At 42.0% G+C, this 55,586-nt stretch overlaps 2 protein-coding genes across 4 annotated transcripts; both read left to right on the top strand.

Moving 5' to 3' along the window:
• The first annotated feature begins 2,774 nt into the window (after window positions 1–2,774).
• SERPINB10 (serpin family B member 10) lies at window positions 2,775–25,207 on the top strand. Of its 2 annotated transcripts, none has more exons than XM_032872265.1 (8): window positions 2,775–2,876; window positions 6,509–6,685; window positions 9,006–9,071; window positions 9,472–9,609; window positions 11,515–11,632; window positions 19,547–19,689; window positions 22,907–23,062; window positions 24,656–25,207. In XM_032872265.1, exons 1-8 carry the CDS (start codon window positions 2,787–2,789, stop codon window positions 25,058–25,060), a joined length of 1,293 nt encoding a protein of 430 aa, XP_032728156.1. In that variant the 5' UTR covers window positions 2,775–2,786; the 3' UTR covers window positions 25,061–25,207. The 2 variants fall into 2 exon arrangements, with proteins under 2 accessions (XP_032728156.1, XP_032728157.1); XM_032872266.1 differs by lacking the exon at window positions 2,775–2,876 and adding an exon at window positions 4,647–4,733.
• A 4,511-nt stretch (window positions 25,208–29,718) lies between these two features.
• Window positions 29,719–44,996, top strand: LOC116876224 (serpin B8-like). 2 transcript variants are annotated; one of them, XM_032872263.1, is made up of 7 exons: window positions 29,719–29,835; window positions 35,777–35,954; window positions 37,394–37,531; window positions 39,470–39,587; window positions 41,350–41,492; window positions 42,793–42,945; window positions 44,473–44,996. In XM_032872263.1, the coding sequence occupies exons 2-7, from the start codon at window positions 35,787–35,789 to the stop codon at window positions 44,875–44,877; spliced, it is 1,125 nt and encodes a 374-aa protein (XP_032728154.1). In that variant the 5' UTR covers window positions 29,719–29,835; window positions 35,777–35,786; the 3' UTR covers window positions 44,878–44,996. The 2 variants fall into 2 exon arrangements, with proteins under 2 accessions (XP_032728154.1, XP_032728155.1); XM_032872264.1 differs by lacking the exons at window positions 29,719–29,835; window positions 35,777–35,954; window positions 37,394–37,531 and adding an exon at window positions 38,743–38,826.
• The last annotated feature ends 10,590 nt before the right edge of the window (window positions 44,997–55,586 follow it).

Here is a 55,586-nt window from a genome sequence, read left to right as displayed (position 1 = left end):
GAATTGTGGTTTGTTCCCTCGACACCAGACATTTTTGAAAATTAAGAATTCTTGCTTCTCTTATGTTTAGATTCAGTTTTCTATGAACTTCAGTTATTCAGCAATTCGATAAGTAGCAGCATTCGGAATCATTGTGATTCTTTAGATATCCATATTTCTCACTCTCACTTTTGAGTTAGAGGATGGGCATGGAATTCAAGGTTCAAAGCACGCTTCAAAACTTCAGGGGTAAGATTTTATGGTCTTCCAGCACCAAAATTGCTGATGGGAAAGTTGATGTCAAGATAATTCTTTCTCCTTGTAGTTTTCATAATTTTCTTTGTGTTCTTAATGATGTTCTTGATATTTCCTTGCATTGAGACTATTTTTAAAAATTGTTCTTTTTTTAAAAAAGATTTTATTTATTTATTTGACGGACAAAGATCACAAATAGGCAGAGAGGCAGGCAGAGAGAGAGAGAGGAAGGGAAGCAGGCTCCCCACTGTGCAGAGAGCCCAAGGCGGGGCTTGATCCCAGGACCCTGAGATCATAACCTGAGCTGAAGACAGAGGCTTTAACCCACTGAGCCACCCAGGTGCCCCTATTTTTAAAAATTGTTCTTGAATTTTGTCTTGCTCATCAGCAGATGTTTTTCCATCTGGAAACTTGTATCTTTGCTTCAGTTTTGGGAAACTCTCAGCCATTGCTATGGACTGAATGTTTGTGTCTCCTCTCCCCCGTACATATGTGAAAGCCCTAATTTCTAATGGGATGGTATTTGGAAATGGGGCTTTTGGGAAATGGTTAGGGTTGGATTAAGTCATGAGGGTGGAGTCTTCATGATATAATTCGTGCCCTTAGGAGGAGATGAAGGAATCAGAGCTTCCTCTCTCTACCATATGAACACAAGAGAGTAGGCAGCTTACTGTGAACCAAGAACAGAGTGAGTCCTCACCCCAAACCCAACCAGTCTGGCACCCTGATCTCAGATTTCTAGCCTCTAAGACTGTGAAAAAAACAAAAACAAAAACAAAAACAAAACAACAGTTTGTTGTTTAAATCATCCAGTCTTTGGTATTCTCTTACAGCAACCCAAATGGAATAGGGTTACCATTATCTACTCATAGTCTCTGCCCACTCAATTTATGCTCTTCTTCTGGATTCTTATTAGAATAATATTGATGCATCTAGAGTTCTCTCTGTCTTGAAAATTTTGGGATACCTAATGAATTCATAAAAAGGCCAGAGCAAAATCTATCCCTCCCACCCCTCTTCCCCATTCATATAGTTCCTATCCCTATAGCTCTATTAGTAATTTGTACATATTATACATATACATATACATATACATATACATACACATAGGGCAGGCCATAAATGATAGCAACAAACAAAACTGTGTTGATAATATTATGTTGTTAATTTAGGATACTATTACCTCTTTTTCTTTCCCTGTCCACCCCCAAACAGGCATCATAATAATGCACAACGATGATTTCATCAACATGGGTAGTATATCTATAAAAATTTAACCAAGAGATAAGTGGGAAAGGAATCTGGAGAAGGCTCAGAGGAAACCAATGAGTAAAACTTAGTTTGTGACTTTAGAGAAGATGAAACAATTTCTTGGCTGGTTTGGTAGTTTTTGCATTGATGCATTTAATGCGACATAAATAACGAAAGTCTCCGTGCTGTGCATTGATATTGCCCAAGTCACTCTCTGCTGAACTGCTGTCAGTCAGGATGAACAGTCCCTCTATATCCAGCCTCCATGTGAGACTTTCTGCTAATAACAGTCTGGAGGTACCAGTAGGTACTACTACTACTATGTGCTCAGCACATGTCAGGCAGGTGCAATAAACTTCTTACACAAGTCCCATCCCCTAGTGAAGTCCAGAGAAACATTCTGCTCTGGGTTCCCCACTAACCTTCAAATGTTAAACTCTGAGCCAGTTTATCAGGAGACAAGTGTGTCCCATGAAGAGAAAAATGCAAAGTGCATGAAGAACATTCCAAATCTGTTATAAGTAGAGAGGCTCCTTCTCTCCCTCAATCCCTCTGGAAGGTTCTCAATTCCATCCCTCTCCCCCCTCCCCTCAGCACCCCACCAAGCACAGGTATTCAGCAGTAGAAAATAAAACAGTAACTATGGTTTTTCCTATAGAAGATATCTGGAAGAGGGAGGGAATATTCATAGGGAGAAATAAAAGAAAACTAAAAAGTGATGAACCAACATCTAACTCAGCAACTGTGTCTAAAACATTGGTCCAGACCCCTTGTCCCTGGAGGTGGGAAAATGGACATGACATGGGACTGGATAGAGTTGTTCCTTGGGTTCCACATCAACCCATCAAGGGAGAAGAGGACCAACATTTGTTGGATGCCTCTAGTACATGGCACCTTAAAAGCGGCTTTAACAATGTAACAGCAAATATTTCACCCTCAATATTTTCCATTTTACTACCCATTATATTTCTGCTAATTAAGAGCTTTCTTTCTTTCTTTCTTTTTTTTTTTTTTAAGAAAGACTACTGGGAAAACTACTAGAATTGCTGCCAGTTGGCAGACTAGAGAAGAGAGTAAACAAGGAAAGGGTGAGTTACAATTTGTCAGAGCTCAGGTTTCTACCTGCAGACAGACATGGCAAGTGTAGGTAAGTCAGTCATCCAGGCAAAACATTCATTGTGGATCTCTGTCTTTTTATTTGAGCTCTCGGCCAAGATAAACTTGAAAGGAAAAGTGTATGGGCTTGTAAAAGTGAATCAGAGGGTGGGGCCAAGAAAAGGGAGGTGCTAGAATTTTTAAAGATGATTTCTACAGTTAAAAGTTACTTAACTCACCACAATCTCTTATTAAAGGAACCAGTTGCCAATTCTGCTCCAGCAGAAGAAAACAAGGTATTGTAAACATTTCTTTGTTAAAAAATGTTTATGTTTTCTTTCTATATTGAAATGTCTAGCAGAGTAACAAATGGTCAAGAACTCTCAAAAACAGAAATAATAGGTAAAGCTTCATCTCCCCAAGAATTCTGTACAAATCAGACAGATTTAACCCCGAGCTCATTCAAAGCTTGTGTGGGAAAGAGGGCAAAGAGGGAGAGACAGCATTTATTTAAAAGGAGTTAGAGAAATGGTTTTACCAGAAACTCTGAAACCGTGAATGGAATCTCCTCCAGTCACTTCTCTAGATTGACCACCTCTGTATCGGTCAACATAGGCAAAGAGAAATAGAGAATTCTCAGAATAATTGAGGCCAACCCCTTCTAACCCTTTGGAAGAGCAAGCTTGGTGATATGAATTTGATCCACATCATTAATGCATGGAATTAATGGTTTGGCTCTCTTTCCCTATCTCCACCTAACATCCCATCCAGGCCACCACTCCATGGGCTGTTAGCTTTCTTCTCTTCCATGGAATAGCCTAAGCCTCAACCTTCTACTATATGCTCATTGTAAAACATCCCAAATTATTGCTTCCCTCAGAATATGGCTTTGGGTAGAGATAGAAGTGCTAAGGGGAGATGTCATCCTCTGGTAAGCATAGCTCCAAGAAGTAGGCACTATCATTAGTATCATCAAAAGTCAAGGAGCTTTGGGTATCCTTTTGTAGAAAATGAAGTGAGAATCTTTCCCACTTCCTCATCCTCTATACCATCTTCCCTCCTTTCTTCCTCCTCCTGTTCACCTTTCTTCCTCCCCCAATCCCTCCTTTTTTCTATTAAAATCTTGAAGGCAATGAGATACAATGACAAAGGAGATTGTATTCACAGTCCAGAGAATGGGATTACAGTGATAACTTCACTCTTAGCTGTCTGTGCACATTGGACAGCACATTTAAATTTTCTGGACCTTAGTTTCCTAGTAGATAAAACAAGGCAATTGTACTAGAGGGGACTCCAAGTTTCTTTGGGACTATGGGTATCTATGATTCAACATTTTGATGAATGACACTATCCTTTTATTACTTCCATAGTTCTTCAGTTTTTCCCCTAAGCCCTTGAGAGGGCTTTGTACATATTTTACGTGTATATATTTGTATATATTAAACCATGTATATATTTTTATATATATAGATAAAGATCTAAACTGACACATCTAAAACTTCTGAAAACTGCAAAGAATAATTTATTCTGAAAATGGCATAGTAGTCTTCCGATCTAGACATTTTTAATCTTCTCTGAAAAAAATCATTGTCTAACCTTTGTATGGATAAATTATTTCCTGTAAAACATCATCCTAAAATTCTGCATCCTTCAGAGAGCACTTTTCACTCTTGGGTTAAATTTTACCAATGGCTTAACACTTCTATAAATTTTTTGTAAAAAAAAAAAAAAGGCAGGAATTGTTCTTTTATGTTTGGGCAATACCTCATGTATTAATTATGATATTAACAAGAGAATTAATGAAGCTGAAGATAACTGGATATTAACTTCCACTAATAATTAAGTCTTTCATTAAATAAAATTATTGTTTTCAGGAATTTGTTACAAGTAGTTAAACTCTAGAATAACCATAAACTTTAGGTAGAAAGATAAAAATCTCAGGCCCTAAGATATTATTTTCTCCTCCCTTCATGGTTAGTATAGTTTTAAGGAGACAAACGTTTTCCATATGAATGTATTTCATGAATTCTAAAGAGATAAAGCTTAATATATATGTGGTAAACAAAGCATCATTTGAATGAATACAGCTGTAAAGAGATTAAGGAGGTTATTTCCAAGATGGCCCTGGATCTATCAAGAAAAACTACATACTGGTAAGTTTTGAACATTTTGTGAGGTGTAGACTTATTACAAAACTAGAGTTGTTTTTCTTTAGTCAAGTGATATTAGCCTAGAAATTTCATCACCTTCAGCAATAGACATGGGCTAGAACTGAAGCAGGACTTAGAGGGGGAAGTTCTTTGACTAAATGTAAGCTTATGGTTAGGAGGGATTTCAGCAGGATCACTGTTAATCCAGTTTATGATGAAACCAAAACTTGGCCTACCTATGCCTCTCCCTTGATTCAGAGACTCTTGACCCTTCTAAGGTCCTGAGGGCCAGGTGATGCCAGTATAAGTTGAAGTTCTACACAACATTGGCACTAATGGGAAATTCTAGGTCTAGGAAGTTGACTTATTTTTAATCACTTAACCAGTTTGAGAGATTATTTGGCTATAAAATGACATCAGATTGAAGTAGTTGTTTCTTTGATAGAACCCAAGTCTTAAAACACTGGAAATGTTGGGTAATTAGGGGTGAAATTTAGAGGTTGAATATAATTTTTTTTTAATGAGTAAAACTGAGTTATTTTTGTTCAAGATCATTTTCAGAGGGTCCCAAGTGAGGGAGAATAAGGGCAAAGAGCCTTGACTTACCTACTTCTCTATGAGCATTTCCCACTAAATTGTGTATGGTTTCAGGTTTAAGTGAATAGACAATGGTGGCTGGAGCCCAAATAATGAACATTGTAAAGAAGTAATAAATATTTATAAACATCCATTTTGTGTAAAGTCCTGAGCGAGGTGTTGTTGGAGATACAGAAAATTTTACTCTTAAGGAACTTACCCTGGAGTTGGAAAGCTACAAGCGTATGAAGACAGAACTACCAATAAGGGGCAAAAGTGCTGTTGTGGGACTTAACTCCTCTGCACACGAGAGATCAGGAAAAGTTTCTTAAGAAAGAAAGAAACTGGAACAGAACTGGATTTCAATAAAGTAAAGAAGGATCAAAACATTCTAGGAAAAAAAAAATTCTAGGAATGAAGAATATCATAGATAAAGGCAAGAATGAACAGATAAGGGTGCCTGGTGGCTGTCGTTAAGTGGCTGCCTTCGGCTCAGGTCAAGATCCTGGGGTCCTGGGGTGGAGGTCCACATCAGACTCCCTGCTCAGCGGGAAGCCTGCTTCTCCCTCTCCCACTCCCCCTGCTTGTGTACCCTCTCTCTCTCTGTCTCGCTCTCTGTCAAATAAATAAATAAATAAATAAAATCTTAAAAAAAGAATGAACAGATAAGGTTAAAAAGTATAAAAATATTGGCGATAAGTGAGAAAAACCATAAAGTTTCTTGAAAAAAATGACTAGCAATTTCTTATTTACTGTGTAAGGTCAGCAGTCATGTGGTGCATTGAGAAGCAGCACAGGGCTGATGGCACCGTTTTTATTATGGTTTTCTCGACAGGGAGCTGCCAACTGACCAGCACCCAATTGTCCTCTGCTGCGTGCGCCTTTGCACTACAATTTGAGCATTCCCTCAAACTCTCTAGACTTCTGTTTTCTAATATGTAAACTACTAATATTCGTAAGGGATTTTCCACAGTCCTTTCGGCTGTTATGAATAGGTACACATATAAGGATGAATGGAAATAGATGCATATAAAATGGATGGAAATGTATACACTACATATATGATATAAATTTGGATTAGATAATATATATTTTTGTCACTTCAAGAAGGGGTGATTAAAGAAGATAGTTGTGTCAGCCAAAAGTGAAATAAGTAGAAAGGATTATTAACAAGTTTTCCATCTCTGCTTTATTTTTCTTAGGTTTTCCCAATGGACTCTCTAGCCAAATCAATCAACCAATTTGCCCTGGACTTCAGCAAAAAGCTGGCTGAATCGGCTGAGGGCAAAAATATTTTCTTTTCTCCCTGGGGCATCTCGACCTCGTTGGCCATGGTGTATTTGGGCACTGGAGGTACCACGGCAGCGCAGATGGCCCAGGTAAGCAGGAGAGGTCAAGCATCCTCTGCAGCCTTAAAACAGAGCCTTCTTTTTAACTGTTACCATCATTTGCTTCCTAAAGTCCACATAGCTTACATTTTACAGCCATATCCTACAAGACAAAAGATATACTTCAACATTGTTTTAGGCCATAAAAAGAATTCTGGGGAAGAGAACCAACTAGAAAATTGCTGCTTAAGGGGCACCTGGGTGGCTCAGTGGGTTAAGCCTCTGCTTTTGGCTCAGTTCATGATCTTAGCATCCTGGGATGGAGCCCTGCATTGGACTCTCGGCTCAGCAGGGAGCCTGCTTCCCCCTTTCTCTCTCTGCCTGCCTCTCTGCCTGCTTGTGATCTCTGTCTGTCAAATAAATAAATAAAATCTTTAAAAAAAAAAAAGAAAGAAAATTGCTGCTTAAAAAACCATGTAAGAGCCCATGTTCCCTAGCAAGATCAAGCGGAGAGACAATAAAGTTATCAAGTTTGGTTCAGCACCAAAACCAATTTTATTTTGAATATCGGTATATTTCAGGAAGTAATGGCCCATACTTTATTTTATTTTTAAATTTTAATTTCAGTGAAGTTAACATACGATATTATATTAGTTTCAGGTGTACACTATGGTGATTCACCAGTTCTGTACTTTACTCAGTGCTCATCAGGACAAGCGAGCTCTTAATCCCCTTCATCTATTTCCCCCATCCCCCTACCACTTCCCCTCTGGAAACCCTCTCTTTGTTCTCTCTAGTCAAGTCTGGTTTTTCCTTTGTCTCTTTTGTCTTTGTTCACTTGTTTTGCTTCTTAAATTCCACATATGAGTGGTATCATACCATTTTTGAATGGCTCATACTTTAAATAATAGAATTAGTCATCATCTTTCCAATCTCAGAAGGATTTTCTTGAAGACGCAGATAGAAAAATCAAATGAATCCAGTTCTTTGTGCTTTGTTTGGTTGTTTCTATGTCCAATCCCTGGTTGTCTGCATGAATGTAAAGAACCCACTGAGAGCATGAAAATAACAAAGCAATAGTATTGTTTAAGCAATTATTGATTTGCTGTAAATATCTTCAAAGCATTGTGCCTGCATGTATAGACACATGCATGCATTTCACAAGTAGAGCCATAGATAGCAAAATTATAGTTTAAAAAGTCATGTGTATATGTGTGTTTGTGTGCAAATATACAAATATATGTGTGTGTGTTTTAAGATAGAAATAGAAAAGAGGAAATCCAGCCCTAAATCTTGCAATAATCAAAAGGTTAAGTGACAGAATTTCCACTCCAGGTGGTGCCCTTTGAGTCAAATACAGAAAACAGCACAGACAGTAATTCTACATGAAATAGGCAGAATTTATCTTCTGTCAGCTTGGGCCTAGGATATCCCCCTTATTCTTTTAGTTCACAAGATATCATGTATTTCAAAATGAAAACAAAATCCTGGCTTACCCTTGGTTAATAACTGGTTAAATATTAAAAGCCTTAACAGTTAATGTGATCGACAATCTTAGATGGATTCCAACTGGGGTCCATTTCATGTGAATATATTTCTGTGTGTTTCTTGTCCCTGCTTTATTTAAATGCTACTGACATATCAATGGTGATGGTTTGCGACTGAGACTGAGTCGCTCGTGTATCCCTGTTTGTCACTGGGTGTCAATCAGCACAAGCTTTGGTAAACTAGATTTTATTCCTCATTGTGAGCTGGGTCCAGGCTATGGGAGATGGAATTATCACCTTGTTTTCTACTGTTGCGCAGTTCAGGGGAAGCAAGCATGTCCACTTCCTTTTTGTTAACTTCCAAATGAAATGCTGGGCTGAGCACAAAGAATGTGTCTATAACTGTCAAGTGAGGCAGACAATGAGACCGGAAACACTTAACTAGAATAAGCAACTAGAATCCCTGAATTTTCTAGATAATTGAAGCAATAGTGGCTTATGCTTAAATCGTCTAAATGATGCTTTCAAATGAACACCTAGTTTTCAAAACAACCGTATGTAAAAACAAACCAAAACATGGAATACAAGAGATTTTTACCTCTAATGATTTCCCAACATCATCTCAAATGTCCTATAAAGAGTATAAGAATAAAGAGAGTAGCTACTTAACAGCAGCTTAAAAATTTATTTAAAAGCTGCTGTTGACTTCCCCATCCATTTAGTAACACATTATTTAAGTGAAATCAGAGCCCCCCCTCCCCCTGGTAATTAATTATATGTTCTGTGGTGATGGGAATGACTGACTTGTATTTGCTGAGGAGAATTTCAGATGATTACATCTTCGCAAATTGTGTTCACCTATTTCCTTTTTATTGAAATGACAGGTTCTTCAGTTTAGCAGAGATCAGGACATCAAACCTTGTCCTGAAAGTGAGAAGAAAAGAAAAATGGTATGTCTTATTTTTAATATGCATTTGATAATTAAAAGGAACTTCTTTTAGAAAAATATCATCAAACTATAGAAAAATACAGAAACGTGTACACTTTTTGGAAGGGTCGTATTCTTTCCCTCTCTCTCTTTCCATCTTTTCCTTCCACTGCAAAGCTGCCCCGCCTTCAAGCTTGTTCTTGCCTTTATAAACTAAATGTGAAGAAAACAATACCCTAACAACTTGTAAATTCTTGCACTGCTAACATTAAAGAAAATGTTTTTTGTCTACCATGCAACTGATTTGAGTTTTTGTTTACAGGACACCAACTCATTTCATTGAGATAGAGGTTGTTCATATAGACCTAATTCTTGTTCAGTGTTTTTATTTGACCGTTTGACTAATCCCTTTTCTTTTAAAGGAATTCGGTTTGGGCAAGGTTGAAGATATACACTCTCACTTCCAGACCCTTATCTCAGAAATCAGCAATCCCAGCAAGGCTTACATACTTAAAACAGCCAACAGGATATATGGAGAGAAAACCTACCCATTTCACAGTGTAAGTGCAAATGTGTCTTTTAAAGCTGATGGGAAAGAAAGAGGTATGTGAGACCAATCAGGAAACTTTTCGTACATTTCTTTAGAGATCCCAGGGACGATGTTCATGTATGGGGTCAGCACTTCTGTGAAACAATCATTTAGAGCACCAATAAGTGTCTAGGTGTAAAGGAAATCAACAGTGGGTCTTAAGCCAGACTATATGCTCAGAATAAAGGGGTCCACCTCAGCCGGTGAATGGGTAAGAGATGTGGTTTGTGTCATCTCCGGGTTAGCATTTGTTTCATGGAGAATGGGGCAGGAGATGCAGGGTAACCCAGTAGGGCCGATGTGCAGGAGCAGAGGGCAGAGCTGGTCCTGGGAGCATGGCTGGACTAGGAGTTTGTAGTTGAGCAGAGCTGACTCGGGGATCAGATGGGTCATTTCACAGCATGACTTTAGAGACTTTAGGAAAGACTCTCTCGACATGGAATAATATCACCTTCTCCCCTTCTCAGGTGGTTGAGACCCCACAATGCAGACCATGCTTTCGTCCTCAATTCAGATTCAAGGGCTTCCCACAGTGGGCCACCCTGAACCAAGCCAAGCAATGAATTTCCCATTAGAGCATCACATCTCAACACATAAGAGAGTAGGAGGACCTAGGTGCCCAGTGGGCAAAGGGCAAGGAACTTGGGTAGGGTAGAGGGACAGCAATAGAAAACTAAAGCTATCTTGTGATATCAAGCAGGGCTGTCCCTGCGCATAGCCAGTGAATTCAGGGAGGTCAGCACTTGGGCTTGGTTATGACTAAAGGCAGAAAAGCATCCAAACTAGGCCTTAGAGACATTTCTGGTACTGGTAGTCCTGTGCATTCCGCTTTGGTCTGGAAGTAGGAGGTATCTGAATGGGGCGGGCACTTAGAGATGAGAAGGACACAGATATACAAAATGAGACATCTTTTATAATGTCCACAAGCCCTGGATGTGCTCGGAGAGGTTGAGTAGAACCTATGAGTCAACCCAGGGAATGGTGCCTTGTGAAACTTTAAGCCTTCCTTTTTTACTGGATCATAATTTCCACATAGTTTAGATTTCCTAATCTTCAAACCACTGCCTGGAGGCTGAATTACCTCAGCATTTTTTGCTGAACACAATTCCTCTACCAAGTAATACACTGAAGGAGTATGACAGGGCTCCTGAGTATGGCAGGTGCCCTCATAAGCCCACTTCCGAGGACTGCCAGCAGGGGGGACATCAAAGGTCCAGAGGACTAAGCCAGCTTTCTTCCCTCAGACAGCCTGCTGAACCTTTGGCCACACTTTGCAATCCATTTTCAGAGCAGCCTATAGCTCTCCTCGGGGGCCCTCCACAGGTTTTTGGTGCTTAGTGTTCATAGCAGGGGGCTGCCGGACCCACATGCTTCACTTTGGTTCTGGCTCTGCTAGAGAAAGCAAAGTGCAACTGCAACGGGTCTTCATCACTGGAGACAATCCTGGGGTTCCTAGAGCTCTCTTCCTTTTCATACCAGCCTCATTTCACAGGCATGGATAAACACAGGAGAGGGTAGAGGTGCTTGGGTCACTCAGTCCGTTAAGCATCCGAGTCTTGGTCTGAGGGTTGTGAGTTCAAGTCCCATGGTGGGCTCCACGCTGGGTGTAGAGCCTACTTAAAAAAAAAAAAAAAAAATAGGGAGGGTGTGGGAGTCCCAGAACTGGGAGGCAGACCTTCCTCCACACCTGGACTTCTGCATGGCTGGTCTGTGCCCAGCTAACTTTAAAGAGGGGAGTGTTTAGTTTTCGACCAAAATGGAAGTATGGAAAGACAGAGGGGGCAATGGGGTGGGGGTTTGCAATGATCCATTGATAGCCTTGATGTCTCGGTTTTGGACAAACTCTGCAAAAGAAGATTTTACCTCTATCTTCCAGAGATATCTAAAAGACATGAAAACATACTTTGGTGCAGAACCACAGTCTGTTAATTTTGTGGGAGCTTCTGGACAAATTCGAAAGGAGATCAACTCTTGGGTTGAAAGTCAGACTGAAGGTAAGGTTTCACCAAGATGTTTGGCAGAGTATCTTCTCCAAGCATTTTTGTATTTTTTTTGAATTTGCTTTGTAAGTATGTGTATTTCTGGACGAGAACAGTGGATACATTCTAAATATGGAGAACATTTCTTTCTATCCGTGCCCATGATTTTCAGATTCCTAGCTTTCCCAGCAAGTCTTATCTAAAACATCTAAGTCAAGATACCCACTTTACTAAGAGGACAAGAAAATTCTTGTATCCCAATAATTTCAAACAGGAGCCCAGGGGCAAAAAAGCAGAAAAGTACAAAGAGGAAAGTCAAAATACTGCAACATTTGTGATTTCTGAGGAAAAATAGCTAGCAATTAATAATGAAATTGTGGCATTAAATGTGTTATATAATCTTAAGTAATTTTCAAAATAAGGTCATGTATGACAGTAGGGGGCTAAGCTGCTGTAGTGGAGAGACCTGGAATACAGTGGCTTCATGATAAGGCAGACATTTATTTTTCTTTTATATAATAGTCAAAAGGCAGATAAGCATTCTCTTTGCAGAGGCAATGCAGAGACCCAGACTGGTGGGTTAGCTCCACCATCCTCAAAACATGGCTTTCGTATTTAAGTCTAAGATGATTCTTGCATTTGTCATTGTAAAGTCACCAGGAAATGGTGAAAAGAAATCCTCTTTGCTTTTAAGGAGGATTATTTGAATACAAACCCAAAGATTTCACACATCAGTTGCACCAGTATCTTAAACTCAGCTACATGGCTGAGTTTTACATGGTCCCCCGTTTAGGCTCTGGGGACCCACCTGTCCTGATTTTCTTGGGACTTTCCTGGATTTAACACCTGAAGACCTCTCAGTCCCAGGCAAACCAGGATAGTTGGTCACCTAGACTTGCTGTAGTAACCATCTTTAAGATGTAGTTTGTAGCTGGGTAGCTACACATGCACTTAAAAGTTGAGTGTTCTATTTCTTTTTTAATATTTTAATTTTAATTTTCAAATTTTTTATTTAAATTCCAGGTAACATATAATGTATATTAGTTTCCACTGAAAATTTAGTGATTCAACACTAAAATTTAGTGATCATCACAAATGCCCTTTTTAATCCCAGTCCCCATCCACCTCCCCTCTGGTAACCCTGACTTTGTTCTCTGTAGTTAAGAGTCCGTTTCTTGGCTTGCCTCTCTCTTCTCTCTTTTCTCCCTATGATCATTTGTTTTGTTCTTAAATTCCACATGAGTGAAATTATATGCTATTTGTCTTTTTCTGACTGACTTACTTCACTTAGCATTATACTCTCTAGTTCCATCACATCATTGCAAATGGCAAGATTTCATTATTTTTTATGATGGAGTAATAGTCCATTGTGTGTCTATGTGTCTATCCTTTTTATCCCTTTATCAGTCAATGGACACTTAGGCTATTTCCATAGCTTGGCTATTGTTGATTATGCTGCTATAAACATGGGGGTGCATGTCTCCCTTTGAATTTGTATTTTTGTACCTTTGGGTAAATATCTAGTGGCACAAATTGGTGGGTGGTAGGGTAGCTCTATTTTTAAATTTTTGAGGAAACTCCAAACTATTTTCCAGAGTGGCTGCACCAGCTTGCATTCCCACCAACAATACAAGAGGATTCCCCTTTCTCACACATTCCCCTTTCTCCACATTCTCAACAACATCTGTTGTTTCTTGTGTTGTTGATTTTAGCCATTCTGATAGCTGTGAGGTCATACCTCATTGTAGTTTTGATTTCTATTTCCCTGATGATCTGTGATGTGGAGCATCTTCTCATGTGTCTGTTGGCCTTCTGGATGCCTTCTTTGGAAAAATGTCTATTCATGGCTTTTGCCCGTTTCTTAACTGGATTATTCATTTTTTGGATGTTAAGCATCCGACTCATTTTTTTTTTTAAAGATTTTATTTATTTATTTGACAGAGATCACAGGTAGGCAGAGAGGCAGGCAGAGAGAGAGGAGGAAGCAGGCCCCCTGCCAAGCAGAGAGCCCGATGCGGGGCTCGATCCCAGGACCATGGGATCACGTGAGCTGAAGGCAGAGGCTTTAACCCACTGAGCCACCCAGGCGCCCCTCATTTTTGGGATGTTGAGCTTTATAAGCTTTTATTTATTTTGGATACTGACCCTTTATCAGATATGTCACTTTATCAGATATGTTATTTGCAAATATCTTCTCCCATTCCATAGGCTGCCTTTTAGTTGTTGATTGTTTCCTTCGTGGTGCAGAAGCTTCTTATCTTGATGAAGTCCCAATAGTTCGTTTATGTCTCCCTCTTTGCTTACACAGCACTCGGGTGTGAAAGCTCACTTTGACAGGTACCGCACTATTATTGAAGTTAACCACTGAAGCCTCCCCTGCTAGACTCAAGGGCCCAAGTACAATGATGCTGCTTGATGTGAGTTTCAGCTTCGAATCACTAACACACAGCAGGCCTGCTAATTGTCATTGTTCAGAACATTAACATTTACTGAAATGCCCTGAGGAAGTTGGCGGCCCTTAATTCTCAGTTTCTTTTTCATTGAATAGTGACTCAAAAGCCATGGTGAGGCAAGAGTGACCATTGTACTTAACTTATACCTGACTTGGGTTCATTCAAAGGCAAGCCTGTTTTTAGAATGATAGACCAGCTCGCATTTACTGAGCACTTGTATGGATTCAGTCGGCAGGAGGACCAAATGGGACTGCACAGGCAAAAGCCTGTTGTAACATCCAACACAAATTCAACATGGCAGATGTGACTGTAAGAATAATCTGGGGCTGAACTAACCCTGAGGTCTCAGATTCTTAACCCAGTGTCTGTCATGTTTTCTGGAAAGGAAGGGGAGCTCTACAGATAGGAAGGCTAAGAGCAGTTAATCTGCCATCTTTACACAAGAGCAAAGGTTTTCAGAGCCGAGAGGAGAACCATGGTCTCGTGTTGAGGAAGCTGGCTTCTTCCCATCCTTGCCCTGCTTCCCCAGCATAGACTGCCTCCCTTAAGGAACATGACCAGACCCAACTGTCTAGGTCACACAGCCTCCTGGGAGATCGTCCTGTGTTGACAGAAATGTGCCATAAGTCTGCCCTACCCAGTGTGCTAGGGTCACGTGTTCTATCCACATGTAACTATAGATGAGTTCAAATGTGGCTAATGTTCCTGATGAACTGAATTTTTTATTTCAATTCAGTTTAAGTAATTTAAGTTTAAGCAGCCATGGATGCCATATTTGACAGTGCAGAAGTTTTGATTTTGAGGAAGAACTGAATAACTCTTCTTAAATTATGGAAGAACAAGTAGACTTCAGATTATAGTTATTATAGGGTCAAGATATAGGATAGACACGCTTTGAAAAATCCTCTGTTGTCACACGACTTCTAAAATGAGAGACCTCCAAAATAAGCTAACCAAGGGCATGGTCAGCATCTTTTATTGAGCCCCTGTCTCCTGCATCCTATGACCTCATTGTTCCAGCTGGCAAGGCTGGCTCTACTTCTTAGAGTCATATCTTCCAAAGAGACAGAGAGCTGTAATCTTTCTGTATTTTCTCTTTATGTACTGAATACAAATTGGTTATTTGAGGGCTATTCAAACCCAAATAAGGAATTTTGACTTCATCAAGGCAGAATTCTGCACACCCTTTAAGAAAAAGTTGCTAGAAGCTCTTCAGCGTGACTACGTTCCATCAGAAACACTTGAAAGAAGCTTCTTTCCTTAAGCTTTCAAAAAGAGCTTCTTTCAAGTAGCCATATGGACCACTGGGACATACACGGCATTCAGAGTCAAAGTCTCGATAGTGTCAGTTACATGTTGCAATTTTTTCTTCTGGTTTGTCTCCTTTATAGTCTATAAACTACTTGAAAGTGGGTGTTGGAGAAGGTTATTGTCTACATGTTTGTCATCTCAAAATCTCTCATGTGCTTGGCACACTGGGCACTCTAGTGTCACATTAATAACTGTGCTCAGCAGGACTTACCCTGAGTATCTTGGAAGATTGTCCTTCCCATTCATTACCTCGAACTACCAGGGGTGTGTGCAATGAACCAGCCAGTAGGTGGCACTTTAGCTCTAAAGAGTACAGCAAAATCATGGTCAAATTTGGCTCAGTTACTTTTAAGTTGTATTTGACTACACTTTATACATCCTTTATTCAATAATTATATTTTACATACCCTAAAACAGCTGCGGGTTCAAGAGGTTAGTTTCTCTGAAAGCATATGAGTCCATAGAATAATGCGGCATAACTTAAATCATCTCGATCTCAACCAACCTGAGATAAGTCTGTGCAAAACTCAGTCCTCGATATGTTTTCTATTTGCACCTACAACTCTATCGAGTGATAGAATACTTGATTAAAAATAACACAGCTTTTAAAAAATAAAACTTCTGTGCAAAAAATAAAGATTAAAGAAATGATGTACACGGCCTCCCCACGGTGAATCATCAAAGAAATTGTAAATTAAGTTTAATACACTGTCCTTAATAAGGTAGGTGAATACTAAAATGACTTAGAATGTTCTGACATCATTTAATTGTTCATTGTTAAACCAAAATGTCTGTTTCATTGGTGAGGGAGGGCTGTCCTGAATAGACACATCCAAGTCATACCTCAGATCAACTGGAATCTCTAGAAGTGTTACTGACCCCAAAACTTTTTTCAAAAGCTGCACAGGGGCTTCTCATGTGTCGGACGAGGACTTCTGCAGGCGGGGTGTGCACATGCGCAGTCAGGCTTTTGGAGCCCATCTGTTGCGTGTGCACATGTCTTCCCAACCCTGCTTTCCCAGACTTCCATGTTGGTAGCTCAAAATCAATATGGGGAGAATATTTACCCCCCAGAAATGGGCTACAAATCAAGAGTTTCCTTCTCCCCCACCCCTACCTGGAGACAGTTTACCAGCAAACCACTGGAAATGGAAAGACAAGCTCTGGATTTCATTTTATTTTATTTTATTTTATTTTATTTTATTTTATTTTATTTTATTTTATTTTATTTTATTTTATATTTTGTTGTATTTCACTGACCTACTCTTGTTTTCCATACCTACTTTTTTTTTTTTTTTTAAGATTTTATTTGACAGATAGAGATCACGAGTAGGCAGACAGGCAGGCAGAGAGCTGCTGAGCAGAGAGCCCGATTTGGGGCTCAATTCAAAACATATTCAAGACCCTGGGATCATGACCTGAGCTGAAGGCAGAGGCTTTAATCCACTGAGCCACCCAGGCACCCCTTACTTTTTGTTTATAACAATAAAGGGAAATCGAGAAGTTAAATAGACCTAATTTTAGTTGTTCTTAATTATTTTTGAAAGTTTTAGCACATGTGTTATATATAGTCCTTATTTAAAAAAAAAAAAAAAAGGCAAGTCAGCAACCCCACTAGTCCTGACTTCACTGTGGTATGGATGTCCTTGCTCATTGCAATAACCTGCAGGTGGACATATTTGCTACCCATTACTGGCACACAGGGAGGTATTAAAGACCATTAGACCAAATGGCTCCAAACCAGTGGCTCTCAGTTCTCACGACACATGAAACTAAGATTACTAATTCCTAAGTCCAACCCCAGATGAATTAATTGAGATCTCTAGGAGGGAGGCTCAGGCATCAGTATGGTCTAAATCCTCAGGTGATTCTAATTGACAATCAAGGCTAAGAATAATTATTGTGAATAGGATAATGCCCTCAATTCTATTAACACTCCCCCTTTCCCATTGAGCTCCACTGCTCACAGCCTTTGAGGTTCCAGTTTCCTGGATAACATTTGGCCTTGCTCAGCAGTCCTCTGGGGCTGTGTGTGTGTGTGTGTGTGTGTGTGTGTGCGCGCGCGCGCACGCGTGCACTCGCTCTGGTTTCACCTAATCCATCTGTATTTTCTCTTCAAAATGTCTTTCAATAGCATCTTTTTTTAGTTTGCATTCCTGTTTCAGAATTATTCTTTTCAACAAATATTTGTTCTAGAAAAACATAGTTTGACTATGTACTCTAAGGCTTTAAAAAGAGAACTGTACACAGATCTTGTACCTTAGTTATCAAAATTGCTTTTCATAGGAGAATGGGTTAGCCATTCTCAAACTATTTTATGTATATTCTAGGACTGAGCAAATGAATAAATATATTGGAAATAATAAGGCTCAGGTGTTTCACTGACAGGGAAAGGAATTGTAAATAAGGAAAAGCAAAGATGAGCGTGAACTCCATGGTGCTGGGTTGAAATAGGAGATATCAATATGAATTCCTCATCTATAATACATAAGTAGAAAATTAGATATGGAAATATTTATAGATGTGTGTATAATACATGTATTTTCTAGCTTTCTCTGCTGAGCAATGACACCCCAGCAATAATGAACATAGCTAACATCCACATCTTGATTTCTAAAACCCATCCTTCAAATACAAAAACAAAAACAAAAAACAAAAAACAACATAACCAAGGCTCCTAGAAGAAATGCCAATTCTAGGGCTGGGACATGGAAAGCACCAGATGAACTTTAGGACATACTGTGGTACCAGAATATAGGTAAATGCTCAAAATATCTGAGAACATGTCAAATGGACATAGGAGCCAACTTGAGAAGGTTTCTAATAGCCAAATCTGGGACAATTTGGGCAACAAAATAGATAATGATAGTAATAAATTATAACCCATAGGGTAAAACAAACATCTATGAGTCTATACTGATATAAATTATTGAATACCTAAATAAAAGGAGGAGATGGGAGAGTTCTTCCTCATAGTAGAATTCCAGTTGATAAATGTAGAAGGAATAGTGGAAATCGAAAATCACCATTTGGCAAAACACCACAGTCATCATTGTTTCAGGCAAGATCATCAACGAATGCTAAAATTGGTGGGCAAAAGTTTGATGAGAAAGAGGAAATTTACATGGTCATCTAGTAGCTCCCCACATGACACTTATGAATTAGAAAGGGAAAAAGCCGTAATTTTACAGTGAGAAACCTGTGGGAATCAAATCATCAAAGTTAACATCACCCATAGTGGGAAATAAGAACACAATCTGTTTCCTGGTATGATTCATTGAGAAGCACATAATATTGTTTCTGTGGTTGTGTTTGTGACCTAGGGCTGCCATGACCAATTACCACAAACTGGATGGTTTCAAACAATAGAAATGTATTCTCCCACAGTTCTGGAGGCTTCAAATCTGAAATCAAGATGTGAGCAGGGCCACACTTCCTTTAAATGCTCTAGGGAAGGCACTGTTCCATGCCTCCCCTCAACTTCAGGTGGTTGGGGGCAATCCTTGACATTCCTTGGCTTGTGGACTCTTCAATCTCTGCCTCTGTTGGCACATAATCTTCTTTAAGTCTGTCCTGTGTCTGTGTTTTCACATCGTCTTGTCCTCTCTGTGTGTCTATGTCCAAATTTTCCTCCTCTTGTAAGGATATCATTATTAGGTTAAAGCTACTCTAATCCAGGATGACCTCCATCTTAACTTGATTAGGTCTGCAGAGACCCTATTTCCATATAAGAGCACATTCACAGGGACTGGTATTTAGGACCTAACATATCTTTCTGGTGGGATACAATTGAGGAAACATCAGACAAATCTGAACTGAGAATTGAGGGACACACTACCAAACTTATTCAAAAGTGTCAAATTCATGAAAGACAAAGAAGGAATGAGGAACTATTCCAGACTCAAAGGTGCTAAGACAAAATGACATAACTACAACTTGAGATCCTGGATTGATTTCTGATCCAAAAGAAGAGTTTTATTGGAACAGCACATGAAATTTAAATAGGACCTGTGAGTAATATTCTGTTAATGCTAACTTCCTGGTTTGGATCATTGGTGGATATAAGATATCAGTCAGTAGTATTTCATAATTATCATTTTTATAAGTGTGGCATATTGCCAGGATGTAACTATACCATTTGTAATCTATCCTTTTGTTCTTATAGGAAAAATCCAGAATCTCCTACCTGATGATGCAGTGGATTCTGCAACCAGAATGGTTCTGGTGAATGCCCTTTACTTTAAAGGAATCTGGGAACATCAGTTCTTAGTCCAAAACACCACAGAAAAGCCTTTCAGAATAAACAAGGTAGAAAACTTTTAATAATCAGCATGGTTTTTACATGATATTTTAAAGGAGATTCTATTTGAAATTCACTCTTCCTTTTGAATAAATGTTTCTGGAAAGTCTGCCTATTACCAGGGCAGGGATACCTGAGCTAAAAGCCAGGTCCATCCCTCCTGGGGATTCCTCTTTTCATTGTTTCTTCTCTGAAGAGAGACAATTCACATATTTTATCACTTAGTTCTTGCTTTGACTATGGTGGAGTAGGTAAGATAGTTATTATATTTATTTCCCAGATGTCAAAGTGACTGGAGCCATGCCTAAGTTAAAAATCTACCAGAACCGTAACCCCCAACTCTTCACTATTAGTTCTGTTTTTGTTCTATTACACCAATACTCTCTTCTACCAAACTCTTATCTTGCCATAAGTAAAAGAAAGACACATTTAGGGGTGCCTGGGTGGCTCAGTGGGTTAAAGCCTCTGCCTTTGGCTCAGGTCATGATCCCAGGGTCCTGGGATCGAGCCCCGCATCAGGCTCTCTGCTCAGCAGGGAGCCTGCTTCTCCCTCTCTCTCTGCCTGCTTCTCTGCCTAGTTGTGATCTCTGTCTCTCAAATAAATAAATAAAATCTTAAAAAAAAAAAGAAAGACACATCTAAAATCTCATGCTTTCCATTGTTTTCTCTTTGTGTTAGTATACAACACAATAATTTTTGTGATAGATAGGAACTCACTACCTCAAGAAAGGAGACTAATATAAGGCGACAGATAGATCCCCTAGAATCCAAGGGCTAGAATACGTTTGGGCCTTGGAACTTGAGTGGAAACAAGGATTCAAATGTAGTCAAGATTCAGTCTCTATCTTTGCAACTCTGTTTCTCCCATCATTCTTCCCTCAGGCTGAAGTCTAACTTTCTCTTCTTCCCAGTCCATGATGGCAGAACATGGTACTCACAACATTGCCTCCATTTTAGAGACCAGTCTAATCTCATTTTAAATTCCTAGGAAAGGAATTGATTAGCCAACATTTGTTAAAGCTGATTAGTCCTGGGGTGGGTCTTCTCACATAACCAGTGTTCCCAGGGACCTAATACAGTAAGCATGCAGGTATGTGCAGTAGGTGGCTTTCAGACAATCAGTGGGATAAAATGGGGAAGGGACCAAACATGTAATTGAATGGGCTAAGAAGAAATGAGCTGGATAGTTACCTGCCTTAGTATATCCACAAGGAATTTTCAGTTGCAAGTGATAAGATAACATTCCAAAATAGCTTCAGGAAAATGGGAATTGTATTAGCATTATTTACATAACTAAGGGGAACTGAGAGGTCCAGGGAGTCTCAAGACATAATCTCACTTCTCTGTCCCTCTCTTCCCTCACTCCCATCACCTTTACTCCCTCTGGTTATCACCTTCATTCTCTAATACTAAAGATACAATTTCTCTATATGACCAGAGAATTTGGTTGCTCCATCGTCAGACTTTGAGCTTCATAACTCTGGTAAATAGTCCTTCTGCTAGCTCTAACAGAATGCTCCTTCCTTAAGGAGGGCTCTGTTTTATGCCATTCATGTGTTCATCCCTGAAAAATCACTGTGTCATGAAGTATCCTGAATGAACAACCCTAATCATATGACCACTACATTAGCAGACGGGTGGGACTTTGTGATTAACAGCTCCCTATAGAATGGGTAAGTAAAGTGTCTACAACATCTGAATTGCAGGGTTTTGTTTTTATATTACTATTGGCCTTACTATAAATACACTTTTTTAAAGAGCATTTTTAGGTTTGTAGCAAAATTGAGAGGAAGTAGAATTCCCATATATCACCAGCCACATAATTTCCCTTATTATTAACATTTTGCATTAGTGTGGTGCCTTTGTTATAGTTAATGAGCCAATATTCATACATTTCCATTAATTTAAGTCTGTAGTTAACATTAGGGTTCACTTTTGGTCTTGTGTAGTTCTATGGGCTTTGACTAATGCATAATGTCACGTATCTGCCATTCTGTTTTCATATGGAATAGTTTAACTGTCCTAAAAATGCTCTGTACTCCATTCATCCCTCCTCCTAAATACCCGGCAACCACTCATCTTTTTACTGTCTCTATAGTTTTGCTTTTTCTGGAGGGCCATGTAGTTGGAATTTTATAGTATGTAGACTTTTTAGACTGGTCTCTTCCACTAAGCAATAGGCAATAGATTTAAGCTTTCTCCCTGTCTCTCCCTGGCTTGATAGATCATTTCACTTTACTATTGAATAATTTTCCATTATCTGGACATATTGTAGTTTGTTTTGCAATTCACCTATTGAAGGACGTCTGGTTGTTTCCAATTTTGGGCAATTATGAATAAAGCTGCTATAAATAATCTGTGTGCAAGATTTTATGTGGACATAGTTTTTAACTTCTTCTGGTAAATACTCAGGAGCACACTTGTTGGGTCATGTGGTAATACCATGTTTAGCTTTGTAAGAACCTGCCAAACTGACCCTGGAAGTGGCTTCCACTTTGCATTCCCACTGTCAGGGAATCACAGTTCCAGTTGCTCCATATCCTTGTCAGCAGTTGATATCATCAGTGTTTTGGATTTTAAGCCATGCTAAAAGGTCTGTAGTGCTATCTCATTGTTCTAATTTGCAATTTCCTCATGGCGTATGCTTGAGCATCTTTTCATATGCTGTAAATCTTCCTTCAGTGAGGTATCTGTTCATATCTTTTGCCTATTTTAAAAATTGGGTTCTTTTATTACCATTGAGTTTTTAAAGGTTCTTTATATATTTTGATACTGATTCTTTATCAGATATGTGTTTTACAAGTATGTCCTCCTAGCCTATTGTCTTTTTATTCTCCTAGTAAATGTCAGTGTTTATGATACTAAAATACTTTCTCAAATGTTTGCATATGAAATCCACCTTATGCCGTTTCTGAATCATTGACATTGGCATAGTTTGCATGAGATAAGATACTTTTTTAAGTGTTCAGTAGGATCCAGCTTGCTGTGACTTATAGAGGTTGCCACAATAGTGTTATAAAAGGCAACTTCCACATCACTTATCGATAATGTTATCTGGTAGAACACCTATTTCAGAAAACAAGGTCTGTGTAACTTTATTCAGCATTTTGCAGAGAATCACCAGTTTTGCCAGTGTCCCAGACTACTGGGAACCAATTATGATACAACAAAATTAAGAATTTGGTGGAACACCTTCTCAATGACTTTGCTACTTCCTTTCCATAGAGTACAAGCAAACCAGTGCAAATGATGTCCATGAAGGAAAAACTCCAAGTTTTTCACATTGAAAAGCCACAAGCTATGGGCCTACAACTCTACTATGAAAACCGTGACCTCAGCCTGCTCATACTGCTGCCAGAAGATATCGATGGCCTGGATCAGGTACAGTCCGTCCGCTGTGAAGGTGGTTCTGGCATTTACCCCTCTGGGGAGACACAAGACATGGTCTCCCTGTTTGTTTCTTTGATTCCTATAGAGGAAGACAACTAACATACCTTGAGCCTTGACGTCTTTACCTTCACAGTATCGTTTAAGTTTTATGAAATTCTATAAGTTGTCACACTATTCCTCAGAAAGTTTAAGTAATCTGTAGGTGCTAGGACCGGGTAGCTAAAAGAACAGTCACAGGAGCAACAGATACATATATTCTTTGTCAGTCACAGAGCTGACCTCAGTCTAGGTCTTTCTTCTCCCTCTGGTAGGGCCTACTTAATCAAAGGTTAATTTTTTAATCATTTGCATTAATCTAGCTTGAGATATACATTTTTCAACAAGACTCTGACTTCCAAAACTTGAAAAAAAAACTATTTTAATTAAATAAAGTCTTCAGGAGGAAAAGGCTGTATCTGTACTAAGTATCAGTACTACCTGCAAGTATTGTTTATCAGGTAAATTTCTATGAAGCCTGATATAACTTTGGTCAGACCATGTTTCTGAGCAATTTGTATGTTTAAATTGAACATTAGTTTCCCATGCAGTGAGTGGCCTGGCTTTCTTTGCACTGTGCATAACTTTTTGTGTGTTCCAGATTCTGTATACTTGTAAGTTTTCATAGCCCTGCTAGAATTTTGAAGAGATTTCCAAATGGTATCATAAAATTTGTGAAACTGGAAAGAATGGTAAAAGTAAGACCAAGGGTGTACAGTAAACTATTAGCATCACACCTTTATAAGATAACCCTTTCTTCCTAAAAGTTCAGGCTCCTGAGCTGAATATGTTGTCAGATTACTAATGTGTACCATCTACAAGTATGTCACTGACAGCTTGAGTCTAGAAAACTCTCAAAGTAGCAAAAACATGCATCTTGAAACAAACATCTGAAAAAAAAATCAAGCACATTTTTTTCTCCTGTATACATATGGGTGTGTATATCCATATATATTTATTATTTTAAAAATTTAAAATATAAAGAGGAGAAAAACACTCTAAAAAACTATACTAAAAAACAGGCATTATTTTTAAGATTTGGAGATTTTCCTTTCTTTACTCTTCCTTCTCTTTTTTGGGGCATAGCTTATTGTTATTAATTTCATATTGTTGTGTTTATATAGACATTTTATTTTATCTCAGATATTGTTTTCAAAGAACTGCCTCTCATGTTAATATAACAGATATCCTTTTGTACCCCAGCACATAACTTGTTCTAAAATTTATACTTTTGTGTAGACAGCACATAAGGCATATTTATGTTGACCCATTTCTGTGTGTAGTTGATGTCTTGCATGCTGGCATAGAAGTACACCATTTTGAAATAAGGTCTAATTCTCCTGTATCCCGGCAACTAGTCAGTTACAAAACAAAGATTCTGTAGGTCAACAGGGTGAAGAATCTCATTACACAAAGAATTTCCAAACGTGTGTGCTCTGTTATCCTGGTTAATGGGAGGGACGGTAATTCATCTATGTAGTATCCAGGTCTCACTCAACCACTCTTTATGGAATTATTGACTCTCTCCTCCTTGTTCCACACCTGCAGCTGGAAAAGGCCACCACCTATGAGAAGCTGAGTGAATGGACCAGCGCAGACATGATGGAGTTGTACGAGGTTCAGCTGCAGCTCCCCAAGTTCAAGCTGGAAGAGACTTACAATCTCAAGTCAACCCTGAGCAGTATGGGGATGAGTGATGCCTTTAACCAGAACAGAGCTGATTTCTCAGGAATGTCTATGGAGAGAAACTTATTTCTGTCCAATGTTTTCCACAAGTCTTTTGTAGAAATAAATGAACAAGGTACAGAGGCTACAGCTGGCACTGGGAGTGTGGTGAGCGCTCGAATTAGGCTCCCTTCCATTGAATTTAATGCAAACCACCCGTTCCTCTTCTTTATCAGGCACAACAAAACTAGTAACATTCTCTTTTACGGGAGATTCTGCTCCCCCTAGACAATGTATCTCTCTCATTAAACGAGACCAACTTCTGGTGTGAAAAGTGTACGAAAAGATGGAGAAACACAATTATAATAAAAACCAGTTTGCAGCTTGTATCTTCTTCACATTTGAATGTTAGCAAATAAACCTTGAAATAATGCATTCTAGTGGTTTTATCATACTTATAAATCTAGAGAGGATGGAAAATTTTATTTTTACCACTTAACATTTTGTCTTAATGTGACTATTATTTACATTTCAGTACTGTTATTCAACCAAATGCCTTACAATTTTTGAACTACTTGGTCATTGTATTATCATTGTTACTTATATTTCACATGCCTCATTGAGAGAAGAAAAATCTTTATAAAGGTGATATATGGATTTTTAGTTTAAACAAATGTAGAAAGATTATGTTAGATGTTAGCACCAGGGAAAAGGTGTTAGGAGTATACAGAATTCCCTGGATTATCTTTACAACGTTTTTGTGAATCTAAAATAATTCAAAAATAAATATTTTATTAAAAATAATTATTGTGTAAAAGTGTAGTCATATTAACATCCCTGCCTTTAAAAATCTTATGAGGTAGGGGCACCTGGGTGACTCAGTGGGTTAAGCCTTTGCCTTCGGCTTAGGTCATGATCTCAGCATCCTGGGATTGAGGCAGCATCCGGCTCTCTGTTCAACAGGGAGCCTGCTTTACCCTCTCTCTCTGCCTGCCTTTCTGCCTGCTTGTGATCTCTCTCTGCCAAATAAATAAATAAAAATCTTAAAAAAAAATCTTATGAGGTAGAAGAACAAGTTTCTTTTTTAAAAAACGATTTTTTTATTTAAGAGGGTGAGCGTGAGTGTGGGAGGGGGCAAAAGAAGCAGATTCCCCACTGAGTAGGGAGCTCCAAGACTATGGACACTGGGCTCCATCACAAAACCCTGAGATTATGACCTGAGCCAAAGGTAGATGCTTAATTGCCTGAGCCACCCAAGTTCCCCTGTTATTTTGATTTCAGAAACTGATTATATACTCTAGGTTATTTTTTTGATATTCATCTAACAAAAGGAAAGGCTAGATCTGACATGAACAGTGTATAAATTCATATCAGAAAATGTGTATTCTGTATTAAATCTTGGCTCAGTATTGTAGGATAAAACAATGCCTTAGCTGCGAGGATAGGGAATTGTAATATATATGAAATTTTGTCATAGCTATGCTTTAGCTCCAAAGAAAGAAATTATAATATATATAACATTTTATCATATCTCTATGAAACATTTGCCTCCATCCATAATATCTCACACTAAGTAGCAGTGAAACAAATCCTTTTGTGTCTGTGTTCTGGTAAATTATAAGTCCTTAAATATTATAAAGGAAAATCGTTGTGACACTCTCAGAGTCTGACAGCATTAAACACCATATTTTTCAAACAAACAAGAAAGGAAGAAGGATGATACTAGAAACGTCAGATGAGTAGGAATGAGATTAGTAGGGTAAGTCTTGCAATCATTGTGCTATTTTGTGTATTTTTTTTTTTTTACATGCTTGAGTCTTAGGAGAGTCTAGTTCACTAGACTTGTAAGTCTTGATTTATTGGATTTACGGAAGTTCAAATGTTTGCAAAAGTGTTTTATGATCTTTGTAAGTTTGCTGTAAGGTGTTTAAAGCTTTTAAAAAATCTGACATGTTGTGTAATCAATGCCTAAACATTTAAGAAAAAAATAATTTATTTACTATTTAAGCAGTGTGCTTTAATGGTCTAGAAAAGATTATTTTTACTCAACTGACAAGCAATAAATTGCCTGCTAACTAAGGTTTAACAGTAGGGGAAGTCTTACCCTATCTGTGAGATTACCCTGTGGGAGGGAAAATCCCACAACTTTAAAGAACCTTGCCTTTACCAGCAGGGTGGCAGACTAGGAGAAGAAAAACGGGATTGATGAGTTTCTCATATGGAAGAGTGCACGCAGAAGAATATTGACAAGGTTTGCTTGATCTGTACAATATTTGGGGACACATTTCCATCAGTACACAGCAAACTGAAGAAATGGGGAAGAAGGCAGTAGGAACATAAGGAAAAATGGTATTATCAGAAAAGACTAATGCGTTTGTAGTATACGCCTTAACTCAGCAATAAGTACTATTTTGTTGTAATCAAGTTAACACTTAGGGCAAGTGAGATAGTGTGAGTGGTGTAAGAAGACCCAATCCTCAGCCCCTAAGTTAGAAAGGCAATAGATAATGTCTCAAATGGTTAGGTCAAAAATGGCAATATAGCCATATTATTTGCAAATCTGGAGGCAGGTATGAGGAGAAAGAGTGACTGCTTCTGGGGGAGGTGGGAGGAGTGGATAGGAACCTCTTGTCTCTCTCTTTTTTTTTTTTATCTTTTTTTTAATCTTTTTTTTTTTTAAAGACTTTATTTATTTATTTGACAGACAGAGATCTCAAGTAGGCAGAGAGGCAGGCAGAGAGAGAGGAGGAAGCAGGTTCTCTGCTGAGCAGAGAGCCCTATGTGGGGCTCGATCCCAGGACCCTAGGATCGTGACCTGAGCTGAAGGAAGAGGCTTTAACCCACTGAGCCAGCCAGGCGCCCCGGAACCTCTTGTCTTTTCAAATATTTCCTTGAGCATTATTTGATTTTTCAGCTAAATGTATGCACATTAATTTCATGAAAGGAAAAGTTTTCAAAACCTCAGAAAAAACATAAATAACATAAAAATTACCTGTCACTCAAAAACTCGTCACGTATGGAATTTATTTCCTTCTAATCTATCCAGATTATGCTCATATGTAACTTTATTCCTAATTTACACTTAATAACTCATGCTCCCTGTGACAACATTGTTTTGTTCTCCTAATCTTTACATTAATATCCTATCACGGATGTGATAGAATCCGATCTGTTCTGTTGTTGGGCATTTGCTGATTTTCTCTGTGCACACGAAAAAAGGATGAAGGGGTCATCATTCCGCATAATATTTTAATCCATGTTTGTGTGTTTTACTTTCAGTGAAATTCCTTGAAATGCAATTTTGATTCAGAAAGTATAAATATTTTCACAGCAATTTCTTCTTTTTCTTTCTTATTCCACCCATGCTTCTTTTCTTTTTTCTTTTCATTTCATTTCTTCTTCTTCTTCTTTTTTTTTTTTTCTTTAAACACAATTCTGGAAGTAATTGGCACCCAATTTACAGCATTGCTTATGGAGAATAAGAAGTCATGCCTGTCTGACCTTACCAGCATTGGAAACCGATAGTTTTTATACTTGTGAATTTTATGCTTTAAAATGATAACTTTAATGTGCTCTCCACCACTACTATCTTTTTGGGAGGTCATAGTGTAGCATAGTGCTTAAAACAGTGAACTCCAGAGTCACACAGACGGTTTCCAATCTCCTGTCTGTTGCTCATAGCAGAGCAGCCTGGGGTACTAGAACGGGCTCCTGGGTGGTGGTCACAACACAGGGCATTGGTGGGAGGTTAGGTATCAGTTAATTAATATTAGTTAATCAATTAACAGTAGTTAATTATTATTTTCTTTTCAAAAAGTCTAGTGTTCCAAATGTGCTGACCTTTTCTCAGCTGCTAAGTGGTAAGGCTGTTACCAGTAGAACCCCTAGCAAGTATTTAAAAAAAAAAATGCTGTTGACTGATTGCCTTCAGGTAAAGGTGTGTTTTATCTATGAATGTGAAATCAACCGCTTTTGAAGGATTGTAAAGGGATCATTTGAGAACATCCACTGGCATGTTTTTCCGTCCTTGTATGATCTCATTATTAGAAAAAGATGTTAAAACTCTCAAATATGGGCACTTAAAAACTTGCAAATATAATTTTCTAAACTTCACAAAAACCTTCCAAAAAGAAAAGATTTAGTGGGCTTCTAACTGTTCAAATACTGAAAGTACACGCTGAAAAATCTGGGTTTGCAAAAGGCAATGATTTTCAAGAGGATAAATAGATTTTTAATATTTAGATCTCGACCAGATATCTTTGTACAGTTAGTATATGAATGAAAATCAAGTGTCAAGGTTTAGTCAGTAGAACCAATGATGACTTCATTCTACTTTAATCAACCCATTTCCTGGGAAGCATTGTGACAGCTATCAATCCACGTTTAGAAATAAATAGAGTTTAAAAGCAGGTCTTTATTGTATTTCAAAGCGTTAAATTAAGATTAAAATAAACACTTATTCAATCACTGTGACCTCATCAAATATTGAAATAATTTTTGAGTGCAAAAAAATGTATTTCTAATAATTTTTTTTATTCTTTGAAATTTTTATGTTTTTATAGCGTTTGTCATATATTAGTATTAAGCGTATTAGCCCATCTAAACATGAATACTGAAACCGGAGATCGTGCTCAAAACCTGTCTTGATGGGGGTCCTACCAAAACAGTTTGGAAGCCCCTGGATTTAAGAACCTTTACACTCTGCTCCTGCTTTTAGTTAATTTCCAAAGTGAAGTCCCAATGTTGAAACTGCTCTTGCGTACACGCACCAAACACGAACACTGCGCGGACTAACCCGAGAAAACAAACCAGTCCCTTTGGGGAGGGACTCGGCAGACACCCTCGGAGGTCGCGGCCCAGCCTCCCCCACCAGGCCGCGTGCACGCGAGCCGGGCGAGAGCACCGCGGGGGAGGCTCGGGGCCCTCCCGCGGACGCGCTGGGTGCCAGGCAATCCGGTTGGCTCTGAGTCACCCGCCGGAAGCCTCGCCCAGGATCAAAGCCGCCGGGAAGCTCGCAGCGAGCTGGAGGAGCAGCCGCCGCCGCCGCAGCCGGAGTCTCCCAGGTACCGGGCCGCGAAGCGCGCGGGTCCCCAGGTTCCCCGTGCGGAGCCCCCCCCCCCGCCCCCCCCCGCGCCGGGAGCGCGGCGGGACGCGGGGCGGGAGGGAGGCGGGCGGGGGGCGGATGCAGAGCGCGGAGCAGGAGGAGAGGACGAGGCGCTGTGGGCAGGGTGGTGGTGGGAGGGTGATCGGACCGGACCGCGGCGGGGCAGCCGTGCGCGGGGCTCTAAGGTGACTGAGGGCGCGGCCGGCCGAGGCAGCGAGCGCCGGAGCGCAGACACGCCCTGAGCGGGGGGCGGGTGGGGGAGGGGGATGTCCCCCGAGGGGGAGTGACGCCGCGGCCGGCTGACGCCACCGCGCTGCGATCTGCCCGCAGGAGGGAGAGGCGGGTCGCCCAAGCCCGGGGTTCTGGTGCGGGAGACCGCTGGGCGGAAGCTTTTGGGAGGGTGCGTGGGAGCAGCCGCAGGGTGCAGCAGGGAGACCGGGGCGCCGGGTGCTGCCTCGCCTGGAATTTCCAGGGCGCCTTGGGCAAGTTCCGGGGAGGTGCTGGGTCAGCGCCACCTCCCGCGAGGGTAGGCCCCTCCCTCTGCCTCCTCCCTCCCTCCAGGCTTCCCCTTCCTTCCTTTATCCTGTTTTTCTTCCATATTCTTTTTTCTTTTTTCCTTTCTTTCACCTGCTCTTTATTGGCTGCTTTTCCCCAGTTTGAGAATATGCTCCCTTGCTGTTTCCACCTGGCCCGCAGCCACAGTAGGTAATTGAATGGACTCCCCACTTCCCGGATTCTCCCCAGCTCCTGCTCCTGCTGCTTGGCGAGCCTCTTACGGGCCCTGCCATCTGTCTGTCCTCCTCCAGCCCTGGGGCTGCCCTGGGCATCAGGCCTTGTCTCTTCCTCTTCCTATCTGCAAATACCAGAAATTCTTAAAAAACTAGGTGAGTTTCTCCTCTTATGCCTCTCTGTACGTTGTAATTTCATCCCATTTGCCTAGGATCTCCCGCAACCTGGGTGCTCACGACCCCCAGTCTCATGCTCCGGGACTTGTGCCCGACTCAGTAACCTGCCTGGATTTACAAACATCCCTCGGCTGTCTTTGTTGCAGGGATCCAGGGCGGGTACCGAGTCTGCACGTCTCAAATCGAATGTATCACCTTCCTCCTTCCATCTGGCTCCTCATATAAATTTCCAGTGGGTCACGGCCGCCCCAAGCATCCATGACCTAGGAGTTTGTTAGAAGATAAATAGAGGCATGTTTAAAAATTCAGTTCATCCGAGCACAGGGGAATTCGAGTGGGACGGCACCCAGTCTAGCAGGTAGAAAGGAGCTCGGAGGAGCTCTTCAAAAATCCTAGACTTATAAGCAGAAGGGAGTGGGGACAAGGAAGTTATAGCAAAACAGAGGGTTGGGTATTGCAAAGTTATTTTCCTTTAGCGGATAGCAGGGGTCTGGCAGGCGGGGGACCTCACTAGGGCAGGCTAGGCAGTTCCCCATTGACTGGTTTAAGACTCCTTTTCGGGGAGAGCTGAGAACTAATTCAGTTAGGTCTCCGCATCTGGGGCTGAGCATAAGCACCTTCATCTGGGGTCTGGGGTCTTGTTTTAACCGGCTTCAGTGTACTCCCTGACTCCTCCTGCTCCTTGTCCCTCCTGTGATTGGTCACCTGGCCTGACAATGCCACCGGGCACCCTGCGGTGCTCATGCTCCCTCCTGCTCTGTGGTGACACTGCGTTTTCTAAAGCCCAGTGCACTCCTAGAAGGCATTTGGCTAAACACTATACCTATAGCTTTCCGGACTATAGCTCAAATTTAGACTTCTTGCCCAGGTGCGCCCCGTTCACACAACTACAGAGACCCAGTCCCTCTGGTCCCTCCGCGGTACACAGACCTGCAACCATCGCCCCCCCGCTCTCTGCTGCCAATCCCACTCCGCACCCGCAGCACTCACCTCCCCTTTCACCACCGCACAGACACTCCTGTCCAATGTGTGAAAGCCAGCTGCCCCTCATCTTCTCCTGAGCTTCTAAGGAGAATTAATAATGCTTCTCTCTCTGGGGACTTCCGTAGCACTTTGTAAATTTACCAGATGACAGAGTGCAGGCTGGCTTGAAAGCACATGTTTATGTTTGCGTGTCTCCGGAGGTGGGGGAGCGGAGGGAGGGGAGCGCCCCATCAGCAGTTATGGTCTTTATTGTTCATTTTCTTCTCTAAACCATGTAAGCAAAGTTCTATAATAAATGTTCTTTGTATAGATTCACTTTTGGAGGTGTCCGTGGGAAGGCGGAGTGGAGCAGGGAGACCGCAGGAGGTCGGGGCCCCAGGGGGACAGCAGTGTCTCTTCCTTGGAAGCAGAAGGCTTTGCTTTTGCTGCTGACTCTTCTGCTCTTATAGTGAGAGCCTTGGACAGTCTTTAATGATCCGGACTTCACTCACCACTAAAAGAAAAACTAGTTTAATGCCAATTCATTTTATAGGCTGGAAATCAAACCTTTCCACATTGCTGTGTTTTTATGACACAGTGGAATGGTGTACCCAGAGGTATTGTTTCGTATTATATTGAAATTTGTATCATAGTGAAAGTCCTTTTTATTTTTTAAAAGATTTTATTTGAGATTGAGTGAGTGAGAGAGCACATGAGCAGGGGAGAGGCAGAGGGAGAGGGGGAAGCAGACTCTCCACTGAGCAGAGAGCTCAATGCAGGACTCGATCCCAGGACCTTGGGATCATACCTGAGCTGAAGGCAGAGGCTTAACATACTGAGCCATCTAGGTGCCGTGAAATTCATTTCTTTTTAGATTTATTGGGCAAGTTCCACTTTGTTTCAGGTATAACCCCCTTGAAAGTTTAGTGTGCACATGAGACTGGGGGAAAGAGAGTCATTGGGTTATCCTGCTTCGGCTCCTGCCTCTTCATGGGTGTGACTTGGGACACACTCCCGAGGTGCCTGCCTGGTGAGCGTCAGCTAGGGTGTCCTTGCTGTGAGGCAGACGCTGATGGGAAACACCGTGCTACTGGCCAGCACTTGCCCATGTGGAAATGAACTGAAGGAAGAAGAACGGTGGAAGAAACCAGAAGCAGGCATTTGACATTAAGAGCATTAAAATGTTAAGTTGGAATTGATGTGATATTCTAGTACCCTCCTTTGCCTGTGCAGGCAGGACAACAAACACACACACTCCCCACACACACCACTCACACCAGCCTAAATTTAGGCTCAGGTAGGATCAAATCCAGATGTGTTTGTGTCTGTCACCTCCTGTTACCCAATTCTCTCCTCCTCTGGGTCTCTTTGGTGCCACCTTGTGGTGGGCCGAATGCCGTGCAGTTTGCGTCCCCCTGGCTCCTAGCTGTTTTCGGAAAAGTCTTCCAGTGCAAGGCCCGGAAACCCAGAGGTGGCCTGCAGGCAGGCTGCACACTGCTCTCTCTCATGGGACTTGCCCACTGCAGACCCATGGGCTGTTGCACGCCTGCAGCCTGCCGGTTCAGGCCCTGCAGCGGAAAGCTCTGGAGTGAGGACAGTGAGGACAGTGTCCACGAAACCACCTGTCAAGCATAGCCTGCTGCTGGGTAAACTTTGTCACTACTGTACTCTCTTGGTTAATGCTTTATTATTCACTTACTTATTTACTAAAGATTTACCTGTTTATTTGAGAGCGAGAGAGCACAAGCAGGGGAAGGGGCAGAGGGAGAGAGAATCCAGAAGCAGACTCACTCCAGAGCAGAGCCTGATAAAACCACGTGGGGCTCAATCCCAGGACCCGGAGATGGTGATCTGAGCTGAAACCAAGAGTCCGCTGCTTAACCTACTGAGTAACGCCTGCCCCCAAGGCGCCCCTTGGTTGATGTTTTAAATCATTTCTTTTAAACCTGAATTTGCTCTGCTTGGAGCTGTTGTAGAGTCTGTACTTAGAGCAGAGCCTTTATACTGTTTGTTTGTTTAACATCACATTTTTTTTCTTCCTTAAATCAGAGGCATGGTATGTCTTCTCTTGAAAAAAATATTTTAGGAAGAAGCTTTCAAGGAACCAGTCAGCAATTGGAGAGGCTCTGGTTGAAACAGTTGTCTCCCTGTCCTCTTCCCACCCACTGAGTTCCTCTTTCCTCTCCTGCCCCTGAGAAATCCAGGAGCCGTGCCCCCCTCTCCCCACCAAGGAAGGCCTAATGAGATACAGATGCAAGAATGCTCTAGGAGGCACAGCTAATCTTCTGTGAAACTGAAAGAAGAAATACCACATGACCGTCCACTGGTGGATAAAACTGCACAGATGTGTGGTGACTCTAATTGGAGGCAGAGATTCTAGTACTTTTGGTATTCCTTATTTGCCGGTTTTCCAAACTGGAATCTATTTTTCTTGTGTAGCTTTAAAACTTGTGAGTTAAAAACATATACGCAAATAGAGGGGAGAAAAGGATAACATCATAGAAAAAAAGCAGCTTGCAGAGTCATGGGATTATGGGTGACGATTTGTATTTTATTTTCTAGAATGTTTTCACCTGGAACAGCAAAGAGACTCAGGGAAACCAAGATGAGTTGATGAACTTTAAGAATTTACTGAATAGTAGTCCAGGGTTCTAGAAGGCAGAAGAGAAATAAACAATTAATGCAGGACTTATAACAGCTTGCTAAAATTATAATAATTAAGAAGCTGCAATTATATCTCTCATCTTGGAGCAAGGGGGCCGCTGAGGTTCTGCCCCTGCCCTCCCATAGAGACTGGGAGGTAAGGGCGCTGTCTTCCTTGATAATTCCATTTTTATAGGAAAGGGTTCGAGGGATTGAGAAAGACTGTCCTGGGTTGAAAACAGGAGAGAGGCTTTCAAAATATTTCTATCTCAAAAGAGCAGAGAAACAATTACAGGGACAAGTTGTCTAAAGTAAATGCTCTAAGGAAAGGGAGGTCATCGAGAGGCAGGAAGGAGTGTGTCTAAAGTCTCTTCAAGGGGCGCCTGGGTGGCTCAGTGGGTTAAACCTCTGCCTTCGAAGCTCAGGTCATGATCTCAGGGTCCTGGGATGGAGTCCCACATTGGGCTCTCTGCTCAGCAGGGAGCCTGCTTCCCCCCCTCTCTCTGCATGCCTCTCTGCCTACCTGTGATCTCTCTCTCTCTGTCAAATAAATAAATAAAATCTTTAGGGAAAAAAAAAAGTCTCTTCAAGTTGGGGGAAAGTCAAGGCTGGATTGGTCAGGCTGATCTTGGAACTGATGACTCTTGACTCAAAATGCTCACCCAATGACTTGAGATTTGAACCTCATGTTTTATTTCCCTGCTTATGGGCTCCTGTGCCTGCTCACCAGCCCTATTTCAGCCACTCTATGGAAAACTGCATCTTTTTAGAGTCCTCCTGATTCAAAATGAACTTTCTGTTTTCCCAGTAGCCCATATTTTAGGTCAGACCATCCTAAACCCGCCCTTAAAATTTGTTGAAATCCATCCAGCTGATTTCACATGACACGGTGACAGACATGTCGTTTTTATTTATGAAGATTTCTCTTTAGTAGGACGTTGTTTCTGGATTATGCCAGAGACACCAAACTAAGGGAGAACTTGCAGCAAGAGGGCGCTTGTGGAATGAGGAGGAATTCAGGCTCTTGCCTTTTGCAGCTCCCAGAGGCTGCCTGCATTCCTTGGTCCTTGGCCGTGAGCTGTTTTGACCTTTACTTCTGTTGTCGCATCTCCTCCTCTGACTCTGACCCTCCTGCCTTCCTAAGAACCCAGTTATTACACTGAGCCCACCTGTGTTCTTCAGACAGTCTCCCCATTTCAAGATCCTTAATTCAGTCCCTTACATATGCAAGGTGCCAAGATAACAGAGTTTTGGGAGGTTCTATGTGGGCGTCTGCGGGGGAGCAGTTATTCTTCAGAACACACGCTACGTCTACCAACCGGTGCTAATGGCCCGATAATGTAATAGGGGGCGTGACTGATGTGCCTCCGTGTTGTGCTTTCCTTGCAGACCTTCCCTCATGGACGATCTCTATGAAGCAAATGGCAGTTTTGCCATCAACTTACTGAAAGTGTTGGGTGAAGAGGACAGCTCCCGAAATGTGTTCTTCTCCCCTCTGAGCATCTCCTCAGCCCTGGCCATGGTCTTCATGGGGGCCAAAGGAAACACTGCTGCCCAGATGTCCCAGGTAAGCGTGCTAGCATCTGCCCCCCCCCCAAAAAAAAAGTCCCCAAACTTCACCTTTGTTACATTTTAAATTTTGGCTCAAGTTAAATATCAAATTGAAATGTAGCTGTTTGAATGAAGTTGCTGTTAAATGGGTTCTTTGTAGCGTATGATTATACACTAGAAGAAAGCAACACAAATGTGGACTTCCGTCTCCGGAATTATTGAGAGGAACTGTATAATCTGATTGATCTAAAATGGGTTCTGTGGGACTTGAGCTACAAAGGAAGTAGTGGCAAGTACCTTAGGGAAGTAGTCTTTAACCGCTTTGTTATCTTAAGTTTCTCTGACAGTCTTGTGAGTGTCCCAGAACATTGCCAATGCACAGGACTTCCCCATTGATAGCAGGGGTGCGTGGGTGCCCTTTGGAAGTGTCTCTGGGGATGGCAGCTTGGCGGGGGGCAGTGGTTTCTTCCAGGTCTCTGGCAGAGGGAGGCTTTGGACTGGAGCCATTGCGAGACAGAGGAACAACCTTAATTTCCACTCTGACTTGACGTAGAAGTCCCAGTCTGGTCTACAGAACTTCTGTGAAATTACTTCAGTATTTGCTGTTGATTTCTGCTTATTCTTGTGTTCCCCGGGTTGTGGGTTGTGCTAGATTCATTCCAGCTACCTCTTTGTTCTGTTCGGTCTTCCTCCTGAGTTTTCACACCTGCCTTTCTTTTCTTTTCTTTTTTTTTTTGGTGCAGAATGGTGGTTTATTAAAGCACGGGGACAGGACCCATGGGCAGGAAGAGCTGCTGCCCCGGGTTGTGAGGGATGGCAGGTTATGTACCCTGCGGTTGGGGGAAGGTGAGGGAAAGGGAGGTTTCAAAGGAGCTTTCATATGCTAAAGAGGGCCTACAAGATGCCAGGATACCGGAGGTCTCCCGGCTTGATCAATGTTGTCTTTTGGCAAGCCATTCACATCAAGATAGTTGGGAGATTCCTGTCTTGCAGGATTGTGATCTCTGCAAGTTAACTATTTCTCGTTTATGGCGGTCAGGGGTGCCTGAGGAATGCTACACATATTACCGAGGGGAGCGGATGGAGAGGGGGTGCAAGGTGCCAGCTTTTGCTTTGTCCTCAGTCAGCCTGCCTTTCTAAGTGGGTTTACACCCCGGAGAGACATTTGCCACTGTCCAGAGCAGCTTGATTGTCTGAGAGGTGCTACTGACATCTAGTGGCCAGAGGCTAGAAATGCTGCAAAATGTCTTAGGCACAGCCTAGGCCCTGCCACAGAATATCTGGCCCCAAATGTCAACAGTGCCCAGGTGGAAAGGTGCTGTAGGATGGTTAAATGCAATGCCATTGCCTTTCAAGATGGGATCATTTGTGATTTTTAGCGCAGGGCTCATTGGAGATAGCGCTCTGTGGGAGCAAGATGGCAAAGTTACAAGTCGTGTCCTTGTCTGTTACCAGGTGCTTTGTTTGAACAGAGGCGGAGAAGTTCACCAAGGTTTCCGGTCCCTTCTCAAGGAGGTTAACAAGTCTGGCACTCAGTACTTGCTCAGAACTGCCAACAGACTCTTCGGAGAGAAGACGTGTGATTTCCTTCCTGTAAGTTGTCCTCATGCACTCATGTTAAAAAAATGGCAAATAAGGTAGAAACTGCAGAAGAACAGAGATAAAGTATAATTCTGTTGCTTAAAAAGTGTGTTTGAATTGTACTTTTATAATTCTAATTTTGAATTTTATGATTGCCTCTGAAGTATGTCCTTTTTAAAGTTTTTTTTTTTTTTTATTTTTAAGAAGTTTTTATTTATTTGAGACAGAGAGACAGCACACAAGCAGGGAGGAGGGTCAGATGGAGAGGGAGAAGCAGACTCCTTGCCGAGCAGGGAGCCCAGAGCAGGGCTTGATTCTGGGACCCTGAGATCATGACCTGAGCCCAAGACAGACGCTTAACTGATTGAGCTACCCAGTCACCCCTAAAGTTGTTTTTGATAGATCCCTTCCAGATATCAATCTCAGTATGTCTATCTTCCTGCAGGCAGACCTGCTTCTTTGCCTTGATCCCCTAAGCCTCAGTGACCACATAGTCTCGTGTGTTTACCTGGCTGTCCCCAAGCTCACCTCTGGTTATTGGGTGGTTCTGGCAGAGCTAGTCTCTCAAGGCCTCCTAAATTTGTCGCCTCTTCTGAATCACCACTACCACTGCCTGGGTCCAGACTCTCACTGGATCTCCTACATCATTATTTTGAGTCTTTCCTGATGGATCTCTCCAAGTCCAGCCGGGTTCTTCCACACTACTGATGGAGTAGTCTTTTGAAAATTAAAATTGGGTCTTAAAACTGAGGTTTTAAATCTGTGCACTTCCTAAGTACTAAAGCATATAATTCTCAAGTTCCCCGGTCCAGTAAAAGCCTGCCATCATGCAACGAGTGACGGCCAAAAAAATATGTTGCATCCATGCAGAGTGTCACTACCTCAGATTAATGAAGAGATCTGGGCAAACCCAGCTATCTTCCTGGCTGGCAATTCCAAGGATTTTTCTGTGAGATTCAAATACATCCCTGTCCTGGCTCCTGTTGGGTGCGACCCCATGGAGGTCACTTGCTCTGGGCTTGAATATCATTGGAGATAATTCTGGGTCTTCTAGGACAGGCGTTAATGATCCCAGGAATCTTCATTAATTGATGTTCATTTTTGAATGTCAGCCTGATCTTTGGGGACTATCATTGGGGGTACTGGGGACACAAGGAGCCACCTTCCCATTTTCTCAGTTGCTTGGCTCCTCTTTCTCTCTACATTTTCTTTCTTCTGTAGAAGCTAAAATATTTGAGAACAGGAGATGGGCGGAGGATGGGAGCCAATTGCCAGGCACATTATATCTGACACCAAGTTTTTGTGAGGTGAGTTATCTGGGTTTTCATGTATTGGGTACAGGCACTTCCTGACTTGACCCCAAATGACATTCCAAGGCTCACCCCTGGCGACTATTTTCCCTAAACCACCTCCCACCCCAACAGCCTCCCATGTGATCCAGGCCTATCACATTGCACTGCCGGAGAGACCTATAAGATTTCTGGATGATCTGGTTCCACCAGGGAGCCTCTCACTCATTCACAAAGCTCAGACATCGTAGCTGGTGTTGGTGATACCAAAACGGGTCAAAGCGAGAGTCCGGAGCAGACGCAGAAAATCAAACAGGAAGTCAGCGTGGAGCGGAAGTGCTGGGCAGGGAGGGCGGGGGCGGTTCTGCGCACGCGCGCCGCTGGCCGCGTTCTCGAAGCCTGTGCGGCTCTGCACGTCTCTGTGCTGTTGCTCCCCTTGGGCCGTGAGTCCCCGCAGGGCCGGCGTCATGTCTTCAGCCCCTGGTGTCCGGGCCCTGACACGAGGGTCCGGCTCGGTGGCAGCGGTCGCCGCGTTTTTGTCATTCGCTTGAATGAGTCTTCAAGGCAGGACGCCCCGCACTTGAACCCCGCACAGGTTCAGAGAGGAAATGTTTTCGCTCCGGCGCGAACTTGGCTGAAGAGGGCCGGCTTGTGTTCGCAGGCCTTTAGGGAATCCTGTCAGGAGTTCTACCAGGCCGAGCTGGAGGAGCTGTCGTTCGCTGAAGACACAGAGGCGAGCAGGAGACACATCAACGACTGGGTGACCGAGAAGACGGGAGGTGAGGCGCGTGCGCTGCGCCGCACTTGGGGGGTTGGGGGGGCTCCGCCGAGATCGCTGCGGGCGCGACCTCCGCGGCGTTGGCCGGTGGGTGTTGGCCGGATTTCCAGGCCAGCGAGGAGGTTCGCTTATATTTCTCGGGTTCGTGAGGTCACGGAGTGGTGATTTATTTCTAAAAGCCATGTAAACTGACTATGAGGGTTTCAGACCCCGTTCCCTCTGGAATGTGCTGGAAAATCCCCAAAAAGGCTTCCTGTTTGGGACTGGGCAATCTTCTGTCCGAGGGGAGGGGATGAGAGCCCTTGTCCTGCGCTGAGAGCAGCGTGACTTTCAATTTAGGCTGTGGTTGAGATGGGCCGGCCTTGCCCGTTATCTCCCAGTGGTCCCGAGCGCAGCTGGTTTTATCTGCAGGGTTCGCCGCCCTCTGTCACTGGCTGCGGCCGCGTGTGCCTTCAGAGCTCTGTCACTGGCTGCGGCCGCGTGTGCCTTCAGAGCGTGACCTTTGCTCCAGATTCGGGAAATGCAGTTCCCGTGGAGCTGCAGCCTCCCTGGTCCAGACCACACTCTGTCTTACCAGGAATATTTCCGCCAGTGCTTGACTGGAGTATGGAGAAGGGCATAATTTTAAGCACTCAAAGTACCTAATATAATCTAGAGACTTCCAGAAATATGTGTGTGTGGTGGGGGGTGGGGAGCGGGGAGAGTTAAATCACTTACTTCTTCCTGTGCTCACCTAGCATGCTTTAGGACATCCGTTCCGGCTTTAGGGTGCACCCACCGTGTCCCCGTCTCAGCAACGCCCACGATAATACTGAAAGCCAATAAAGTAACGGTCTTAGGAAGGGCAGAGCTTTTCATGTTTTCCTACATTGTATGTGCAGTCATCTCTCGCTCTCCAGTCGATCCAGCAGTACTGGGTGCCCCAGGGAAGCCAGAAGCTTCTCCCTACATCACTTGCTTCCTCTTCATCAGATTGACTGCCAGCATGTTGCCCCAAAATGTCAGGCCACAAGGGACATTGGGGGTCACCTTGTCTCCAGTCTCAATGGAGAACTCAGTTTGGGCCCCTTTATTGTACCTTTGAATTCCTTCCCGTATTCACTGCCTTCAGGAGGACTGCTCTCATCCATTTATAGGCCTGTAGTCCTTCATCCTTCGGAAGCTTCTCCTCACCTAAATGAGATTTGAAGGTTGGCGTGGAGCAATGATCCTCAACCAGAATCAGCCCCTACGTGACATTTGCCAACAGTGAAGACATTGTGGTTGTCCCAGTTGGGGAAATGCTACTGGCGGGACATCCTACAATGCACAGGACGTCCCCCACAACAAAGGATGATCTGGCTTAAAATGCCAGAAGCCACGTGGTTGAAAAATTATGGCACTGAGGTTGGGAAGCTTACAGTTAGAAGAAGTAAGACTCGCAGGCCCTTGTCTCAGCTCAGCCACTTGCCACCTGTGTTACATTGGCAAAATGTCAGCCAAATGCTCTGACTTGAATTTCTACATCTGTAAATTGAGGGTAAAATGAGTTGACCTGCCTGCTTCAGGACTGCTGTTCAGGGACCAGCGGGGGTAATCCACACCGCGTGCATGCACAGCATTATAGCCCACGGCCCTGTTCCTCAGGCCTCCGGGAAAACAGGATTCCAGTCTGGCTGGCAACCAAGTCAAGCTTCAGATGTCAGGAGAATTGTTGGAAACAAACATTTATTCACTTCCCTTCTCCCCCACATGGCAATAAACCTCTCTCATATTCTTTGCAGGTAAGATTTCAGAGATCCTGGGTGCTGGGACCGTGGATCCACTGACTAAGTTGGTTCTCGTGAATGCCATCTATTTCAAAGGAAAGTGGAATGAGCAGTTTGACAGGAAGTACACAAGGGGAATGCCCTTTAAAGTCAACCAGGTAGGGAAATATTTTTTGGGAGTACTGCTAACTTCAAGTAATATGCTGGGAAAGATTATGAATGAATGGAAAAAAAAAATTTGTTTTCATCCTATATTTATGAGTGAATTTCATGCTCCCTATGTATCTTTTATTGGAGAGGGGAAGAGAAAAGACAATTCTGTGTTTGCGTCCTTGCATCTTCGGCCGTATTATTTGGATTGAAAGAAAATTTCTTCCAACCCTTGGAATTATGTTTGTCTTGTACTGTTGCTGTTTGTATTTACACAGACACCTTCTTACAATGTCAGTGACAACTATGTGTATATATTGCCTGATAACTTATAGCCATACAGTTCTGAACACAAGAAAAAAAGTGTTAACAGATGCTCAGGCAAACTTTGTCTTTATTTTTGGATCTTTTTTAAAAATAAAAATTGTATATAATGTGCATGAGATGATGATTTGATATAATTCACATAGAAATAATAACTTTGGTCCAGCCAGTTAGCACACATTTTCCTCACATGGTTATCATGTTATTTTTGTGATGAGAGCACCTGAAACCTGCTCTCTTAGCAAATTTCCAATATTCACTACAGTGTTAGTAACTGTAGTCGCCATGCTGGACATCAGATTTCTAAACTTAGAACCTAACTTTAAAAACACCTTTGTCCCTTCACTTTTGGGTATGATGATGGTTGGCATCAAGAGCACTTAGCTTGAAATCTGACTTCATCAACCTGATGATGGCATGTCGCACAGAGATTTAAAAGTCTACATTTGGCACAAGCTCTAGAATCAGTGGACACTACGAATCTTGTCAAGGTCTTCTCTCCAAGAAACCAAAGCCATATAGTCAGTTATATAACTGAGCAACTTTTCACAATAAAAATATAAGTCTCTGTGGCCTGCCCATCTCTTCTTACTGTATCCTTCAGCCCCCAAACCCGAATATTAGTTAGTTCTCCATTTAACTTGGATAAATAATCTTTAATTATAAGGTCCCTGGGAGTGCTTCCCTACTACATCTTCTCAGAAGAGAAAACCATAGCTTCTTCCAAAAATAATGTGGGGTTTTATGTCTGTGTCTGTCAGTTTTATTCTCGCTCACCGTGTCATGGTCGATCTGCTGGGACAAGAGCACGTGGGATTCCATGCTAATATGTCACAGTGAGCATTTCGCCTCTGTCAGCCGAGTACGCAGAAATAACAATTCTCTCACGTGGACCGAGGGCTTGTGCAGATGAGATTTAGCTCATTTTCTGTAAGCCGTGCTCATTTTTCAGCCATCTGATTTTAATTCCGTGTTTTTCATTAGGAGAAAAAGACGGTGCAGATGATGTTCAAGCAAGCTAAATTTAAAACGGGGTACGTGGCTGAGGCGCACACGCAGGTGCTGGAGCTGCCCTACGCGGGGCAGGAGCTCAGCTTGCTGGTTCTTCTGCCGGATGACGACACTGAGCTCGCCGTGGTAAGCCCTGGCCGGGTGTCTGAGCATCTGTGGACACGGGCTCAGCTCGTGTCTTCCTGTCCGTCTGTCCGCTAGCGCGTGAGGAATGTCCCCTTGAGGGTTATTAGGAGTCCTTGGTGAGCAGGATGTCATATCTGGGGTGACCATGGGCTTGCGTTTCCGGTGAGTGGGCATCCGGGAGTGGAACTGGTGGTGAGCTCCCATCCTGATGACGCTAGGAGGACAGACTTCCGAACTTATAAGAACACTGTGCCTTATTCTGACGGGAGGGGCTGGTCGAGTCCCAGTAATTGTGAAACAAAAGTGCTAGACAAGGAGAGGGATGGATCTGGGCAGTGCTTCTCAAACAGTAATGTGTGTAGGACTCCGCCGGGTGGCTTGTTAAAAGGCAGTTTCTGATTCAGGCCTCGAGGGCCTGGCATTTTGCATTTCTGCCCACAGTCCAGCTGGTACAGATGCTGTTGGTCAGGGACACACTTTGGGTGGCAAGAGTGTCAAGGACAGGTGAGGAATATTCCTTAGGAGGAGAGCCATCTCTTCCCACAACAGAAAAGCAACAAAGTTCAGGGTGTGAGGAAGTCAATTCGTAAGGAGGTCAAGGCCAGTAGCGGGCTTGTTAGTAGCTCTCTGGGGCTGGAGAGCGGCCTCAGTCATGGTGTCTGGCTGAGTGAGGTGACTGACGGTTTAATAACCGGCTCTCGCCGGAGGTACGGCCAGTTCCAGCACACTGATGCACAGGGTGTCGAGGGCAGGACTTGGCCAGTTTCCCTGGTTTTCTATGGAATCAGAAAGCTATTGGCATAAGTCAAGGGTGAGATCTGTCATGGCTACTCAAAATTAGAAGAGTCTGGGAATTCGAGCTAATGTCCAAATAGCCATCCGTGGAGAAGAACTTTCACCTGGGCTGCAGGTGGTGACGAGAAGAGGGACAGGCGGTGGAGGTTCCTTCTTCCTTTCTTTCTTCACCGTGTACAGAGTGGTGGGTCTTGGAGGTTTTGAAGTGAATGCCAGGGAAGGCGGAAGATGAACAAGAATGTCAGGAGCCACAGTGTTGTCGAATTCTCCATCTCTGCTCTCCCCTCCCCAGAAGCCACATCTTCCTTCCTGTTTGGATAATCCCTGATTTTCCCGCTCTCGCCTGTCAGAGTTCTGAGCCGTGCTCTGTCTTTTTTTTGTCAAACAATTTCTAATTCACACTAATGTGCATCACATGAATATAATCGCTTGGTTATGAGAACTTTCCAAACTCTAAACATTTGAAGTGAGTTTGGTACAGGTAAGTAAAAAATCTCTTCTCTCTCCGTGTTTTTCCTTTTTTTAAGCTATTTTCCTTTTATATCCATAAAACAGCGAAAAAGATGAGAATTTGAGGGAAAATTTTTGGTGTGTGTGCAAAGGGAAAATCTGTAGATTGTCTTGGACCAGAACTCCTGTCATTGTATGTCATGGTGGGGTGGGGAGCTGAGTGGAGAGAAGGGCACCAGGTTTGTCGTTTATATTTTAAGATTCAGTGACTCCTTTTTTCAGGTGGAAAAAGCACTTACGTATGAGAAGTTCAGAGACTGGACAAATCCAGAGAAGATGACTAAGGATAAAGTTCAAGTTTTCCTTCCCCGATTGAAGCTGGAGGAGAGTTATGACTTGGAATCTTTTCTTCGAAGTTTAGGTATGACTGATGCCTTTGAGGAAGCCAAGGCAGACTTTTCTGGAATGTCAGCTAAGAAGAATGTGCCCGTGTCCAAGGTGGCGCACAAGTGCTTCATAGAGGTGAACGAGGAGGGCACGGAGGCGGCCGGGGCCACAGCCGTGGTCAGGAACGCTCGGTGCCTCAGACCCGAACCAAGATTTTGTGCAGACCACCCTTTCCTTTTCTTCATCATACACCGCAGCACCAGCAGCATTTTGTTCTGTGGCAGGCTCTGCTCTCCATAGGGAGGTGCAGTCCCTATAAACACCCTCCTTTCGCTTCTGCCAACCTTGTCTTAATACAGATTCCTGGGACTGAATGGTGTGGTGGTTTGGATGCCCAAACGAGGAGTGTGCATCTGGGAAGTCTATGTGAATGTCCTCACCGAGGATTCCACAGCTGCTGAGAAAACGGAGGCATCCCATGTGTGGAATTTGGGGTGGAGAAAGCTGTGTGTGTTCTGGAGGGTTCAGGCAGCTCCTCTTTCTCATTGTGGGCATCTTGAGGAGCACGTCAAGGATCCACATACCCGCCCTTTCTACGCATTCCCATCCTGCAGTGACCTCTGTCCCCCTCCGCTGCCAGGCTCCCATGGAGATGCCAGAGCCCAGCGCCACTGCACACACGGCCAGAGGTGAATGCCCTGATGGAAAGCCTGCAGCCACCCTGTCTCTGCCCTGTCAGGATCCCACAGACCGTCCTACATGTCCCAAATCTCACACAGTTCCTCATGGAGACAACTCCTTCAGATCTTCTTGCTATAAACCTTCAGGCCTGCGCTAGGAGGCAGAGCTCCGAACAAGCCATGCCCTGTAGTCTCCTCCATGCCCTCCTCGTCTGAAGCACCACCCGCTCCCTGCCCCAGGACCTTCGTGGGAAGCACCTGTCAGGACAGCTGACCCTCTAGGTAAGCCACATACAGTCACCTGTGGCTCCAGCATGGTCCTCCCTATAGTACTTTTTTTTTCCCTACGGTATTTTTTTTTTTGGCTTAAAAAAGGATTTGTATTGTGGTAGCAATTTGGAAACTATTGTACCAGAGAACACTGAAGTCACCCACAATTCTATCACTGTGAAATCAGTATTAATTATAGTTATTCCTGTTATAGTTCCTATAGTTATATCCTATTCTGTGTATGCAAATACAAGCATTATAAACATTTTAGCATGTTAATCATAGACTTCTGTAGCTATTTCTAACCTTACTTGACATAAACTCTCCTCAAGATAATTATCTATGTCATAATTTGATATGTCAAATTGTATCTCTGTATATTTTCTATTATTGGATCTACTTTTAGACAATTTAGGTAATTAAAATTATATACTCTTATGAATATATTAAATATTTGCTCACATTTTTAATACTTTAAAATAAATATTCCGAATGGTACTGTCAAGATAAAAGTTGGGGACATTTTGAGACTGCTTCCAAATTGGTCTCCAGAAAGTTGTCCTGGTTTACAACCTCCCCGCCACTCTCACCCTGCCTAAACATGATAATTTACACTATTGCTAACTGCTGCTGGCTATTTTTTTTTTTTTTTTAAATGAGTGGTTATTCCTGATTCTGTTTTGGATTCATAGTTCACAGTTACATGAACCATTCATATTCTAGTTCTTTTTGTTATTTTTTTAAAGATTTTATTTATTAGAGACAGTGAGAGAGGGAACACAAGTAGGGGGTGTGGGAGAAAGAGAAGCAGGCTTCCTGCTGAGCAGGGAGCCCTATGTGGGACTCAGTCCCGGGACTGGGATCATGACCTGAGCCAAAAGGCAGATGCTTAACAACTGAGCCACCCGGATACCCCTATATTATCATTTTTACTTAAAATTCATCAAGTTAAAATATGTTCTCTGTTAGGCCACATTCATTTCAGGGATCCTACTTTGCAAAGAAGACTTGGCCAAAAGTGAATCCACAGGACTAGAAAGTCTGCATCTTTTACTTTTAATCTCATATCCACCTCATACTTTAAAAAAAAAACAAAAAAAAACCCACCTTTGTTGCAATATAATTCATACAGAATAAACTACATACTTAACATGTTCAGTTTGATAAATTTTGACACAGGTAGCACCCATGAAACCAAGGAACCAGTGGGCAGGTACCAGGCTATGGGAGACCCATCAGAATCAGCCCTCTGAAGTCTGAAAAATGACCACGAGCTAAGAAGACCTGTCAACCTTTACTCAGACCTCTTGGCTTTCCAAGTAAAGGACACTAGGGGTTAGGGGGAGATCCCTCTGTGTCAAGGTCAGAGTTCAGTGGTCTCAAAATCTCTGGGCCGGTGGTAGATCAGGAGTTCTCTAGTGAAGTAGAAATGTTCTGTACAGCTGAAACCTGGCCCAGATGGGGGTCAGAACTGCAAAAGTCCTAGGAGGGACTCTGCATTCCAGGCATAACACCAAAGGAACTAATATGAAAAGTGATTATGATAACAGGACCCATTTCCTAGAGTTGTCGAGAGGACTTAATGGTTACGTAAAGAGGCTGGAACAATGCCTAGTGTAGCAGTACCCAGCATGTAATTGGTAACTATAATTATTAGACAAGACTCAATTGCATTTTCCTGCATTTAAAAGCAATAGTTAGAAAGTGTAGTTAATCTTACATTAAAAATATAATGTGCTCAGTTATGATAACTTGAGATGAGCAAGACTGTTGTACTGAAAATTAAAAAATGCTATTGAAAGTCATTAAAGATGGCCAAAGGAAAGTGAGATATTTCATAACATGAATAGAGACCTTGAGCTGAAAAGTCATCAGTTTTCCCTCAGCTGTCCTAGAGATGTAATTTTAATCCAAATTCTAGTAATGTTTTCTCTGAAATTTAACAATTATATTCATTTAAAAAATTTTTATGAATAAGCAAAAGGCCAGAAATACCTAGCATACTTATAAGGAAAAAGAAGGGAGTTGTGGAATTCTGCTCTACTTGATACGGAAGCTTATTATTAAGGTTTAATAATATAATGTGGTGTTTACAGAGGGACAGACCAGCAGATTAATAGTACCAAGGAGAGCCCAGAAGCATACTTATTCATATGTGAAAATGGGAAACGGGACAGAATTGGGCTTGGAGTCATTAGGGAAATGACAACTCCATATAGTATGCTGGGACAACTTCCTTATATAAAAGGAAACAAAGTTAATTAGGAGAGGTTACATATGAAAATATGAAAACCAAACTTTATAAGTTTTACAACAAAATATAGCAGAGTATTTTATGACTTTAGGGAAGGGAAAGATATCTTCAACAATATATAAAAAGCAAAACAAGGCAAACAATTGACAAAATCAACTACACTAAAATACATTTAAAATACACAATAACAATTAGAAAAATAAAGGTTCAAACCAGGAGATGATAGCTTAACATGTTTAGCCATTAAAAGACAAATATCCAAAAAATAAAATGTTTTCATGAAAGAATTCAGTAAGAAAATGGCAAGCCAACGGAAAAAAGTGTGAAGGCTTGAGCTACTTCACGAAGAAGAGAATAAAGGAAGGCAAGAAACCTATGAAAAGATGCTCAATATCATTAATGAAAGAAAGCAAATTCAAGTAGACATTAGAGATCAGAGGGAGGTGTGACCATGGAGGAAGGGCAGAGCAATGTTGTTGTTTTTGGAAGATGGAGGAAAGGGGCCTGAGCCAAGGAATGTGGATGGAGAAGCTGAAGAAGGCAAGGAAATGGATTCTGCCCTAGAGCCTCCAGAGAGGAGCATAGCCCCGCAGGCTCCCGGATTCTAGCGTGATGACTGACCGACAGAGCTCTCACATCATGAATTCATGTTTTATATCCCTCAGTTTGCAATAACTTGTCACAGCACCACGAAGAAACTAATATTCGGCATGATGCTTTTCTTTTGCAAATGGTAGAAACACATTTCTGTAGAACTTACGAAAATAGTTTATCATCTCATCTCAAGCTTAAAAATGTACCTGATGAATAACTAGGAATGTAGACTCAAGTGTCTTTAGGCTCACTCTCCATTTCTGGCTTTGCTATTTCTTGGAGTGTTCGCTTCCTTCTCTTTCCCCACAGAACTTGAGGTGAATCCCCACCCCTCCACCCAGCAACTGTTGTCTTGGATTGACCCTTTTATCACTTAGTTATCCTAGAATGAACAACAAGGACAAAGGAACTAGGATGGACTGACATCCTAGATCTTTGTGAAACCCTACGGATAAACCAGAGGAAGTAATAATATGAAGCTTAGAAGAGCATCAAGTGTCTGTTTTCTATCAACCTGTTTTGGCATTAATCAAGCAGTGACAGGTCTTACTTCACGGCTTCCTTCCATTAGTCAAAGATAAACACAACTAGAAAAAAATCAACAGAAAATAACATCAATCCAGTTATTTAAAAGGATCTGGACCAATAAAATTATCACAAGCAAAACTCACCTACTCTCTTGGTTTCCTCTTGCTGTCTTGTTGGGTTACCAGTGACTCAGAGGCTTAAGCGATGTGGATTTGTTGTCTCGTGGTTCATGGTTCAGTAGGTCAGTAGACTTGGCTCTGACCAGTCTTACAAGGTCAAAGTCAGAGCACCAGCAGGGCTGCCTGTCACCTTTGAGGGGCTCTGAGGGAGAATACATTTCGGGGACATTCAGGTTACCGGCAGCACTGAGCTCCGTGTGGTTGCAAATACCAAATTACTATTTCCTTGTTAGCAGTCACTGGGTTCTTTCTCCTTCTTCCATTTTGCAAGCCAGCAATGGAAGTCCAGTCCATCTTATGCTTTCGGAGGGCAAGAAAACTTGACTTCTACCCATCTTAGGTTTTCACTGAGACTCTTTAACAAAAAGGCAGGTTAGGAGGAGAAGCACAATTCACTATTGCAAGCATTTTTATATGCTACAACCAGATACCCTACTCTCAGCTTGCTGCTAGAGAAATGAAACTCAAGAAACATAAAATAATGCTCATAGCAATATTGTAGCTCAGAGCAAGAAAAAAATGTTGAAAAACCCCCTAGGAAAAATGCTGAATTATTTAAATGAGTAAGTCATGTTGTATTCATACAGTGGAATCAGGGTCATCACCTTGCTTAACTCTGGGGCACTATTCACCTTGTTAGCACCTTTCTTATAGATAGTAATGTACCGATGTCTTCTGGAGGTTGTACAAATTTGTATGGAATACCATATATTGGGGAAAATGAGTTAATCACAGCTGTCAGCATAAAACAGAATGCAGAGCAAAAATAACAAGTGTCAATTGCATTTGCACAAAGTTAAACAGTAGGCAAACTGATCATTTTGCTGTTAAGAGATATATACATGTAGTAAAGCTATAAAAAATTGAGGAATTTTCGATGCAAAATACAGGATACTATGAAATTCAGGGCAGGAATAGAATGTGATCAGTTAGGTCAATAGAAAGCTTCAAAGTTTTTCATGATACTCTGTTTCTTAAGCCAGGTGATGGATATTAGATGTTTATTAAGTTTACTATTAATTGTTAAATATATCCATTGGTATATCCATGGTGTGTAAGATAACGTTTCACAGTGAAAAGAAATTTAACAAAAGAATAGAGAAATCATGGTATAATATAGTGTGATAAAAATGTTGTCAGCTAAGAAAGCAGGTCTGTTAAGTTTAATAATCAAACTAAATGTAACTTCCCTATTAAAAGACAAAAATCTCTCAGATTGAAAATGAAGAGCAATATTTTGCCAAATGTGGTTTTCAATGATCATATCTCAAAGTGACATAAAGTGAGCAGAAATGTATCAGGCAAATTTAAATAAAAGGACAGTAGAAGTCAAGCTATTAATATCAGAAAAACTAGACTCTAAGGCAATGAAAGGAAGAAATGCTGTCATTTGATACAGAAAAGGGTACAGTTCACAGTGAAGATAAATTTAAACTTCAATGTGGCTCTTTCAATACCGGACAAATGGACACAGATAAAAACAAATAATAAAAACTAGATGAATAAGTTCAATACTACACCGTACTTCACAGACAGAGCCATTTTTGTACATCTTTACATTTCTGAAAGTAAGATGTGTCTCGACGTCATTGCCATTCTGAGAACATTGTGTTCTCATGTTAAGTCACAGTTTTTTATTTTTTCATTTCAAGTTATTGGTGCTATATGTGTTGTGTATAGTGGCCATTAGTTTTTGAAGATTATATTACTACTTGGCACGAAAAAATTACTGTGAATGCCAAAAATTATTATAGTGGAACAGTGATGTGAAATCTGATCTCAGAGAAGCAAACCCTTGTGTTTGGTGGAATGAGTAAAAATCTCCCATTCTGTTGCAAAGCAGTGACCACGATTTATAGAACCTAAGGAAGGGCAAGAAGAAGAAGGTGTGCTATAGGATTACCCATCAGCTGTCAGCATTGAAGCTTGCAGAAAGGGGGTCAGCAGCCTGGAAGAGAATCCTACAGAGGCTAGCTAGCTAATGCTCTGTCTGCTCACGTTTGGTGGTGTTTGGTAATGGCCACATACCAAAGTTCTTGATGGCCCACTAAACACTGTGACAAAAAACCAGGAGCATCTATGCTTTTAAGCCTCATAATTATTTAAAGAGACAAATTCTGAACAGGCTTCAAGGTTATTTTGTAATTTATTTTGCAAATATTTAATTTTACATTCGAACAAGTATAAGATATAATAAAATATACATGTAAATACACCCAAAAGAACTCTTTACATATTTATACAATAAAAATTCAAGTGAAATAAGGTATTGTATCCTAATGCAATTGGCACAGCCTTTATTTCCTTAGCAATACATGAAATAATAATGCATTTTGGAGCTGAGATCATTTTCGAATTGATGGATTGTGGTACAATCGACGTGATTATTTCTTTCTATCCTATCTTCCTGTCTAGAGGGCATCAGCATCTAGTCTTGAACTCTCTGAATTGATCATGGACAGTTCAGTTTTTCTGTTTGTTATTCTTAAGGCCAGAAAGGTTTTCTGAATATTTTCTCCTAGTCCCTCTATTGATTTTTTTTGGATAATTATGTTTTAAATTTCACAAACATACTTTCTAGCCTTTTTTAATAATTTCTTTTTCATATCAGCCTGTATGTGTGTGTGTATGTGTGTGCACGTGCGCACAGGAGTATGTGTGATGAGTTCTGGAATTAGCGAACAATACTGATTGGAATTTTTAATGTTCTTGTCTAAATTGTTTCCTCCAGATCAGGTCTTCTGAGAGTTGATCAGCACTGTTCTTTACAGTAAACCAATGATATTCTTCAAAGTTCATTGTAAAGTTTGTCCGTTCCTATCAAGTAATGCATAATTTTGGTTATTGGTGTAGGCAACTCGCTTCAATTATCTCTACTGTTATATGTGTCTTCAGTAGGCTTCCCATCAAAAAGTGTGCTTAGTTGAGATGACTCATGTTTGTGGAAAAGTGTGTCAACTTGCCTCTGTCCCAGAGGGCAGATAGGCAGACAGGTCTGGCCTGGCTGCCCCGTTTCCCACAGACTCCACTCTTCTGCCTCCTACCTTAACTCTCAAAGTTCAGAACCAGATGAGTTCTCCTCTTGGACTCTAGCATCCACATTAAAATCTCCTCTCTCAGGCCGGATTTTCAGCATTTCTTTACACATTCTTCTTATTCCCCAGAGAGCAGTTCTAGCTTGCTTATCACTTTGCAGCAGAAAGGTGGGGGACATGGAGCCAGCTGCAATCACTGTCTCCCTGGGCCCTGTCCCTCAGCATCTGCTGACTCACAATACCGAGCCTGTCTGGGCCAGTCTGTGTGCAGCTCACAAGCACAACGCAGAGTAGATCAAAGCGAGGCCCCTTCTAGGTGCCAGCATCCGGTGACCTTGACCTTCAGCTCTGATCGGGGCCATCTCAATAACTGGGCAAAGATGAATTTGCAGAGAGAAGACTCCAGAGACTGGCTCCATGGATGGAGAGGAAGCAGCTGCTAGCAATTCAGAAGTTACTAACTAGTTATATGACCTTGAGCAAGTTATTTAGAGTCCTTCGGGTTCAGAGTCTCCTCCTTTGTAAGGAGAAAGGGTTTGCCCAGCTGATCCCTAAGTACCTTCCAGCTCGAACATTGCCTAATAAACGTGCAGCCCAAGACTACTCGTGGCCATGCGCTTTACTTTCTTCATTGAGATTTTTCATTACTTTGTAAGCTTTTGTTATTTCAAAGATGACTTTCGTTGTTAGAAATCTAAGTTGGCTCTCGTGTGCTCGTTATATCGACACCTTTTCCCTTTCAGTTAAAGACTTTGATGACAGTTTTCCAGAGAGAGCATGGCAAAATAAAATCATGTTTTCTGTTCTAACATTTGTTTCATCTTCATCTTTTGTCAGTGGAAATATTGCTATTTGTCATTTCAACATTTCCCAGTGACACTTCTTTCCTCATTTGGGGTCTTTGAAGTTTCTCTCAACAGAATGAAGGCCTTTGCTAACAGTTCTCCCTGGCTGCTGCTCCTGACAGAGAAAAGGGTTTCAGCAAGCCTGCTCCTGGGCTAATCAAGGTCTCTGGGCAGTCTCCCACTCTCCCATAAATAGAGCAGCATTCAATTAGAGAACCAGGGTTTGGAGGAGAAAAACCGCCCTGGGGCTTTGTCTCCTATTGCTTTAGTGCCTCTGTTTGGAAGTAAGCTTATTTATATTCGACAGACCTTATATGCGTCTTCCCCAGGAGAGACCTGGGGGTCCTAGGTCTGGAGGCAGAAGGGACAGCCGACCTGGTCACCTCTTCCTGACAAGCACCGCTGGTGAGTGAAGCAGGCCATAGAGTCCTTCAGCAGGGGGAGGCCTTGCTGATCCAGTGGGTCACAAAGTGTTCCAGAAGATACATAAGAAATCTTTCTAGCTGCCTCCACATAGGTCATCTCCCTCCAGATGCTGAACCGGGCACGTGTGTTTTCTGAGGAACAGGTTTGAGATCAGTTCCACTCCCACCCCCGCCCCATTTGAACTCAGGATTGTTCTGGTTGAAATCAGTTTTTTTCTAGAATACCCAGAACCTCTGATACTTCTGCTTTCAGGGGGAGATTGAATAAGGATAATTTTCTTACCTTTAGGCAGGGCGCAGAGAGAAATATTATGGGTGATGAATGTGAGGGATAAACCAATTTTGTTATTGGTAAGGGTGACAAGTGATTAAGAGGGGATTTATTAGAAAGTCACAGAGATTCAACATTTGAATAGGGAGGGATTTTAGGCATATTCTAAATGCCACCTCCATCCTGTGGAATCCAAGACCCAAGAATCTGTGACTTGTCCAGCACCTAGAGCACTGCCCAACACATTATAACAGTTTATTAAACAGTTTTGGATTAAGGGTCCGGTGGCACGAATCCAGGTCGTTACAGTCCTCAGGGGTGGAGAAAGCCCAGGGAGCGTGAGAGCCGGGAAGAGTCTCCGACGTTTACCACTCCTCCCTTCCCATGGTCTGTTCTGAGCCTTGCTCTAGGCCGTGAGACTTTCGCCTAACAGGACATCATCGCCAAGACCCAACAGGAGAAACCTGACCCGCATCCCTTGCATCCACCTCTCTTCTGTCCCCACATTCAATCAACCCAATACCCACACTGCACCTGCCGTCTGCTCAGCCCGTCCTCGTTCCCCCACTCCAGGCTCATCCACTCCCTCCCCAATCCTTAAACTGTTATTAGGGTTATAATGTAAAAAAAGCAAGCACTTTCATACCATTCTGCACTTTTCAGGGCCTTCGTGATCAAATCTAGTTCAAGTGATGTGGCCTTTTAGGGTCGGTCTCTCACCATTTCTTTATTCACATTGCTTCCCATTCTGTCTCACGTGAACCTGAACCCCATCATCTGATTTATATTCTGTGATGCGTCATGCGTCATATTTATATTTCGTGATGCACCTGTGGATGTTGGTCAAACAGGGGGTTTCCTCTCTGTTTCTTGCCCTCCAGTACCCACCCATTGAAGCGCTTTGCAACCTGGAGAGCCTGATAGGGCATCCCGGGGAAAGGTAAGACCAGAGGAGCCCAGCTCTCTGAAACTGGTAACGGATCCTTCTATAACCAGGCGCCCCTAGTACCAATGAGTTTAAGTCTCCCCATTTTAAAGATGGGAAAAAAAACTCACTAATGAGAGATTTTACATAATGGGCTGCAAATCATATACCTAATAAGCAGCAAAGAAGAATTTGACGTTACTCAGTTAACCTTCCCATCATATCACTCATCGCGAGGGGCAGCAGCTACCCCTGTGGAAGCAAGGCACAACACCTGCCTTCTCATTTCCAAAAAGACAAGCTATCTTAATGATGCTCATTTCTATATTAATCATGGTGGTCCATATGGAATTTTCTTTTTGACTCCGGGTCTGGGCTGGAGAAAAGATTTTCAACGCGGAAGCACTGGTGGTAATTATGATTGAAAAATCTCCATCCATTTAGAGCCAGGTTCCAGATTATGCGGGTCACGACAGCCATTTTCCCAGGTAATTTCTAGCCCAAGTTTGAGAAAGTCTAAAAACATTTCCAATATGGTACCACTTGGTGGCGTTATGAGCCTGTATGTAGTCGACCGACCGCCGCTTTCCTTTTCAGGACTCATAGACAAATGAGGGCTTGTTTATTTTAAAGAACTTCCGGGCTAAACTGGAATAGACCTATCAGAATTCTACTAAAATTCTGGATTTTCAATTTTATTTTTCAAAACTTAATATTATGCAACTTTGGGTTTATTTCAGTGGACATACTCCAACGAACAAATCTCGTATTAAAAATAAAAAGCCTCTTCTTGGTACACTGAACAGAAATAACAGAACCAGAAAGAAACCCTTAAAATACTGTCAAGGGCAAATCAATGCAAAGTGAATGGAATTTTTAGAATTGATTTCTTACAACTAGTAATTTGATTATTAGTGCCACTCTTGTTTTATTGTGCTGGGGCTGCTGGAAGCAGTTGGGTCCATTGAAATGGCTAAGACAAATAATATTGATTGAATATTTG

The sequence above is a fragment of the Lontra canadensis genome, unplaced genomic scaffold (assembly GCF_010015895.1).
Source record: "Lontra canadensis isolate GAN:19392208 unplaced genomic scaffold, GSC_riverotter_1.0 scaffold44, whole genome shotgun sequence".
Taxonomy (NCBI): Eukaryota; Metazoa; Chordata; class Mammalia; order Carnivora; family Mustelidae; genus Lontra; species Lontra canadensis.
The sequence above is the reverse complement of the archived record's forward strand: the minus strand, read 5'-3'. Positions and strand labels throughout refer to the sequence as shown.

Excerpts from the sequence above, each read along its gene's own strand:
- SERPINB10 (XM_032872265.1), top strand. The coding sequence starts at position 2,787 with ATGATTTCTACAGTTAAAAGTTACTTAACTCACCACAATCTCTTATTA. Across the intron at positions 9,610-11,514 it reads AAACCTACCCATTTCACAGT|AGATATCTAAAAGACATGAA; the intron begins GTAAGTGCAAAT and ends TCTATCTTCCAG. Across the intron at positions 19,690-22,906 it reads AGCCTTTCAGAATAAACAAG|AGTACAAGCAAACCAGTGCA; the intron begins GTAGAAAACTTT and ends TCCTTTCCATAG.
- LOC116876224 (XM_032872263.1), top strand. The coding sequence starts at position 35,787 with ATGGACGATCTCTATGAAGCAAATGGCAGTTTTGCCATCAACTTACTG. Across the intron at positions 37,532-39,469 it reads AGACGTGTGATTTCCTTCCT|GCCTTTAGGGAATCCTGTCA; the intron begins GTAAGTTGTCCT and ends TTGTGTTCGCAG. Across the intron at positions 39,588-41,349 it reads GGTGACCGAGAAGACGGGAG|GTAAGATTTCAGAGATCCTG; the intron begins GTGAGGCGCGTG and ends TATTCTTTGCAG.